General features: G+C 42.0%; 3 protein-coding genes across 4 annotated transcripts in view; 2 read left to right on the forward strand and 1 right to left on the reverse strand.

The window, feature by feature from the left end:
• CRYM (crystallin mu) overlaps positions 1-13,988 on the forward strand; it is a 15,138-nt gene extending 1,150 nt beyond the window's left edge. The window contains exons 3-8 of the mRNA XM_047087102.1: positions 1,605-1,667; positions 6,256-6,357; positions 6,843-7,026; positions 10,670-10,791; positions 11,708-11,792; positions 13,924-13,988. Of these exons, the coding sequence (XP_046943058.1) occupies positions 1,605-1,667; positions 6,256-6,357; positions 6,843-7,026; positions 10,670-10,791; positions 11,708-11,792; positions 13,924-13,988 (621 nt within the window). The remainder of the gene's footprint in view (positions 1-1,604; positions 1,668-6,255; positions 6,358-6,842; positions 7,027-10,669; positions 10,792-11,707; positions 11,793-13,923) is intronic.
• Positions 13,989-21,575: 7,587 nt separating this feature from the next.
• On the reverse strand, positions 21,576-36,660 carry ANKS4B (ankyrin repeat and sterile alpha motif domain containing 4B). Of its 2 annotated transcripts, XM_047087763.1 has the most exons (3): positions 35,560-36,660; positions 31,910-32,279; positions 21,576-23,610 (listed from the first exon to the last, which is right to left on the reverse strand). In XM_047087763.1, the coding sequence occupies exons 2-3, from the start codon at positions 32,071-32,073 to the stop codon at positions 22,521-22,523; spliced, it is 1,254 nt and encodes a 417-aa protein (XP_046943719.1). In that variant the 5' UTR covers positions 32,074-32,279; positions 35,560-36,660; the 3' UTR covers positions 21,576-22,520. The 2 variants fall into 2 exon arrangements, with proteins under 2 accessions (XP_046943719.1, XP_046943720.1); XM_047087764.1 differs by lacking the exon at positions 35,560-36,660 and having other exon boundaries at positions 31,910-32,586.
• Positions 36,661-46,046: 9,386 nt separating this feature from the next.
• Positions 46,047-58,561, forward strand: ZP2 (zona pellucida glycoprotein 2). The gene is made up of 18 exons (XM_047087866.1): positions 46,047-46,394; positions 46,488-46,576; positions 47,520-47,603; positions 48,244-48,338; positions 49,920-50,072; positions 50,870-50,911; positions 51,065-51,229; positions 51,976-52,072; positions 52,174-52,355; positions 53,164-53,290; positions 53,956-54,143; positions 54,227-54,318; positions 54,421-54,545; positions 54,933-55,122; positions 56,484-56,619; positions 56,694-56,790; positions 57,389-57,472; positions 58,390-58,561. Exons 1-18 carry the CDS (start codon positions 46,129-46,131, stop codon positions 58,533-58,535), a joined length of 2,358 nt encoding a protein of 785 aa, XP_046943822.1. The 5' UTR covers positions 46,047-46,128; the 3' UTR covers positions 58,536-58,561.
• The last annotated feature ends 12,897 nt before the right edge of the window (positions 58,562-71,458 follow it).

Genomic DNA, 71,458 nt, shown 5'->3' on the forward strand with positions numbered 1-71,458 from the left:
ATTTAGTGACTTCTCTAGTGGAAGAAAAGGAGTGTCCTATAATCCCTGGGAGGCTTTTCTGAGAGATACACAGTCACTGGTTTTAACGGTTCATGGTAGTACCAAAATACAGCAGTAGCTCATTCATTGAGCACTTTGTATGTATCAGACATGGAGGACTTGACTTGTATTAACTCTCCTAATACCTAGAAGCACTCTGTGAGGTAAGTAATATCATTAGCCCCGTTTTGCAGGTGAGGAAGCTGAGTCACAGAGCAACTATGCCCATCTTACCCAGGTTTACCTAACTAAGTAAGTGGCATGGCTGGACTGCAGACCTACTCAGTGTAAGTCCAGGGTCTATACTCTCTGGAGACTGTGTCTACTGCCTTCCTAACTGCCACTTACTGAGCACTTACCATGTGCCAGAGAAGAGAATTTGATCTCATTCAATTGTGGCAACATTCCTCTGTGGGAGTTTTTCTTTCACACCCCACTCCCAATTTCTGTTGAGGACTCTGAACCTCAGAGTAGTGGAGCCACTTTGCTGGAGGTCACACAGCTGCTTAGCCAAAGGCCCAGGAATCATTGCTAGGCCTGCCTGATGATGGAGTTTGTACAAACTTGTACTCTGAACCCATGTGCTCTGTGCCCTCCAAGCTGGCTCTGAGACCAGGCAGTTGAGTTGTTAGCTGGGTCTGTCTCCTTCATTCCACCCATACTTCTGGATCTTTAAATCCTCTCTCCTGAATTTCTGGCTCCCCAAGGAACCTGGCTGTACATCACTCCTCTGGGGAGACTGTGTAGCCCTACCCAACCTATACTCATTCTGAGGAGATGACATTCATACCACTACCAATGGTGGTTCCCCCAGAAAGTGGGACCGGCTCAGGCTTTTAAACTAAATGACAAGACCTTAGATCCTTCCTGAATCTGCTCAGTAGTAAGTGATTCACTTCCTTGTCTATAAAATGAGAATACTGATACTACCTGGGGAGCAACTAAGATGAATAACTTCAAAACAGGAGAATAACACAAAGGATGGTGGTTATTTTTAGCCAGACATAATTCAGAATCCCCTGGGGAGCTTTTGAAAACAAGGGTGTCTGGGTGCCTCCCTTAGAGAGATTCCCTGGGCATCTGTATCTTCACAAAGCTCCCCACATGTGTGGTAAGAGTTAAGAGCCAGGTAGAATTTCAGTTAAGAGGTAGAATTTCATGGCCCTTGCACAGATGTTGTATGACTTACTCTAATTCCTCAAATTGTTCCTTCATCTGGTGTTTTGAGAGACCCAGGGAAAGAAAATAAAATGGGCAATTCTTGAAGGCTCATCGTGTGCTAGATATTTACATTTATGTGAGTGCTTTAATCCTCACCAAAGTCTTCAGAATGGTTGGCATTGTCTTTGTTTTTACAGGTGAGCCAAATGGTACTTAGAGATTAAGATATTTCTTCAAAGGTGCATTTCTCATAAGCGGAAAAATTAGCTCCAGATCTGACAGCAAGCCTGTGCTCTTTGTAGGATACTGTGATACTTCCTGACGCTGCTCTTTTTGAGCTGTTTCTTTCTGCTTAAGTCGTGGCTAGGGTTGCCCCTCGCTCACTGCCTCTCCTTTCCTCCAAGGTCATGGATGGAAATGTCATCACCGCAAAGAGAACAGCTGCAGTATCTGCCATCGCCACTAAGGTAAGATTAGTGCCAGCCTGTGTTGTTGGGGTTTGCCGGAGAGCGGGGTTGGGCGCCTCAAGCTTGAAAGCCTAAGGGAGAAGTGAGGGACTTACTTCGGTATTCCTTTAGACATAACTGGAACTCCATAAGCCAAAAATGGGATGTCAGATGAGCACAGGGATTCATGAAACTATTAAGTACCACTTAATGAGCACCACTAGATTCCGGGGACCCTACATACCTTATTCCTTATCTTCACATCAACCTTGCAAAGGAGATAGGATGATCTCCATTTGCCACATTTAGGGAATGTGGCTCAGAGAGGTTATGTGAGTTGCCCAAGATCACACAGCTACTGAGAAGCAGAGCAAGAATTTAAAATTTGACTTCTATGACCCCCAGGACTGCTTTGTTGCCCCCTGCCCCCGTACTACACTGCTCCTGGTAAATCAGGGTAGTTGCTGCATAGGCCAAAGCCAATCCTGCACAAGAAGCAGAGGGGGAGATGAAGGGATCCAAGTGCACTCACGTATTCATTCAGCTAGTACCGCCTGAGATCCTACTATATGTTGGGCACTGTTCTAAACATCAGGGATATGGCAGTGAACAAAACAGAGAGTGGCACATGGGGGTTTAAGACAATACACAAGATGAAAAGTGAAGCACACAGTTTGGTTTGCTAACAAAATAATTAACCAACAACAAACTCCTTTTGAGTTAATAACATGCTAGGATTTGCTTTTAAAAAAAACCCACTACCGACAAAAAACAGATAGTGTGCTGCATGAAAATAAAGCAGAATCGAGAATACTGGGGAGGGGTGACCTTCTGAATTACCCACGGAAGATCTCATTCACCAAGAAGGTGACATTTGAGTAAAAACTGAAGGAAGTAAGTGGAGGAAGGGGCACTCTTCAGGCGAAAGGGAAAGCAAGTGAAGGGGGCAATGATGTTCCTGAGCACTGTCAGGGCATCCTACAAAAAAAAAAGTATCTTTAGAGGTTAGCGTTACGGAGAAGAGGCTTGGAAAGCTGGGTGTCTTTCACGTGAGATGGGAATGTATACGGTTTGCTGAGCTGGTTTAGGAGTTTATGAGGAATGAGCATAAAGAGGTGTGGGGTCTGGGGAGCAGCAGAGACCAGGTGTTCAGATTGTGAGAGTGTTAAGGTCTTCTAAACACAAGATGGGGAGGGAAGAATGTAAGGATTAACCTGAGAATTGTGTAGGAAGGGGGCAGATCACACACCTGGATGAAATGGTTTTTTGAAGCACATCCAGACCCAACTCAGACTGAAATAGTCAAGGGACTCCTTGAGATATATATACTCACTGGTACAATTACTGCCTTTCATTTATTTGTAAAGGACTCTGGTCTTTTTCAGAAGAACTTCCAACCCATTGTCTTGATGTATCTTTCGGTTTCTGTGAGGGAGGGAGAACAAGTATTATTGGCCTCAATTCGCCCTAGAGATGGAGACTAGGACTTCCAGAAGTCATATAACCCACATAGCTGTGGGATCTTCTGAGACTGCCTGGTCTTCATGGCCCAGGTCTGTGGTTTCCAACTGTGGTTGGATGTGGTTGGATGGCTGTGGTTTCCAGCAGCCATCACCTGGGGAATGTCTTTAAAAATTCAGATCCCCAAAACACAGATTTGAAATCACTAAGGGTGGGGCCCAAGAAAATGGTTGTTGTGTTGTTTTTTGTTTTTTTTTTAATAGTCTCTGGTTACTTCTGATGATCAACCAGGTTTGAAAACCAAAATCTTGTAGACCCAGCTCCCAGTTACACCGTGCTTTTTTTTTTTTTTTTTTTTTGCATTGATAAAAATCTGCACTCCCATAAGAGTTGAGAATCATTGAGCTGATGCTTCAGAGTTTAGGCTGCAACTTCCCAGCTTTATGCCCAGGGGTGCAGATGGGTTATTTCAATAAGGAACTAAAGGTCTATTATACTTTTTGCCCTGGAAGAGAGAGTGTTTTCTTTTCCACCACTTCTCATTCATTTAGGGCTTTGGGGAGGAGGATGAGAAGTATAAGAGGTTCTCGGGTTTGTCAGTCACTGCAACTTCTTTGCATTTGGATTGCACATACCCTGAGTTGTGGATTGTGACATGCTTTTTCAAGGTGACAGTACATATCAGAGTTTATCCCTGGCATGCATTTATTCGGCAAATAATTGAGTGCCCACTAGAGGCCAGACCCAGTGCTCAGTCTGGGGCATAGAATGGTAAGTAAAACCAGATACAGTACCTGCCATCATGGAACACAAGAGTCTATTTGGGGAAACAGATATTAACCCAAAGATCACACCAATACCTGTGAAACTATTACCTAGACAAATACATCCAAGTGCAAGAGGTGAAGTGCAATGAGAGTGTGTAACAGGAGGTCTGTGGGATTTGGAAAGGCTCTTCTGGTGGAAGGGATATCCGAGGAGAGATATGAAGGATAGGAGGAGTTACTTGTGAAGGACAGAGAGAAAAATATTCCATGCATAGGAAAGAACCTATGCAAAGGCCCTGTGGTTGATGGTAGCACACGTGCTTGGGAATTTGCAAAGAAGCCGGTGTGGCTGAAGGACAGGAATTGCAGAGGAACATGGCCTGAGAGGGGGCTGGAGAGATGGCAGGGCTACATCTAGTGCTGTTCATTAGCAAATGCAGATGACACACACACTTCCAAGCTCTTTAAGTAAGAAACCTAACAGATTCATATACATGTTTTTAATTATTTGCATGCTATGGGAAAAAGAATGAAGTACCACTAATCCTGCTATGATTTAATACATCTTATAAATGTTATGCTATTTAGGAAAAGAGATGTCTATTGTAACATTATTACCAAGGCAACAAATTATCAAGTAAGACAATCAATCAGAATTAGAGATTTAGTTTCACAAGTTGAAGGTTTGTTTTACAGGACACTGCAATGATTTCTAAAGCCCAAGTGTACTTCAAAGAATAGATTCATATTAACTAAGAACAGGAAAAAAATTGATTTAGTAAAGGAAAAATCACCTAATTCTCCTTGTTGGATAAGAGCATAACATTGCTTGTTTTGTTGATATTGTAATTTTGAAAACTTCCCAAGTCAGATACTTTGAACTATATTTTATGGCACAAAATGGTATCTCTCCTTCTGTAGCTACAGGAGAGATGAACATCTGCTACTATTTCTGTGACTCCTTTTTGCTAGTAATTAATAATTAAAGAGACTTTCGCTTTTAGGATTACATTCCAGAAATTCAATAATTAATATTGAAGAAAGAACAGACTCAAATTTTACTGAATGAAATACAGAAAAGGCAGAAGAGGTTCTTTCTTTCTTTCTTTCTCTTTCCCCCTCCCTTCCTCTCTCTCTCTCTTTTTAAGTAGGCTTCATGTCTAGCATGGAGCCCAGTGTGGGGCTTGAACTCACAACCCTGAGATCAAGACCTGAACTGAGATCAAGAGTCGAATGCTCAACTGACTGAGACACCCAGGTACCCCACAAGAGACTCTTATTTAATATGGATGGTGTGCCAGTAGGTCTCAACCCCGAATGATTTTTGCCACCTGTCCCAGGGACATTTAGCAATATCTGGAGACATTTTTGGTTTTGTCACAACTAGGGGAAGTAGGAGATGCTACAAGTATCAAATGGATAGAGGCCAGCAATGCTGCTAAACATCCTGTAATACACAGGAGAGCCCATCCACCCGTTTCTGCTGACAAAGAATTATTTAGCCCAAATGTCAGTCATGCTGAGGCTCAGGAACCCTGCTTTACTTCCTACACATAATAGGAGATTTGTGCCAAATCTGTGCAAATGAGACTGTCTCTGCCCTCATGGGCTTACAGATCAGTACAAGAAAATAAATTTGTAAAGAAATAAGTGCTGTGAAGGGATGACTTCTATCAGGGAGGTCAGGAAGATTTCACCTTAGAGGTGATACTTGATATGAGTTGATCATAGAACCCCACTCCCAAACACAGACACATGTACATCCTTAGCAGGTGCCACAAATGCCAGGTCTACATTCCTCTTTAAAGGAAGATGGAGGCTGAGAAAGGATCGGCAGTGGGCTTCGAAAATATAACGGAGAGCCTTGAGTTGCAAGGAAGGGCCCATGGATTCCAGGTAGCTCTTAGAAGTAACTCAGGGCTCTGAGAAGTGGGTGTGGCCTATCATGTCCCCAAGATGGGGTGGCACAGGAGAAAGAATGTGGTCTTTGGAGAATGAAGGGTGTGGTTTTTGGAGCCCCACTGTGCCATTTAATAGTTGTAGGACCCTGCAAGTTACTTAACCTCTCTGGACTCCAATTTCTTCATCTAGAAGAGGAGGATAAAAATAGGAGTGCCTTGCTCACAGGGTGATTGCCTGGACTAAATGAGACCATGAGGGTAAAGCATTGGCATATATTAGGGGCTCCCTGAAGGCTCCTTCCTCCCCTCCACACTCTGCAGAGGAGAAACTGAAACACAAAATATCATCTCCTTCATTGCCCAAGAGATAGTGAGGGAGCTAAAGATAGGGCCAAAGACACCTGATACTCAGACTGTGTTTGTTCTTCACCTGGCTGCTCTGTCTCCCTTGACCTTTGCCACCTGGTTTCTCTCAAATAGTTTTTGAAACCACCCAGCAGTGAAGTGTTGTGCATCCTTGGGGCTGGGGTCCAGGCCTATAGCCACTACGAGGTCTTCACAGAACAGTTCTCCTTCAAAGAGGTAAGTCCAGGGAAGGCTAGGGGAGAAGAGGAGAGGGAGCGATCATGACCTTTATCTATACTCCTTCACTGCAACATGGGCAATTCTGAAATAGTTAGGTCAAGAGTCTGATCTAGACCATTCTTGTTTTTTTTAATGTTTGTTTATTTGTTCATGAGAGAGAAAGAGAGAATGCCTGCATGCCTGCGTGCTAACAGGGGAGGGGCAGAGAGAAAGAGGGAGACAGAGAATCCCAAGCAGGCCCCACACTGTCGGCACGGAGCCTGATGTGGGCTCGATCCCACGAACCGTGAGATCATGACCTGAGCCGAAATCAAGAGTTGGACGCTTAACCAACAGAGCCACCCAGGCACACCCATAGGGGATGATTTAAATCCCCTTACCCCAGAGTGGCTCAACTTTCCCCTGGCACCAATGAAACATAATAAAACATAAACAGACAAACAATCATGGCACCAATGTCCCTCTTGTTACCCCCAATGAAGGTAAGGATATGGAACCGCACCAAAGAACATGCAGAGAAGTTTGCAGACACAGTTCAAGGAGAGGTACAGGTCTGTTCGTCGGTCCAGGAGGCGGTGACAGGTGCAGATGTGATCATCACAGTCACCATGGCAACAGAGCCCATTTTGTTTGGTGAATGGGTGAAGCCGGGGGCTCACATCAATGGTAAGCAGAGTGGCTCCCGGAGCCGTGGGTAGATGGTGGCCATAGTTGTCCCTGGGCTGAACCAAGTGGCTGCATCTGCAGAGCTATTTTCCTCATGCAAACGACCAAGCTTTTTAAGGCCCTCAGGAACATGTGATCCCTGAAAAACAATATTCACTCAAAACTTTGAAACAAAAATCCTAAACCAGAAGCTTATACATTTAAGTTCTATAAAATGTAACATTTTGGCAAGTGATCAGTCACAGCTAAGTTCTTAAATGTAATGGAATTTAAATTACAAAAGTCAAATGATTCCTTCTTTCTTAAAAATACTTAGAATTACCCCCTGAAAAAGTTTTTTTTTTTTTAATTATAGCACAAAAGACATTTAATATGACATGTGGATGCTATTTAGTATGTGTGATAGGATGGGTGGGACTCCAACCATAAGAGTTCCTGGGGCTTCTGAGGATTCTCAAATGACTCTGGAGGTTATAGCAAGAGCTGGTCTCTGTCAAATATTTACTGTTGCAGGTGCTGTTCTAAATTCTTTATTTGTATTACATCATTCAATCCTTACAACAACCTTATGAGGTAGGAGATATTCTTATCATTACCTTCATTTTATAGGTGGGTAAACCAAGGCATAGAGAGATTAAGTAACTTGCCCAAAGTCAGAGGTTCTTAGTGGTAAAGCTGGGATCTGAACTGAGGCAATCTACCATCAGAGCACAAGCTCTTCAATTTTACTACTCTCTATGATCTTCCAAAAAGAAGACTGGAATCTGGTGAGCAAGGAGGGCAAATACTAGGGGTTTAAACACGTTTTCAGTGCCCTCTGTTCTGGTGACAACCACCTGGCGTGAACTCAGAAGCTAAGAATTCTGTACACATTGGCAGAGAGCAGGCAGAAGCCCAGTGTCATGGTTGCGCATCCAATCACAAATGTGTCCTGAATCCCTACCATGTGACAGGCACTCTTCTAGATGCTGGGGAGGCCAAAATAAGCCAGCACTCGGGGACATTTGCTTTCCTGATGCTTACATTCAGGTGAAAGGAAATCGACAACAAACAGCTAAGCAAATAGATGGACTAGATGGTTCCAGCTAAAGAGAAGTTCTGTGAAGGAAACCAGTGTGTGGCTTGTCTGAGGAATGGGCCAATGCGAAGTGAAGGTCTCAGCTTGTGTGGGATTGGTGTTATGATGTGAGTCCAGAGGGTAGGCAGGCAAGAGATGGGTCAGTTCTGGCTTTGTGACAGTAAGACCATTTCTGGAAGGACTCAGGAAATCAAAAGAAACCAGTTCTTGGTAAGATGGACAAGAGCTGAATGTTCAGCCAGACCGACTTGATTTTTTTCTTTTTCAGCTTAAAGCAGTACATATGTATTATCTTGCAGTTTCTGTGGTGTTGGGGGTCTGGGCATGGGTTAGCTGGGGCCTCTGCTCACACAAGGAGGAAATCAAGGTGTTGTCTGAGCTGCGGTCTCATCTAGAGCTCAGAGCCCTCTTCCAGGGCTAGGTGGTTGTGCAGATGCTTCACATTGTTAAGAGAGGAATACTGGTTTCCTGGGGGCTGTTCTCAGCTCCTGGAGGCTGTCCACGTTCCTTGTATGGCTGTTTCATCCTCAAAGCCAACAACGGAGAATCTCTCTCACACTGTGACTCTCCAGGAAGTGCTGCCTAAATCTTGAGTCCAGGCATCCCTTCTATTTCCCTAGCCCAAAGACAAAATTGGCTTAGGCGTTTACAGAGGCATCAAATATATTTCAGAAAAGTATGTTACAAGTGTGGTTGACAGGGAGACACCAACAACAGATTTTACTTACTTTACAGCTTGGCTAAGAGATAGGCCTGATTTCACCCCCGTCCTGCACCCTCTCCCCGCTGCCCCAGCTGGGGTCTGACCCTCACCCATTCTTGCTCCACTGGAGCAAGGCCAGGGCCCAGACTGAGTGAGACCCCTCCCTTCACTGCCTGGCCCACCTCCATCTGCCCAAGTGGCCTCACAGGACCCTTTGAAAACTCCCCCTGCTCAGAAGAACTGGGGCAGGAGAGGGTTGGGGAGAGGGGATGCAAGTGCAATGAGAAGAGGTGGCTTGAGAAGCTAGGGTTTTTCCCACCAGCTTATGATTTATTTACGAGCTTCATTTAGTTAGTGCTTTTGTTCTACAGAACTCCCCACACAAATGCCCTTCGAGAAGGACATTTTTACACCAATCTCTTTGAAAATTAGAGTAGGGGACAACAGCAGGAGAGGGAACAAGTAGAGAAAACTGGACACAATGTGGGAAGGCACATAAATGCCGCCTTATGTGGGTGCAAGGCTTTATAACGGTTTCCAAAGACTAGCTGGCCATGGGCTGGATCCAGCCAGCAGATGTGTTTTGTTTGGATCATAGTGTGCTCTAAAAATCAGGAAATAACACATGCAAATAGATTTCCTGCTTCTCTTTAAAAAAAATAATAAAAGGAAGAAGGGGAGAATATCTAACAGCGGCCCTGCATTCTCACATGGCCACAATTAGCTGGAGATGAATGGTGGCTGCCCTCTTTACAAGGGCCAGCTTTCTTCTGTGTACCAAGGGCTCCACCATTTCCAATCCAGCCCCTCTGACCAGCTTTGCTCATGTTCCTTACCTGCCTGGCCTTGTGGACTTTTGGTGGCAGCCTCTGTGTTATCCTACGTGCCGGTGCCAGGAGGCATGATTCCTTGGATTCATCATTATGCTGCTGGGCTCACTGCAAAGGATGTGATATCTCGGTGCCAGGATGGAGCCAGTTTCCTCTCTACTGGGGCTTCTCCGTGAGCCTGGCACTGGGCTCCTTTGTCATGAGTGAAGAGAGAAATGGTTGGGGGTGAGGAGTGGGAAGGATTCAGAACCAAGCAGATTGATAGAAGATGGAGGAGTGTAGGGTGTGAATAAGCTGTAAGTGATGTCTCTGTTCCCAGAATTTTATAAAGAGGTCACTGCCCCCAATAAACAAACGGAAAAGGCATCAAAGGGCCCAGGAGCATGTCTTAGATACACAACCATGGCCAACACCTTCGGTTCTTTGAGCCTCCTTTGTGCACCTTGTAAATGGAAATCAGACATGAAGCGTACTTGTGAGGATTATAAATAAAATGTGCGAAACATCCCACAGATAGCAGGCAGCCAATAAATGAATGCTAAGTTGCCTCAAAATCTCTTAGAAAGATCTTGGTATGAAATGCAAAAAAAAAAAAAAAAAAAAGACAGGCATTATTCTTTTTTTTTTTTCAACGTTTATTTATTTTTGGGACAGAGAGAGACAGAGCATGAACGGGGGAGGGGCAGAGAGAGAGGGAGACACAGAATCGGAAACAGGCTCCAGGCTCTGAGCCATCCGCCCAGAGCCCGACGCGGGGCTCGAACTCACAGACTGCGAGATCGTGACCTGGCTGAAGTCGGACGCTTAACCGACTGCGCCACCCAGGCGCCCCAAGACAGGCATTATTCTTATTGATGAGTGTTCAGTCTTGCTGATTGGGGGGGCTGGCATTGGGAAATGAGGCATCCCAAATCTGAGTGTTCCCCTGTGTTCTGTGTCACCTCCTTTTCCCCACCCCTCCTCCACTTTTTGGCACGTGTAGTGTCCCTTGCCTCTATTTCTGGGTTCAGGGTCCGTTTTGCTGTCTCTTAGCCATTGGAGCGAGCAGACCCGACTGGAGAGAGCTGGACGACGAGCTGATGAAACAGGCTGTGCTGTATGTGGATTCCCAAGAGGCTGCCCTGAAAGAGTCTGGAGATGTCCTCCTGTCAGGGGTGAGCCTCTCCTCCTGGTGGGCTGCTGTCCAGCTGGCCTCACCTGGATGCCAGGGTTTCATTAACCTTCCCTGCCGTTTGGACTGTTCCAGACCTCAGTCACTCCTACCTCTTTGTGGGTGACAGCCCCTAAACATCTCTCAACCCTTTCTAATTCCCTTCTGGAATAATGTGGCCATTATGTTAATGACATGTGTTTTCCTGTCCCCTTTGCCTGGAGAGCAGCTTGATGGATTTTTCCCATCGGACTGAGCTGTCCTATGAAGCAGTAAGATTGGGAGATAAGTGGCTGGCAACCTTCCCAATGTGGCCAACAAAGTAAGACTGGGGTTGGCCACGTTCTGGCCTTATTCTTCTGTAATCAGAACATAGGAGCAAGAAGAGGGCTGCCAAAATGAGCGTTAAGATAAGAATATGCTTATTTCCTCACTGACAGACTGTCTTGGCTGGACATTCTCCTGGCTACAAACTTGTATCTCTGCATTCATGGTATATCACAAAGGCAGATATTATGCAAAAAAAATATATAAATATATGTGTGTGTATATAATTATATTATGATTATATATTATACAATAATTATAATTATTATATTATATGTTATATATAATACATATGTGTTATATATAATTATAATTATATTATATATTACATATAACACATATGTATTATATATAACATATAATATGTGTTATATGTTATAATTATAATATAATTATATTATATATATATACATATGTAACACATATATATATTATATATATCCTTTTTTTAATGGGGGGAGCCAGTTTACAAATGGTCTTTTTGTCAAGAACCTCATCCAGTTCTGGGTGCTCTCCCTGCCCCTGCTTCAGAACCTGGCCAGAGCAGACACTGGCTCCATGGCCCTTCGGGTCAGTGTGTGTTCATTTCACAGGCTGAGATCTTTGCTGAGCTGGGAGAAGTGGTGAGGGGAGTCAAGCCAGCGCACTGCGACAAGACCACGGTGTTCAAGTCTTTAGGTAAGGACTGTTGCTCCCAGGGCACACTCCAGCCAGAGCACAAGGGCAGGCTTGCCCATTGGTGCAAAGGGGAATGAGTCACTGGACTCTGTATTTGAGTCATGAAATCTGTCATTTGAGTCAATTATTTATGTGTGTTAGCACAGTAGGTAGTAAGCCCATGAACTCTGGAACTGGGTGGTCCTGGGTGGAATTCCCTTCTCTGCCATTCCCTGGATATGCGTCCTTGGGCAAGTGACCTCACTCCATCTGAGCCATGGTATCTTCACTACCTGTTCCCTTCAGTGTTTATGAGAATTAAGTGACCTGTGTATGTGTGTAAAATGATTTGTATACAGCAAGTGTCAGCAGCAAATCATTTGGACTTAGATCTAAATGAAAGTCAGAAGAAGGTATCCTTCAGAGGTGGGGGTAAGGATGTTTAAAGACAGGGAGCTTGGGGCGCCTGGGTGGCTCAGTCAGTTGAGCGTCTGACTTTGACTCAGGTCATGATCTCACAGTTCATGGGTTCAAGCCCTGCGTCAGGCTCTGTGCTGACAGCTCAGAACCTGGAGCCTGCTTCAGATTCTGTGCGTATGTGTCTCTCTCTCTGCCCCTTCCCTGCTTGTGCTCTGTCTCTCTCTATCTCTCAAAAGTAAACAAATGTTTAAAAAAATTGTTTTTAAGACAGGGAGCTTAAGGGAAATGGCAGGGAGACCTACCAGAAGAGACCCACCCAGGAAGTACAGCCTGAGACCCCTTTTTGTCCTTCCTTCCCTACCCTCCTACTTGATTTGATAGGGACTTCCATGGGGAGCCCCATTACCAACAGAAGCCCAACAAAGGATGGGCTCCCAGTGGCCAGTCTGCCCCTCAGCCCAGCAACTTTACCCCCCACTCAGAGTTAAGGAAATGGACGCACATGATAACAGAGCTGATAGTCAGCTGATACACCTAAAATATTGAAATACTCCCAAACTGGTTGATAAATAGTTATTGCCCTGAGCCCCCAAGAATGTCTTCCACCCTTCTCCCAAGATCTTGCCTATTTCCTATGATCAAGAACCCAAAGCTTTAATGCTTGGCAGAACATTAAGAGTACTCTGGCCACCTAGCATCCATGCCAATGGGTCAGTATCCATGCCTTGCTGCCTTTTAAATATATTTTCAAAATCTCTCATGCACAGGGAGACAGGAAAAAGCAGTGTAAACTTTACCCAGAGCTTGGTTCAAAGACATCACACTGATCCAGTTGTGATGGAAAATTTCAGAGTTCAGAGATCAGAGGTCAGCAACCCCTTCAGCAGACCATACTGCAGAAATCTGCTGTGCCCTTCTGAGCAATTTTTGTTTTCTTGCTTTGGGGATTGGTTTATTGGCACAGCTTTCCATCTAGCAGGTGCATATTAAACACCTATTATGTATCAGACTCCGTACTGGATGTAGTGGTGACTACAAAAATTAGTAAAAATCAGCCCCTGTCCTTTAAAAACACATATCCACTTGAGGTTAAGCTACATATCCAAAACAATAAGATAAGTGGGGTTGCTGAAGGATGCAGGGTTTGGACTAGACCAAGGGTCTGCAAACTATAGCCTGTGGGCCATACTCGGCCCACCTCCTGTTTCTGTCCTGCCTTCAAGCTGGGAATAGTTTCTAATCAAATGACTAGAAAACAAAAAAGAAGAAGAATATTTTGTGACAGATGAAAATCACATGAAATTCAAACTTCAGTGTCCATAAAGAAAGTTTTACTGGAACATGGCCAGTGTCGTTTGCTTACCTATCATGTATGACTGCTTTTGCCCCACAATGGCAGAGTTGATTGCAACAGAGACCATAGGGCTTGCAAAGCCTAAATATTGACCATCCGGCTGTTCACAGAAAGTTTTCAGCACACTAAATTAAACTTTGAAGAACATTTAAAATGTGTTTGGTGGGCATTTCTTGCTTAGCATCTTTTCCCTGCTTCACCCTGTCCTTCGCAGACCTTCCAAGCCTAAACGCACCACTGGATATGAGTACGTTTTTACCCCAATGGGCATGGTTAGCAGCACAGACAGTGAGTCAGGAAACTGCCAGTCACAGGGCCTGGACTGTTTCTGGGAATGGTGTTCTGACAAAAAGTGAACCACATTTCTGCCCCTTCCAGGAATGGCGGTGGAAGACCTGGTTGCAGCCAAACTAGTGTACGATTCCTGGTCATCTGGCAAATGAAATGAAGGAACTTTGCGTGGAGGTAGATGCAACAGCTCAAGGGATGTTGTTACCAGCTCCCTTGCAATTTCTAGATCAAATGAGGGAACCCGAAGTACAGTGAGCTATAGTTTTGAGCTTATCGTGTCTTACCTTAAATAATGAGATCCCCATTTGTGTGTGTAGTTGGAAAGCAAAACTAGGTGGCCATTTCTTCTGTTACACCAGATTATAGTGATGCTCTGTTTCCCCCCGTATTTCACTGCATTTTGTAATTCCTTGAAATAAAGCATTTTCCAAGTCTGCAGTTCTCACTGTGGTCCTTTCTGTCCCCCATGGAAGAGGAAGTGAGGAAAGCAGGTGCTCCCATTCACTCCCTGGGGGAGTTCCAATGACCATAATTAAATTTATTTAAATTATTTAAATTAGTATACAATTCCTGTAATAAAATTCACCAGTTTAAAGTATACAATTCAATGGTTTTTAGCATGTTCACAGGGTGCAACCATCCACTGTCTGATTCCAGAACATTTCATCACTCCCCAAATGAAACCTGGTGCACATTAGCAGTCACTCTGCTTTTCGCCTTTTTCCCAGTCTCTGCCAACGACTGATCTGCTTTCTATCTTTATGGACTTGCCTCTCCTGGACATTTCATATAAATGGAATCATGCTTTATGTAGACTTGTTTCTGGCTTCTCATTATTTAAATTTCAAGGAACAATGGAGCTTCTATATTGGTCAGGACTTCTTTGGTCACAAGTAGTAGAGACCACAACTCAAACTACCCTAGGCACAATGATTGAAAGAACGAATGAATGAGGAATGGAATATATTGGCTCTTACAATTCAGAAGTACACAGGTAACTGCTCACAGCTACAGCTGTATCCAGGGCTCCAAGTATCCATAGGACCCAGTCTTGCTCTCTCCATCCCTCAGCTCTGTTTTCTTCAGTGTTGGCTCCATTACCGAGTAACTTTTCCCCTGGCTGTCCTCTTTGGCAACGCTAGCAGAAATGGAGATTATCCCACAATTCGAAGGACCATCTAGGTGATGTGCCCATTTCTGTGCCTAACACTGTATCTAAATGAGATGGAATACTCTGGCACAGTCCAGTGCCATGTACCTGTCCCTGAAACAAACACATCCTCCCACTATTCTGATGCTGCTATTATCCGGCCCCCATTGAAGTCCAGAGTGGAATTAGTCCACCTGACCACATGAGCTAACAGAAGAGAAGGGGGCTCTTAGCATAAAGAGGGAGGAATGGGTATTGGGTGGACAAATCTACAGATGTCACTAAAGTATCAGTGTTGAGAGGTTCATTAGGAATTATCTAGTCCAACCTCCTTGTCTTCCAGATGAGGAAACTGAGGTGTGTTTTCCCTAGCTCCCCCAATTCACTAGCAGAGTTATGCTGCTCTTGTCCTGCCAAAGACCCCTCCCCCATCCGAATCCACTCCCACTCCTAGTCTGGCTATGAGATAAGTCAACAGCAAAGAAAAACATTTTCTATTGCTTTGTTTTCCTACACAAACTCCCAACAGTTCTTCTTCATGCTATAGAATGAAGCCACAAGTTCACCCATTCCCCTACTCACCTCCCCTCTGGTAACCATTAGTTTGTTCTCTGTAGGTAAGAATCTATTTTCTGGTTATTTTTTTTCCTTTGTTCATTTGTTTCTTAAATTCTACATAGGAGTGAAATCATATGGCTTAGCCACAAGTTTATCATGTTTGCCAGGCTGTCTGGATAGGGGCCTTTGCACTGGAATAAAATATCGATGAGATCTGCTTTTGCACATCTCAAGTGACGATGAAGTCCTTCTGGGGAACTTAATGGTCACAACCCTAAGGGATGTGTAGAGAAGGATGTGTGATAGTGGGATTATTCAAAGGGCCTCAATTACAGTAATTTCTCTGACATTGACCATAGCAACTTCTTTCTAGATATGTCTCCTGAGGCAAGGGAAAGAGAAGCAAGAATAAACTATTGAGAGTACATAAAAATAAAAAGCTTCCGGGGCACCTGGGTGGCTCAGTCAATTAAGCATCTGACTTCTGTTCAGGTCATGATCTCTCAGTTCATGAGTTTGAGCCCGACCTCAGGCTGTGTGCTGCAGCTCAGAGCCTGGAGCCTGCTTCCAATTCTGTGTCTCCCTCTCTTTCTATCTATGCCTCCCCTACTCACACTCTCTCTCTCTCAAAAATAAATAATAAAAAATTTTAATAAAAAGCTTCTGCACAGCAAAGGAAACAACCAACAAAACTAAAAGACAACCTACTGAATAGGGAAGATATTGCAAATGACATATCCAATAAAGGGTTAGTATCCAAAATATAGAAAGAATTTATACAACTCAACAACCAAAAAACAATACAATTAAAAAATGGGCAGAAAACATGAACAGACATTTCTCCAATGATGACACAGATGGATAACAGACACATGAAAAGATGCTCAACATCATCAATCATCACAGAAATACAAATCAAAACCACAATGAGATATCACCTCACACCTGTCAGAATGTCTAAAATAAAAAACACAAAAAACAATAAGTGTTGGCAAGGATGCAGAGAAAAAGGAACTATCGTGTACTGTCGGTGGGAACGCAAACTAGAGCAGCCACTGTGGAAAAGAATATGGAGGTTCCTCAAAAAATTTAAAAATAGAACTACTACATGATCCAGTAATACCACTACTGGGTATTGACCCAAAGAAAACAAAAACACTAATTCAAAAAGATATATGTACCCCTGTGTTTATTGCAGCATTAGTTAGAATAGCCAAATTATGGAAGCAGCTCAAGTGTCCATCAATAGATGAATGGAGACTATATATATATGAATATTACTCAGCCATTAAAAAGAATGAAATCTTGCCATTTGCAGCAACATGAATGGATCTATAGCATATTATGCTAAGTGAAATAAGTCAGAGAATGACAAATACCATATGACTTCACTCATATGTAGAATTTAAGAAACAAATGAACAAAGAAAAAAAAAAGAATCAAAAAACAGACTCTTGCCTACAGAGAACAAACTAATGGTTACCAGAGGGGAGGTGAGTAGGAGAATGGGTGAATGAGGTGAAGGAGATTAAGAGTATATTTATCATGATGAGCACTGAGTAATGTACACAATTGTTTAATCCCTATATTGTATACCTGAAACTAATATAACACTGTATGTTAACTATATTGGAATTTAAAAATTTTAAAGTGCCTGAAATAATTCATAGATTTCTTCTTTTGATCTTTCCATAAGAGCCCATACAATAACTGTTTTAGGCCACCAAGACACAATAGAAAAGAAACAGTCATTGTAAAGGGAATTAAGAGATACAAACTTTGAGTAATAAAATAAGTTGTGGGGATGAAAAGTACAGCATAGGGAATATAGTCAATATTGTAGTAATGTATGGTGACAGATGGTAACTATACTTATCATGGTTGAGCATTTCATAAAGTATATAATTATTGAACCACTATGTTGTACACCTGAAACTAATATTGTATGTCCACTATACTTCAATTTTTTAAAAAAGCAGTATTTACCCCCAAAAGCACACAGTCTAGGAAAAGAGAGATGTAAAAAGATGATTACAGTACCATGCTTCAGTGTTACAGGAACATATAGTCAGGGTCCCAGCAGGAACAGGGGTGACTGAAGAGAATTCAATGAAGGGACTTTAAGAAAGGAGAGGGGAGAGTTACAGGAAGCAGAGGGGACAGTGAAGCATGCCAAGGCCAGCCACACTAGGAAGCTGCCACCACCACTCGCTGAGTTGGCATGAGCAGTTAGGGAACCCAGCAAGCACTGGAGCTAGGGCAGACAGGGGCTGTGGGCTTGGATGAAGGGAGGCAGCCGCAGCCCCACAAGGAAATGAGAGGTGGAGTAAATGTCTCAGCCCCTCTTTCCTCCCACTCTCTGGTCTCTTGATGGTGCCTCCCACTGTCCAAACCCAATCAGAAGTCCAGGGAGAGTCCATGGAGGTCACCAATGGGACACAGAGGAAGGTGGAGAATAGCAGAGAGAGGTTCTGGAGGTTAAACAGAAGATGGCCTGCACAGCTACAGGGTCCAACCCAGACTAGCGGCAGGCAGAGAGGGTGAGTCTCCCAAGAGAGTTGGCTACATGGAGGAAGGGTTTCCCAGGAGGAGGGATGATGGTGTGCGGGGGCACAGGCATAGGAGAGGCACACTATATTCAGGAAGCTACAGGAAACCTGGTGTGGCTGCAATTAGGAGAGAGAGAGAGGAAGGGCCAGAGATGAGATCAGAGGCTTGTTAAGTATGCCATTCTCAAAAGAGGAAGAATAGATAGAGCCCTGGGTTTCTCGGTCTCTGCATTATCAACATTTGGGTTCAGATTATTCTTTGTTGTAGGAGGCTGTCCTATGCACGGTAGGATGTTTAGCATTCCTTGTTTCTAGCCCTGTATCAACCCCTGGCCCCCAACTCACGATAAAGAAAAATGCCTGTAGACATTGCCAGAGGTCCCTGGGGCAAAATTATCCCAGTTAAGAATCACCGACTTGGGAGAAGATGGGTTTAGTTCTGGGCATATTGAGTTTGAGGTACCTGTGAGACATTCAAGGGGAGACGTCAGATAAGCACTCGGGCTTATGGATTTGGAGCTCAAAACAATGGTCTGGGTTGGTTACTCAGATTTTGGAATTGCAAGCATACAATTATGTGTATAGCCTGTGTATAGCCTGACGGCCTGAGATATAAGCACGATATGTGTTTGACACACCAAACTCCTTCAGTGAAATGTTCTTTCTTTTATTTCTCACTGACTTTTATGTTAGACTACAAAGAGAGGGAGACAGAGAGAGAACCAAGGGCATTAGGGAGTTTGATAGCACTGGATAAGCATCTAGATTAAGGGATGGAGGTCTGAATACAGTGAGTATTTAAACTCATCCAGGCTCATAATCCTCCAGTCTGTCTCTAGACAAGGCATTTATACTGCTCTAGCTTCCTCCCTTAGGCCTCTCTTGTTTCATTTAGTTTGAAACATCTAGAATTCTTATAACAGTTATAACCTTTTATAATATGGTATAAGACTTTTTTACAGCAATGTGGCATGATGGAGAGGCTATATCCTTCATGATAAGTTGGGAGAACATTCACATACTGGTTCTGTAAATAATTCATAAGAGGCCAAGAGCCCACAAGAAGAGCATAAAGGTGCCTGGTGAGATCCCCAATAGCAAATGTCTCCCCAAAAGAGGTGAGAGTTGTCCAACGTGACTGATGACTACAACTATGTTACACTTGAGGCAGAAAATGGATTGAGAATGGTTTGTGCAATGGGGAGAAAGTTTTTCCTTTCAGAGTCACTCCTTTCGATGTCACATAACCCACCCTGACCCTTAGATGCCATGTGAGACACTACATTCAGTGAAACTCCTAGGAATCAACAGCCCAGCATAATTTGCATCTTGCCTCCAGCCTAGGCCTCCCATCTAGTTATGCAACAATAAATAGTGACCATCTGCTATATGACAGACCAGAATTTGGTGCAAGGGATATGTCAGTGAACATAGGACAGAGAAAACTCCCTGTCTCCAAGGAGCTTACATTGTAAGGCAGAACATGGCTTCTCCAATAGGGAAGTAGGCGTAGCAGAGTTCTCAGTAGTGGGAAACTTTTAATTCAACTTCTTTGCTCCCTGATATATAAGACCGAAGGTAATTCTCACTGTTTCGTTCATATATTTTGATCTAATTTTTGTGATAATTGCAGACATGGTATCTACCCTTTAAATGGAACAACAGGAGATGTTCAGAGAATGGTAGATGAGCCAATGGAGCCTACAAGCTGGGTTACCTTAATAAAAATAAAATTCAGCTGTTGAAAAAAATGCAACTCTGACAACCCATTGTGGCCTCACAGAGGTTTATGATTATTCACGTGATAACAGAAAGGGATTAGGTTTGGTCCCTTCTTTTTAATCCAGCAATTTTGGATGGCATTTTCATGTGACATTTTACAATCCACATGTCCTTCAAAATCATATCCCCTTCTCTCATCGCAAAATTGACATGAAGTCCAAGGGGATGGTCATGGTGAGAGCTTCCAGTTCTACTGGACAAACAAACATCCTCCTTCCTGTATTTTCTGAGCCAAATGCTGCCCCTCCAGTAGAAAGAATTCTCCAGCATGGAGAATTCCAGCTGGAAATGAGGAACTCCCACGAAGCACTTTGCATGAGATCCTTTAAGGCGGAGAGTTCCACTAATATTTCCACTGACCTGCCTTTTCTCATTCTCCCAAAGAGGTATCTTTCCACGTCCATAAGGTGATATTCTATCCAGGCAGCAATGCAGGTTTCCAGCTCACAATTCTTTGTACCACCTCACACAGCCTCTCATTTGCTACAATGTATCGCCAGCCTTTCTATACTACTTTTACCTCTGACAGTCATGTACAAAGTACTACTGGAACTCATCCTTTTTGTTAACAGCAGCACTTCCTCCCCGCCCCCCAACCCCAGTGATTTATACTTCTCATATATCCTAGGAACCAGTGTCTCATTAGGCAGATTCTGGACAATAAGTGGAGAGAGGATCCTGGCATCTACAATAATGAAGTACTAATACACGCAGGCTCAGACACAACAAACTTTATCTGGGTTTCTTTTATGTGCCAAATGCTTTTGTGCACACTTTTTGAAAGCAAATACAGCTTCAGTCTATTCCAGACCAACAAAATGCAGTATTTGTAAACATGATCATCCCCTAGTGCAACATATTTATTCCATGACTGACAATCTTTCTGAATCTATCCATTGAGGAAGAATGAGCCAATTGTTCATCAGATTTACACATCTGTATCCTCCTGAAGCTTATCGTCTCCATGGGTGCCTCTTGAAATAACCCAAACAGATGTGCATGAGGAACCATGCTGAACATGAACAGCTGTTTCTGTATTATACACACAGTCAATAGTAAATTCCACTTGATGTAAGTCTGGCTATAAAAATCCAAGGAAGCTTAGCTGTTCAGTAGGGTTTCAATCTGAATTGGGATGGCCATTCAAAAATGTCAGCTGCAATTCTGCCAGTTTATATCATAAAACTTACACATATTCAGACATGTGGCCATGCTGACAGACAAGAATAAATAAAAGATATGTACATAATAGGGGCTCTTGGGTGGCTCAGTCGGTTAAGTATCGGACTTCAGCTCAGGTCATGATCTCACAGATCATGGGTTTGAGCCCTGCATCGGGCTCTGTGCTGACGGCTCAGAGCCTGGAGCCTGCTTTGGATTCTGTCTCCCTCTTTCTCTGCCCCTCCCCCTCTCATGTTCTATCTCTCTGCCTCTCAAAAATAAAAAAAGTAATAAAAATTTTTTTAAACCACATAAAAAAAGATATGTACATGCACATAAAAATGTAAAATTTCCTTTTATAATCAACTTTTCCCTACAAATGACCTAGATTTCCCCCCCTTCTTTTAAGTTTCAGAAGGCACTTACCTTGAGAAAAATCATGAAACAGTCCAGACTTTTTCTCGGCATCCTTATTTTCTCTCCACTCCTTAGTCTTGGTCTGCTAAGACTGCCATAACAAAATACCACAGACTGGGTGGTTTAAACAACAGAAATTTATTTTCTTACAGCTCTGAAGACTGGAAGTGCAAGATCAAAGTATTGGAAGGTTTGGTTTTTCCTGAAGCATCTGTCTTTGGCTTGCAGATGACTGTTTTCTTGCTGTGTCCCCATGTGGCCTCTTCTGTGTGTGTGTGTGCAACCCTGAGTGTCTCTTCTTATAAGGACACCATCCATCTGTGTCCCTTATGACATCATTTAACTTTAATCACCTCCCTAATGGTCTGATCTCCAAATACAGTTATGTTGAGGCATAAAGCTTCAACATACAAATTTTAGGGAGATACGATTCATATTACATCAGGTACCCGATATTCTATTTCTTTCTTCACTCTCCCTACATGCTGCTCTGCCTCTGTTCCCAGGCAGGAATATTATAAACCCATTTCCATTACTTATAAACATGTAAACATCTGTTGAGGAGTTAAACACATTTAAGTTGGACATAAAGCCTCAGACCAATGGAAGAACTCAAATCTCTTCCAACAGACAAAGTCATAGAGCTCAGGACAGAACTGGAGTTGGAATCCCCAGGCTCTAAGGATGAGAAAGTAAGCAGCACGCTTGTGTGACAAGAGATTATAATTTTTAAGTTCAGAGTTGGAAAATTAAAGAGATTTTCCCTTGTCTGCCATTCATTTAACCCTTTCTATATTCAAAAATATCAAAAAGATAATTGGAGAGAAAATTGCATTCTTGTATTCCCAGATCTCTTTGAGTTGGTCACTGGTGGTTTTTTTGGACAGGTACAGAATATTTCTCAGACTACAGTCTGGGCCTCTTCCTTAGGAGTGCATTTCCAAAACCCTAGCAACAATTCCCAGTGGCCTGGCATTGGGCATACAGAGGGTGTTGACTGGAGGGTTTCCAGTGGGCCACAGCATTGCCCCATTGCTGCAGATTCACCCTGTGGACCCAATAATCCATCAGAGACTGGTGTCAATCAGTTGCCCAGGCTGTTGTAGCACCTGCTTCCTTCCATTTATAGCATTAAGAACTTTCTTCCTGGGACCAAGCTGCATTTGTATACTCTGAAGATCCTCATCAGAGCAAAGTAACAGAGCTTCTAGATCAATCTGCTCTCTCATGAAAATAGGAAGGAATTCTTCCAGGTGGTGGGACTGCAAAAATACTTCCAGAGGAGTAGCATCAACCACATCTTCCTCCCACTCCACTTCATCCTCATCCCAAGGCAAATCATCTTCATGGCTGTTTTCCACTCCCTCGTTGTTAGCCTCAGCTTCCTCAGCCTCTGCTGCTCCTTGTCTCTGAAGCAATTCACTGTGCATCTGAAATCCCAACACCCTCTTGCTGTCTGAGAGGTCTTCGGGACTTAATATTCTGTTCCTTCTAAAAACAATATTGCCTAGACCCGGACGGTTAAGAATGGACTCGTGCTGCACACCTCCGTCCTCCTTTGCTGAGAAATGGAGCTTCTCTTTGAAGTCCTGGGAAAATGTGTCTTCCTCCTCTTCTCTGAACACTTCCATCACATTCCTCTGCCCACTTCTGCTCTCCTTCCCTACCAGCTCTTCTGTACCTTTGTTCTTCTTGAACTTTATCTTGAAGGTGTCTTTAATGCCCTTAGTTGCTGACCCAAATGTACCAGAAGCAGAAGCATTTGAAAGGGATGACCTGGAGAAAGTAGCCTTGGAAGAAGAAAGAGTCCCAGATTCCTCCTTGCTATAGGTGCGAGCCATCTTGTGTTGGTGCTTCTCTTGGAGCCTCTCGCACTCTTTGATCTGCCTCCTGGCATTCTTCTGAGCTTGCTCCTTCAGCCTGCTAACTTTCTTGGGGCTCATGATGTTCTGGGCAGTGGCAGCCTTATCCAGGAGAGCAACACATTCATTCTGCTCTCTGCTAGCAGCAGCATCCAGTGGAGACTGTAAGTTGTTGTCCAGGGCAAAGATGTTGGCACCAAAGTTGACCAGGAATGAAACACAGTGGGTATGACCATTGGAGGCTGCATAATGCAAGGGAGTATTTCCCCAGATGTCACATCTATTAGGGTCCCCTCTAGAAAAAATATCAAAAATACACATAATTTTTGTTTCTTAGAACATGAGGTCCAAAATAAATAAATAAATAAATAAATAAAACCAAGATGAACAAAATACATGTTAATCCTGCCTTGGCATTGGTTATAACTTGTGAAAGTCTAAACACATAGAGAAATCAACATGGCCAGAAACAGAAAGAGCCCATCTCTACCCTTTGCTTCCTTTTTAGAAGAAAAGCTTTCCAAGAAACATCCCCCTCCCCCCAAAAAAGCCACTTTCATGTCTCATTGTTCCCAATTGGATCACATGTCTATAGGAAGAGAAATAGAACTACTATAACTTAGGGCAATTAAAAATTTTCCCTGAAGCTAGGGATAAGATTACCCAGTGGCATACTTGTAAATGTTTAACAACTGGCTTACCCAAGAAAAAGATCAAAGCTCTGATTTATGGCATGTGCCAATTTTTGTGTTGTACATACACCCATCATGGCAAAATTCAAGCTACTAATGTGATATTACTGGACACAGTTTGGAAGAGATGTACAGTAACACACTGTTATAAATTATTCCCACCATATATGTAGATATTGCAGATGTGCAAAATCTTAAGAACATAGTTAATAGTAAAATGCACTAAATAATTAGGAAGTGAGAAGTTTTGAGTATTTAAAAATATAATTTATTAACTGATAGGTTAAATAACCTTATTTTTAATAATGACTCTGTTTAACAGACTGAAACTTCCTGAAAATTAAGCAATCATCTCTCATGAGCTGGTAAGAGCTCATTCCCACTCTAACAGTGTTACCACACTGGAGTCACATGTAGGAAAATAAAGAACTGAACAGAACTGGGTTCCCACCAGCAAGAAAGAAGAGGAGAATGGATATTGTGTAGGTACCAAACAGTATCTACTACAACCATTATTCATACAAAGGGTAGAACATATCCATTGATTCCCCAACTTACTTCCATGTAATTACAGTCTCATATATGCGATCAGTTCTGCAACGGCTTATGGTGTAATTGGGGGTACTATTAGATGGGATTAAGGCCAGAGACCCCATGCCAGCATAGAAACAGTCATGCGGTAGGTGCTCAGTAAAGATTTGTGGGATGAATTAATGCCTACTGGAATCTTGCCCCAGGCCACAACCCCACTCCCCCCATGAGATTGAGTTACTGGCAGTCATGTTGTTTAATATGGCTCTGGCCCCAAGCCCAAGCCATTGATGAGAACTCTGATAATACAGGTACTAAGAGGCATTCTTCCCTCACCCTAGACTAGACCCCCAAACGAGGATCCCTCTAAACTTTCCCCAGTCTGGACCCATGGAAGGACAGGAGACAGGTTCCGAGAAGGCCTCTTGACATTCTTGGTGAGTAGGATGTGGAAACAGGAGAGACAATCCATGCACTTGCAACTGCCACATCAATGCCCTGTGACCCTTCCTCTGTTGCTTGCTACTCAAAGTTTGGTCCCTGGATCAGTAGTAGCAGCTGCAGCTGCAGCTGCTAGTTTGCTAGAAATGCGGAATCTTGGACTCCAGCCCAGAATTCCTGAATCAGAATCCGAAGTTTAACAAGATCCCAAGGTGATATGTAAGTTCCCTGCAGATTGAGAAGAGCTGCGCTAGTTAACGGAGCCTAACCAATGTCCAGTAATTTGATGAATCGAATTTGTAACTCCTCCACGGAAAGCCTTGGTCTCCTCAGGCTTTTCAGTTATGAAGGTTTATACTTTCAATACCATCACCACCACCCACCATCACCATCTCCTTCTTAAAGAAAGACCAGGATAATTATCAGAGGGGTAAAATAAGGCTCAGAATGGTTAACTGATTTAAGCCTGTTACACAGGCAGCATACTTTGGATCAGGCTTGCCTCCAGGCCTAACGGTCTCCAGCACAATATAGTCTTATGTTAACAGACCTCAAGTTTTTCTACTTTACCAGCTATGAGGCCTCAAGCTTAACTCACTGAGGACTCAGTGTCCTCATCTGAATGAGTATGAGAATAATTTTCATGGAGTTGCTATGTGAATAAGTTAACATAAAGCCTTAGAAAAGTGCTTGGTCCATAGTGAATACTCAATAAACATTACCTATTATCATTTCCCTTTTCCCTAAACTCATAATCCCTAATTTCATATATTTATTTTCCCCACAGCATTATAATAGCTCTTGTGACTTTTGTTAAATGTTTATTTATTTTGAGAGAGAGAGCACAGGAGAGGGACAGAGGGAGAGAGAGAATCCTAAACGGCCTTTGCATTCAGAGTGGAGCCCGACATGAGGCTCCATCTCGTGACCATGAGCTCATGACCTGAGCCAAAATCAAGAGTCGGACGCTTAACTGACTGAGCCACCCAGGCGCCCTAGCTCTTGCGACTTTTTAACACTTACAGTCGTACTTAATTTGCCCAATATTTATGTCCCAACTCCCTAATGAGATAATATGCCTCAGAGGGTCAAACCTGTGTCTTTTTGTCCTTTGTATCACATCTCCTAGCAGAAGTCTCAGACTCAACTTAAAGAAACCAAGCAGGTCATTTAAGCAGCTGAATGGAGCCAAGCTTGTTCTTTCAACAAAGTCATAGTTGAGTGTGAACTTCAATGAGAAAGGATAGCTGTCGCTCAGCAGCAGCTGACTGCACCTTGAATAAAAGCAGGCACAATTTGGCCAGGGCTTCCATTTTCCACATAAAGCCAGACATCCAGGATTTCATGTGGAATTTTTTGAATTTCAAACGTTGGCTCCAATTTAAAAGAAAAATACAGTGAAATCCAAATAAAACACAGTTTTGGACTGGATCCAGCCCATACTCTGGCAGTTGGTAACCTCCTTCTGAGCAGAGAACAGCATGAACAGATGCACATATGGGTGATGTTAAACATGGCATATCTGAGGAACCAGGAGTATATTTCGGTTGACCAGAGTGCATGGAGATGGGGCAAGGGAAATCAGTGCAAAGAGGAAAGCAAGAAAATGAAATTTAATCTAAGGAAAGCAAATATTAAATAAGACCATTCTGTCGGGCTGCTACTTCCAAGAGGTCTGCCCAGTATGCCTGATTTAATTGTTTTGGATCAAAGAAAACCTCTTTCAGTCTTAGTGCAGTTGTGTATCTTAGGGGGGCACAGTGCCTCACCCCCAAAGATGTCGTTTTACATTTTATTTATTTTAACCAAGCACCATATTCAAAAGACTCCTTAAGTAGTCTAGACATCAAAGAGGGATTATAAAAACATCCAAGATGGTACTACAAACATAAACAAAAACATACTGGTTAAATTTACTTGAAACTATTGGGTTGTATAAGTTAAAAAAGAAATTATTGAGAGGAGTGAGCTATGGTGGGGATGTTCAGGGTCTTAAGGAGTTTAGGTTAAATCTACATGCTTTGGAACTTAAAGGAACTTAAATGACCCTTTCAAGATGGAAGGAAGAACATCAAGAAAACCTTGAGATGACCCCAAAGAGTGTCTTGTTCAAAGAAAATTTCAAATGCAAAATTCCAAATTTATAGATGAAACTGTCAGTAAGATGATTTAAAAGTTTCCCTAGTGTATTTATTTCCACTTATAAAAATTCTATTTAAAAGCAACTTTCTTGGGTGCCTGGGTGGCTGAGTTGGTTAAGCATCTGACTCTTCATGATCTCACAGTTTGTGAGTTCGAGCCCCAAGTCGGGCTCTGTGCTGACAGCTTGGAGCCTGGAACCTGCTTCAGATTCTGTGTCTCCCTCTCTCTGCCCCTCACCTGTTCACACTCTGTCTCTCTCAAATAAATAAATATTTAAAAAAATTTTTTTCAAAGCATCTGACTCTTAATTTCAGCTCAGGCCATGATCCCACAGTTCTTGAGTTCGAGCCCTGCATCAGGTTCTGTGCTACAGCTCGGAGCCTGGAGTCTGCTTCAAATTCTGTGTCTCCCTCTTTCTCTGCCCTTCCCCCAGCTCCCTCTCTGTCTGTCTCTCTCTCTCAAAAATTAAATTTTTTTTAATGTTTATTTTATTCTAAGGCAACTTTCTGGGGCGCCAGGGTGGCTTAGTTGGTTAAGCAACCAACTTCAGCTCAGGTCATGATCTCGCAATTTGTGAGTTGAAGACTCGTGACAAGCTCTGTGCTGACAGCTTGGAGATGGAGCCTGCTTCAGATTCTGTGTCTCCCTCTCCTCTTCGTGCTCTGTCTCTCAAAAATAAATAAAAACTTTAAAAAAATTTTTTTAAATAAAGCAACTTTCCAAATTTGTGTATAACTTAAAATATTTTCTAATGACAAATGTCATGGAGACCTTATTTTTTTTAATGTTTATTTATTTCTGAGAGAGAGAGACAGAGCATGAGCAGGACAGGGGCAGAGAGAGAGGGAGACACAGAATCCAAAGCAGGCTCCAGGCTCTGTGCCATCAGCACAGAGCCTGACACAGGGCTCGAACTCGTGAACTGTGAGATCATGACCTGAGCTGACGCCGGATGCCCAACTGACTGAGCCACCCAGGCGACCCTCATGGAGTACTTCTAAATTCAATCTTTGTCTTTCAGTCTTTGGTGTCTTTCATACTTCTTGATAGAATCATTACACATACCTGCCCAGATATTCACAAACTGGTCCCTGTCGTTTGATTATCTGAATCTAATATTGACGCTATAGTGTTTGCCTAGGCTAAATTCAGTCTTGGGTTGGTTTCTTTTCCTATTTCTTTTTTCCAAAAGAGAAACTCACAGAAGAGATTTTAAAATAATCCCCATTTTGCTCTTGCTTTTTTGTAGGTCAGTGCATTTGGGCAGTAATTTTTAAAACCGGATTGGTATTATAGTCACTAAATGGGCAACTTGCTTATATTAACTTACTCTGAGCATCTGGTCCACATCATTTTTTCTCTTTTGAAGTTAATTTGTTTTTTGTGAAGCTGTTCTCAGAAAAAAAAATCAGTCTTTCAAAAATGTTTTTCTACATAAGAAGGAATATTTGGACTTATTAATAATCAAAGAAATATAAATGAAAACAATGTACTACCATTTTCTTGCCCATCAGATAGGCAAGGATTAAAAAGAACAGTAATACTCAGTTTTGGCAGGAGTATGGGAAAATGAACAATGCTGGAGGAATCATAAAGTAGTTCAAATTTCCTGGCACGTTATGTGCCAAAAGCTTTTAAAACATAGCACCCTCTTGAATCAATAACTCTGCCTTTAAGAATTTATCCTAAGGAAATATTAGACCCTTGTGTAAAGATGAGTAAGCAAGGGTGTTCATCCCAACTTGTTAATAACAGTTGAAAGACTGGATTCAAATTTAAGTGTTATGAACAAGCAACTGATAAAATAAATTATGATGAAACCGTAAAAACAGAATACCATATAGTCATTAAAAACCAGTGACATGATGGGGCGCCTGGGTGGCTCAGTCGGTTGAGGGTCCGACTTCGGTTCAGGTCATGATCTCACACTCCGTGGGTTCGAGCTGCATGTCGGGCTCTGTGCTGATGGCTCAGAGCCTGGACTCTGCTTCAGATTCTGTGTCTGCCCCCCTCTCTACCCCTCCCCTGCTCATGCTCTGTCTCTCTCTGTCTCAAAAATAAATAAAAACAGTAAAAAAATTTTTAAAAAACAGTGGCATGGGATCCCTGGGTGGCACAGTTAGCTGACTGTCCAACTCTTGATTTCAGCTCAGTTCATGATCCCAGGATCATGGGATCAAGCCCCACATCAGGCTCTGTGCTGAGCCTGCTTAAGATTCTCTCCCTCTCTCTCTCTCTCTCTCTCTCTCTGTCTCTTTCTCTCCCTCTCCATCTGCCCCTCTCCCCACTCTTCTAAATCCAATCTCTGTCTTTTAGTCCTTGGTGTCTTTCATACTTCTTGATAGAACCATTACACATATCTGCCCAGGTGTTCACAAACTGGTTCCCCTCATTTGATTAGCTGAATCCAATATTGATGCTATAGTGTTTGCGTGGGCTAAATTCAGGCAAATTCTCTCTCTCTCTAATTAACAAAACAAAACAAAACAAAACAAAACAAAACAAAACACCAGTGGTATAGATTTCTACTTCAAAGAGCAAATAAAAAACTGAAAGTGAAAATGATCCATAATCTATTGTTAAATAATTAGAAGCAGGTGTCAGAACAGTTTGTATAATATGACTGCCTTTTTTCAGGGGGAAAAATGTATGTGTATGTACATGTTCTCAAAGGAAAAAGTCTGGAAGGATATAAGCCCAAATGTTAATGACTGAAAATTGGTTTGATTTTTACTTTATTAAATTTATCTTTGTAATATGATGTAAAATTTTGCAATAAGTATCCTCGAAGAATCAGGGAGGAAGATAACTTAGGTTAGCAAGTGAAACAAAACAAAAAAAATTCACATACACTTTGAAGGCAAAATGAAATTTTGTATAATTGGCGCCATCTTCCAAGTGTAGGAGAACATATGTAATTATTGCTTTTCATCTTTAAATTTTGAAAAGAAAGGAACACAATTTTTAACAAAGCCAGAGTTTGGGTATTAATAATTACCACATGATCCACTGTCAGTGATCAATGACTGATTAACTTCTAAATTCAATTTTTAATTTATTTCCCTTTTTAACTCCCTTAAGTATAACTGGCAATTGATCTCTCACAGTTCCTGAAAATTGGCTGTGGTCAATATGGGAGCCTAAGAAAACCTGTACAAGATATTTTTTTCAGCCCATGTACTCCATGGCAACTTAACACAACGGTGGAACATGGGGTCTTACCTTCCTCTTCCTCTACTCACCAAAACATCCAGTCAACTGTAATTGATCCTACACCCAAACTGCCACTCCAATCCATCCCTGTCTCCCCATTGCCATTGCCACTGCCCTAGTCCAGTTCATCTCTCATCTCAACCATTAAAATAGCCCTTGAACATTTTCTGTGACTGCTACACAGCTGCCTGAACAAGTTTTGTAAACACAAATCTACCAGGTGGCTACCCTGCTTAAACCTGACAATGACTTCCCATGCCGTTAGGATAAAGTTCAACTCCCAAACAGAGTTTACAAGGCTCTTGTGATCTGGTCGTTTCTTATAACTTGGCCTCTCCCCATTAAAGCTGCATCCAGCCATACTCAACTTCAGTGCCTAGAATGCAAAGTGCTCTCACTTGGGAAACATTCTTCCTTCCATCTCCTGGCCAGCTTCTTCTCACCTTTCAAGTTACAGCTTCAATGATCCAGAAAGCCTATCCTCACTCTATGGTTTGGGATAGATGCCTGTGTTATTTATGTAGCGCCCTTTCTTTCACCCCTTTATAACCAATATCATCTATGACTTAACTTACTTAATTTCTGTCTTCCTCTCTCAAATCTGATCACCATGAGGAGAGGAATTGGGTCTCTCTTGTTGATCAGAGCATCCCCAGTGGCCAATAAAATGGCTGGTACATTGCAAATATGTAAAAGTAAATATTTACTGAATTGAAATTGATTCACTTAGCTCCTTTGTTAATGTGTTCTTTTTTCCTTTCTTTACTGCCATCGGGTTATAGCTGCCAACACTGCCTAGCCCTTCTGGTAACATGCAGAAGAAAAGAGATAGGTAATTCCTGCATTAGAATTTGGGGGAAGTGTGTATGCATGTGTATATATCTGACAGCTAGAGAGATAAGACAGGCTGAAGGTCCCTTATAAAGCCAACTATTTCATCTAAGAATCATGGCTTGCATTAGGGTTGTGTATTAATAAAAGGCTGTGGATTTTAATGGAATAGATAAAAAAAACAACGCATCATTTGTTCCAATCAAAGTTAACATCTTAAAGTCAAGTAAAACAGTGATTTCTTTTTAAGAGCCAACCATTTAAATTTCATGGAAAAGTTTGTTTGTTTGTTTGTTTGTTTGTTTGTTTTAAAGTAGGCTTCAGACCTAGCATGGAGCCCAATGTGGGGCTTGAATTCATGACCCTGAGATCAAGACCTGACCTGACATCAAGAGTCAGATGCTTAACTGACTGGGCCACTTAGGTGCCCTTATGTAAAAGATTTTTAAAGACACAAAATTAAAATATCCTCCCCCCCATCCCCCTGCCCCGAGCAGATAACAAAGCCTTAGAGTTCAGGATCTTTCTATGTGTGGCTCATAAGGGATGAGCCATCCCCATGGTAGAAGTTCTTAATGTGAAAAGAGCATCTCTAGGCAGTTTTCTCTTTTTCTCTAAAAAGACAATTATTTAGACAATCCATAAAGAACAAAGTATTTTCACTGACTTCCTTGTCTCTTGCTGCTGTCTGTAAACTCCTACCATAAACACTGTTTACAGTAGAAACCATCAGGTTGAACTTACCCTCTGCTGCAGATTATTTCTAGGGCTTCCAAATTCCCATGGTAAGCTGCCAGGAGTGTGGGAGTCATGCCATCTTCATCAGAAAGATTCAGATCTCTCTTGGTAGCCTCTTTCAAAAGTTCTAAGTAGCTATCACTAGCAGCTTGGTGGTAGCGAGTGGACATTTTTCCTGGCCACCTAAGCCCAGCCAGATATTGCTCTCCAGGCAGATCAGGTTGTTGGTGAAGTAGCCTTCCTGCAAAGCTGGTTAATCAGTAACAAGGAAGAGTGTCACCTCAGGACAAAGGTCATTCCAGCCTCCTCCGTGGAAGGCAGCCAGAAAGGTTCACAGCACTGAACTTGGACCTTTCCTTTCTGGCATGGCCATGACCTGGAATAGTAAGGAATGCGGGGTTCGTCTTGAGTGTTTTAAGCCACATTTAATTTTTTCTGTCCATTAGCATGTCTTGAATGTAGTATTGGTCATCTAGGCACAGAATGTACAAAATAATTTCCAAACAATGCAGAACTAGTCTAGTTCACTAGGGAGGTCTACTTTAGAAACTATTTTATTGAGGTATAATTTATACACTATGAAATTCACCCCTTTTAAGTGTGTAATTCAATGATAGTAAATTTACACAGTGGTTCAAGCATCACCACAATCCAATTTTAGAACATATCTATCACCCTCAAAATATCCCTCATACTCATTTGTAGTTAATCCCCATTTCCCCTCCCAACCCTAGGAAACTACTAATCTGCTTTCTGTCTCTATAGATTTGCTTTTTAAGGGCATTTAATATAAATGGAATCATAAAATATATAGTCTTTGTGTTCAGGGTTTTTTTTTTAGCTTCACATAATTTTCTGAGGTACATTCATTTTTCAGTATATAAGAGTACTTCCTTTTTATTGCTGAATAATATTCTACTATAGAAATATACCAAATGTTCATGATTCATCCAATAGCTGATGGACATTTAGATTGTTTCCCCTTTTTGTTTTTATGAATAATGCTTCTAAGAACATTCACACGCAAGTCTGTGTGGACATATATCTTTATGTCTCTTGGGTTTATAGCAAAGAGTGGAATGGCTGGGTTACATGATGATTTATATTTAACTTTTTCAGAAATTGCCAGTGTTTTTCCAAAGTCACTGTACTGTTATACATTTCTACCAGCAATGATTGGTGATAATTTCTCCATATCTTTGCAGCCTTTGTTGCCTTTTTGCTTATAGCCATCCTTAGAGGATGTGAAGTGGTATCATTATGGTTCTAATTTGTATTTCCTAATGATTAATGATGTTGAGCACGTTTTCATGTGCTTATTAGCCATTCTTACATCTTATCTTTATTAAATTGTTTGCCCATTTTTCTCACTGGGTTATTATCTTATTATTGAGTTATAAAAATTCTTTATATATATTGAACAAAAATCCTTTATCAGATCTATTTTGAACTGAATGAAAATGAAGACACAACATCTCAGAATTTTAAAACAGAGCTTGGCCCAAATGTCCATCAACTGATGAATGGATTAAGAAGATGTGGTATATATGAGGTGCCTGGGTGGCTCAGTTGGTTAAGTGTTTGACTTTGGCTCAGGTCATGATTTCACCGTCCATGAGTTCGAGCCCCATGTCAGGCTCTGTGCTGACAGCTTAGAGCTTAGAGCCTGGAGCCTGCTTTGGATTTTGTGTCCCCCCCCTCCCCTGCTCCTCACCTACTCACACTCTGTCTCTCTCTCTCTCAAAAATAATAAATAAACATTAAAAAAAGATTATATATACACACACACACACACACACACACACACACACACACACACAGTGGAATACTACTCAGTAATGAAAAAAGAATGATATCTTGCCATTTGCAACAGTGTGGATGGAACTGGAGGGTATTATGCTAAGTGAAATAAGTCAGTCAAAGAAAAACAGATATCACACGATTTCACTCATATGTGGAATTTGAGAAACCTAACAGATGATCATAGGGAAAAGGAAGGAAAAATAAGATAAAAACAGAGAGTAAGGCAAACCATAAGAGACTCTTAAATAAAGAGAATAAACTGAGGGTTGATGGGGGTCAGGGGTGGGGAAAATGGGTGATGGGCATTAAGGATAGGACTGGTTGGGATGAGCCCTGGGTGTTATATGTAAGTGATGAATCACTGGATTTTACTCCAAGACTACACTGTATGTTAACTTGAGAATAAATAAAATAAAAATAAAAAATGTAAAAATAAATAAAACAGAGCTTGGGGGAGAAATTAGCAGTTTTTAATGCCTGTATTAAAAAAAGAGAAATATCTCAAATCAATAACTTAAACTCCCACCTTAAGGAAAGGAGGAAAACATGGAAAAATTAGTGCAAATAAAGAACACAATGTAAGACCAAAAACATGGTCCAAATATCTCTGTAAAACAAATAAGTGTAAATGGACAAAATTCACCAGTTGGAAGACCCAGCTATATCTTATTCACAACAGACACAGCTAAAATATAAAATTGCAGAAAGATTGAAAGCAAAAAATGGAAAAGTTTTATCAAGAAAATACTGACAAAAAATGGTATATCTATATTTATATCAGACAAAATATAGTTTAAGCCAAAAAATTACTAGGGATAAAGAGAGATGATGAAAGGAACAATTCATCAACAAAATATAATAGTCCTAAGCTTGTGTGTACCTAATAACATAGCCCCCAAATAGAGAAAACAAAAAATAATAGAACTGGAACAGAAGGAGCAAGTCCACAATCACAGTAGGAGATTTTAATTAACTCTCTTAATATTATATATATAATGATAATGTTAATTCACCCTCTGTATATCATACACACACACACACACACACACACACATATATATTAGGTTAAAGATTAGTAAAAATATAAAATATTTGAACACAATTAAAAGCTTGACTTAACAATCCTATGTATAACTCTATACTCAATAGAAAAAGCATGTTCTTTTCAAGTACACAGAAATATTTATAAAAATTGCCCACCTAGAATGCAAATTGGTGCAGCCACTCTGGAAAACAGTGTGGAGGTTCCTCAAAAAATTAAAAATAGACCTACCCTATGACCCAGCAATAGCAGTGCTAGGAATTTACCCAAGGGACACAGGAGTACTGATGCATAGGGGCACTTGTACCCCAATGTTTATAGCAGCACTCTCAACAATAGCCAAATTGTGGAAAGAGCCTAAATGTCCATCAACTGATGAATGGATAAAGAAATTGTGGTTTATATACACAATGGAGTACTACGTGGCAATGAGAAAGAATGAAATATGGCCCTTTGTAGCAACATGGATGGAACTGGTGAGTGTGATGACAAGTGAAATAAGCCATACAGAGAAAAACAGATACCATATGGTTTCACTCTTATGTGGATCCTGAGAAACTTAACAGAAACCCATGGGGGAGGGAAAGGAAAAAAAAAAAGAGATTAGAGTGGAAAAGAGCCAAAGCTCTCTTTGAGCCAAAGCATAAGAGACTCTTAAGAACTGAGAACAAACTGAGGGTTGATGGGGGGTGGGAGGGAGGGGAGGGTGGGTGATGGGTATTGAGGAGGGCACCTTTTGGGATGAGCACTGGGTGTTGTATGGAAATCAATTTGACAATAAACTTCATATATGGAAAAAAAAATTGCCCACCTAATAAAACCAGTGCAGGCCTCAATAAGTATCAAATGATAGATTTCATGCAGACCATGTCCTGTGAAGACACAGCAATAAAATTAGAACCCTTCGCCCGATACAACTGATAAACTGTATTGATATTCTCTTGAAGTATATATTTTACATAGTTTTTATCATCAAATACATACATTTTTGCATTGTCTTTTCCTCTCTTTAATCCACCATAAGTATTTCCCATATTGTTACAAAAGCTTTAATATGTTTGGATAATAGTCCATGGAATTGAGGTGAGGAAGATCTATTTTCAAAGTCTATAACTCTTTATTCTTCTTATCTCTTTTTGTCTAAGCCTTTATTCCAAGATAAATTATCTGTCAACTTTGAGAAAGTACAAAGCTTTCATCTGCAAGTTTCTCACGATAATTAGCTCCAAGAGTCAATGTTTGTTCCTTTTTCTGGTTTCTATGAGAACCAGTAGAAGCTGTAGAAGCAACCTGGAGGACACTATTATTTATTTGTAAGGAGGGAAAAAGAATTTTTTTAAGACTGCAGAGAGTGAAATATTCAAACGTGATTATGGATACTGTGAGAACAACTAATTTTTTCATGAGCTACTTTAATTTAGACACAATTACATTCATGAATATATTCTAAAATAGAAAATCATATATAATCTGACAGAGGGCTTCTCAAAGGTCGATTAATTATTGTGTATATAATTATAAACTATATTATTAGCTTATAGAAAGCTAAGTGCCAATCAAACGAGGAGTCTGTTACGAGATGAAGATGATGATAAAGATAATGTGATAATGATGGGGAGAAGGAGAATGATAAAGATAAGGATGGAAGCAAAGATAAAGGAGGACAGACCAATCATTCATATAGGAAGAAGGGTTAGAAATGGAGGAGAAGGAAGAGTTTCTCTACTCCAGTAGCACTCATGACTTGGACTCAAACTCTCCTGTGAAATGGTAAGACACCTGAGCTGTTTGTTTTAATATTTTTAAATGGTATTTAAATATCCTGGCACCCTTTGGCATTTCCTTGGGAAAACCCCTTCCTTAAAAGAAGAGTGTGTTGGGGGGGCGCCTGGGTGGCTCCGTCGGTTAAGCGGCTGACTTCGGCTCAGGTCATGATCTCGCAGTCCGTGAGTTCTAGCCCCGTGTCGGGCTCTGTGCTGACAGCTCAGAGCCTGGGGCCTGCTTCAGATTCTGTGTCTCCCTCTCCCCTGTTCATGCTCTGTCTCTCCCTGTCTCAAAAATAAATAAACGTTAAAAAAATTAAAAAAAAAAAAAAGAAGAGTGTGTTGGGAAGGTGAGGTGAAGCAGAAACAGATCCTGAACTTGAAGATCCTCCTTACACCATTCCCTCAAGAGGAGATTGACAGAGAGGGTTGAAATTAGACCTAGAAGACCTGAAGTCCATATATTCTGGAAGAACTTACTGCATCTATTTGAGTTTCCATTTCTTTGTGAATAAAATTGGAGGATATTGCTCATGATCATATTATCATCTAAACTTATAGTAGTAAAGGTGAAATGATATAAAATTCCTTGCAAACTGTGAAGTATGGTTTTACAAACTGGAAGAGCCAAGAAACCATGTGATTGTGGCTAAGAGTGCAGTTAGAGAGAGAGAGCTCTAAAACTTAGTAATTGGTCTCTTTTCTTATTTTCTACTGTACTTCTCAAAGTACAAAGGAGAGACACAACTGGTAGGAGATGGTAAGGGCAGAGATTAATGAAAATACCTAAGACAGATCTGCATATAATTTAGGCACTAACTGCTCATCAGGAGTCTAGATAATTATGGGGCAATTGTGGCTTTTGACTGTATGTTTTGACAGTATTGGCCTTGTGGAAATAAGTATTTGAATCTGTCCCAACAGTATGCTATTGGACTCTTTGAAGGTCAGAAAAGAATATCTTCCCTACACACTGGTTGATAGACTTTAAGGGTCTGATTTAAATGTCCATTTAAATATCCAGAGTAAGTCAGGTGCTCATCACCTTCCTGTTGTAACCAACCCTGTCCTGCTCCCACCTCCCTATACACCTGCAATATTAGAATAACTTTAGAAACTCTTGCTAGTGACTTCTATGTCCCTCTGCTGCCACTTAGGTTCAGAGGGGGTAGGCTTTATTTCCTCCTTTGTTTTCTTAAAAACTCATTTATTACCTGACACCCCATGCATTTAACCATTTCACTTTGAGAGTCCCTTAGACCCAAACACCACTTCTTTCTGCCAATGACCCAGAGAAAACAGGGTTAATTGGCACCCCCAGGGGCAACACTTAGAAAGATTCTCCCCCTAAAGGGTCTCCTCCTCCCCACAAAGCAATGGCATTGTCCATTCTTCATTGCTGTATTTATAATTTTGCAGTCTCTCCTGCCACCTGACAGCTTGATGTTGTAAACAACTGTCCCATCTACCATGGAGTCTAATCCTGGATGAAAGGAAGTAGTAGCCCTTGGATGGAGAATTTACCTAGGACTCTGATCTATCTATAAAACAGAGTCTTGTGTGTTCCTTTGCCCAGAGAGAGAGATGGAAGGAACAAAGATTAGTGGTAGTTGATACCTCCAGTCTACCCCCAAGAAAAACCACTGCCAACAAAGTGGAAACCCAACTTCTTCCTTGTTCTGAAAAACCATTCACTGCTAATTGGGAAAGAAATTCAATGTGAAGCCCAGAAACACTTATTTTTATTAACGAGATTGCCCCCTAAACCCAAGAGACCTGGTTTTCAAAAGCAGCCTGTATTTGTTTTCCAAAGCTATTTACGCCTAATTATAGAGGAAATTCACTTGTATGGTAGGGAAGCACATTTTTACCTAATAAGGAAAAAGAAAAGATCCAAGCAGAACGTTGCTTTTAACAAGAATGTTTCATCTAATGAGCATCTTATTATGAATTTTAATGAAAATAAAAGGATTAACAGAAAGTAAAAAAAATTATAAAGGATTACAGAAGTCCTATTGTTACATGGTACTTATAGGAAGTAAGCAAGGACAGAATAGGCGTCATTAACACATTACTGTATGTGCTGGACTTGGGTTTGTGAGAAACAAACCATTTGAGGTAAAGACATTTTTAAGTCCATTACTCAGAAAATGTCACTTAGTTATTTATGTACGTTTTCCTCTTGAGCACAGCAACAAAACTCTTCAACCTATTTGATGTGGATTTTTCCTCTTCAAAAGAGATTCAACAACCCTGCTTCTCATTTAAACACATATATCACTCAAAATACAGAGAAACTTTCTTTCCCACATTGAAGGTCACTGGTGTTGTTTTTCTTAGAAACATTGTTAAATACAAACATGAGGCAATGAAAGGAACCACTGTCTGCCCTTTTGTTTTTTTCTTCTCTAAATGAAAACATTTATGAAAATATTTAGGTGGGTAAGTTGACTATTGAAATTATAATGTCCCTGAAGTATTGATTGGGCTTAATTTATTCACATAAGTTTCAAGCCATTCAAAGCCCTATTTTTCTGCCAAAAACACAGACAGAGCTGTTATTGTACCATCTGGTTTGCATGAAGAATCTCTTGGCATCTCTTAACTGCATATTTTATAAATGCTAAATCCCAGATGGCATTACATTGTAACAGTGGAGAGTTTTATAAAGGTTTCCAAAAACAAATTCTTTAAAATCTGAATACTGGATAGTTTAAGCAGGGGCTATGAATTTAAATTCTGCACTTGAATCAACTGGCTTTGTTATCTAGACAAATTTCCTTTTTCTTTTGCCCTTACTCCTTTCTAATTATTATTGGCTCTGTGAATTGAAGATTTCAATCAATAAAATCATATGACCAAGTCTTCACTCAAAGCTTAAATTCATATAAAAGTTGTAAGAACAATGATCACTGGAAAACCTGTATTAGCTGCCATTTTGTTTCAAGATAGAATTTACCACAAAGGAGGGATGTTACGGTACCTGTTAGCAGATCATCAAATACCATCAAAACCATTCACCACTCTTAAAGCTGATAGTTGGACTGGAAACTATGCAACTGTGAGCAGCATGCATTATGTTGAAACAAAGCCCTAGTATGTAATAGCTAAGAACACAGATTCTTAAGTCAGAGACTGACAGACACTAACCCAGAAATTAAATCCCACCATTAATTTGGGCAGATTACTTCTGAGCTTCAATTTCCTCACCAGTAAAATGAAGAGAAAACCCCACAGAGTTATTGCAAGTAATATTATTCACAGGGCTGATGCAAGTAATTAGTTACTTCACACAATGTATGGTCTGTAGTCAGTACTCAATGAATGTAAATTAGTAGTAGTCCCACTGGAAGTAGAAGCTGAAGTCAAGCAGAAGTAGCGGTACTACTAGTAGAAAGGAAGGAACTCTTGGGGCGCCTGGGTGGCTCAGTTGGTTGGGTATCCGACTTCAGCTTAGGTCATGACCTCACAGTTGGTGGGTTCAAGCCCCACGTCGGGCTCTGTGCTGGCATCTTGGAGCCTGGAGCCTGCTTCTGATTCTGTGTGTTTCTCTCTCTGCCCCTCCCCTGCTCACACTCTGTCTCTCAAAAATAAATAAAAATGTTAAAAAAATTTTTTTTTAATTAAAAAAAGAAAGGAAGGAACTCTCTCCCTTCTTTAGGTCAATCATAAATGTATAATTACTGCATTTTCTTACACCTTCTCTTTCCTTTGCATTTTTCTTCTCCGTAACAACAAGGAACTGGCTTTTTGTTTTGTTTTGTTTTTTGGGTTTTTGGGTTTTTTTGGTCCTATTCGTCATCATGGTTCAGTAAAAAGAGTATATATTTTATAGTCACACAGAGTTGTCTTTCAATCTGAGAATGTGTATTTGTCTTCTAGGGTTGCCCCAAAAAGTACCTCAAACTCGGTGGCTTAATCAGCAGAATTTTTTTCTTACAGTTCTGGAAGTCAGAAGTCCAAGATCAAAGTGTCAGCAGGGTTGGTTCCTTCTGAGGGCTATGAGGGAAGGATCTTTTCTGGGGCCTCTCTCCTTGGCTTATAGATGGCCATCTTCTTCTGTGTCTTCATATTGTCTTCCCTCTGTATACATCTCTGTCCAAATTTCCTCTTCTCTTACAGACACTAGTCATATTGCATTAGGGCCCACCCTAAAGATCTCATTTTAAGTTAAGCTAGAGGATCTATCTCTAAGTACAAGGCCTCTCAAGAACTGGGCTCAGAACTGGCATAGTGCCAGTTCTACCACATTCTGTTGGCCAAACCAGCCAGACTCAAGGGGGAAGTGAAGACACAGGAAGAAACTGACCTCGAAGCACACTGCAAGGGATGGGAATACAGGGAGGGGTAGAAGATTGTGACTTGTACAACAAATCTTCACATCAGCTTCAGAACTTTAATATTTAACATATATTCTATCAACTAAAAGTAATGTGCTGCATTGCCAAGAAAACCTTTTCTCTATTTCTGTGGTAACCACTGCACTCTTTACTAGCTATGGAGTAATCTGTATTAATACTTTTATATAAATGGGTTTTTATTTAGAACTTCTGAGCCTTCTCTGTCATCCATTTACCTAAGCTGCCCTATCTTTATATTTACAGATCAATGAAGTCTTGTATGCTTTTGTTCTAGTTCTTTCTGAACCCATGACTATCAAGAGGCTTATTCAACTTGGATCTGTCTAAAGATCCCAAGGGGAAAATGATATTAATATTGTATAGTTACACTGTTAAAGGAATTACCATATGATGTTAAAGAACATTCTCTTTGACATAATCTATCTTGTTTTCCTAAGTTAAATTCATATTTGACATTTGAAAGCTATTTTAAGCTGTATTAGCATAGCTGGTAGAAGTTTCTAGATTTCTTATTTATCTTCTACTGCTAAATTCTAATTAATGCCATCTTGTACTTCTAAAGCTAACTGATCTGCAAGAGAAGCAGAATTTTAAAACACCTCTTCATGCACACACCACACACACACACACACACACACACACACACACACAGGGGGAGAGAGAGAGAAAGGGAAAATCATAATGAATTAGAAAGAGCTTGGGAATGGACATCAGGACCTGATTCCTTACTGGATCTCTGCTGCTAACTTTCTGTAAGATCTTGAGCAAGTTACTAAACCTCTTAGGTGTAATTTCTTCATTTTACATTAGGGAGATGGACTTTGGAAGCCTCACGTACCAAATCCACTCACTTGGGTGCTATACCTTTATATCATGAAGTTTGAACCCATGGGCCTTTGATTGTATACCTTCTATTGATCACTTAAATACCACTCAGATTTACTGTTACTTCTGTTTGCACTTTAAAATTATTTTAATTGGTTATTTTGTCACCAAGACAACTCAACCAATACAGAAAAAAAATAGAGTCAGTAAAACAGGAGTTCCCCACCTCTGTATTCCTATGGATGATATTGTGCATATATTTATAACCAGTAGTAGAAGAGCACAGACAAACCAGAACCAACAATTGTTGTAAATGGCCAGCATAGCTGGACTGGGCTTGACTGCCTGTATATCTGCATGGTCTCTTCCCCTGGGTAACACAATTAGCTCTCTGGAAATACTTTCCTGGACTTTTTTTTCCATAAGAGAGAGAGCACGCACATGGAAGCAGGGGAGAAGGGCAGTGGGAGAGAGAGAGGGAGAGAGAGAGAGAGAGAGAGAGACAGAGAGAGAGAGAGAGAGAGAGAGAGAGAGAATCTTAAGCAGATTCCATGCTCAGCCAGGAGCCTGATGCAGGGCTCGAACCCATGGTCCTGGGATCATGACCTGAGCTGAAATCAAGAGTCAGATACTCAACCAACTGAGCAATCCAGGCACCCCATCCTTCCTGTACTTTCAATTCAAATATACATTTATATACACAGACACAGGTTTTTTTTTCTTTTTTTAAGTACAATATAAAAACATTAATTATACAACTCCAAAACTCCAATTTTATTGTGGTCATCTTTAATATTACCATCCATAGATCCACATGAATCCAGATGCATTTTAGAATTTGAAGATATTCATACTTACCTAACAATCTGATGATGACATTTAGGTTGTCTTTTAATATGTTTATATTGTAGAAAATAAGACAGCAAGCAAGCTTGGAATTTAAGAATTGTAAATTGTTGGGATGCCTGGGTGGCTCAGTTGGTTAAGCGTCCAACTCTTGATTTTGGCTCGGGTCATGGTCTCACATGCTTCTTGGTATCAAGCTCCACGTCAGGGTCCAGGCAGTGTGGAGCCTGCTTGGGATTCTCTCTCTGCCCCTCCTCCACCCTCCTCTCAAAATAAAAATGTAAACATAAAAGAAAAAGAACTGTAAACTGTTATTTATAAGAACTGTATTTCAGAAGGAGGGCACATGCTCAAATGAGGCAACAATACTGCCTTGTTATGCATAACAACTTAAAACTCCCTTCAAGAAATGCCTGGTGATGAGCAAGTAAGAAGTGACCTCAGGACCATCAGGTAGAGACCCACTCAGAGAGTAGAGGGAATACCTTGTAGTCATTAGCACAAAGAGTGCTAATGAAATTAGTGGCGAAGGAAGATGGCGGCGCAGGAGGACTTAGATTCCACCCACACCTGCCTAAATAACCCAGAAAACCGCCAGAAGACAAGCAGAACGGATTCTCTGGGGCCAAATGTAGATGAGAGGCCCACGGAAGAGGGTAGGAAGGGCAGAGAGGCGGTGAGCGCTACACTGAGAGCTGGGGCGGAAGGGCAGCCCGCGGGCAAAGCAGAGCCCCCGAGTCTGGCTTGCAAAAGCGGAGGGGCTGGATGGAGTGTGTTCTGACAGCCAGCGGGACTTAACATTTGGAAGGTTATAAGTTATCAGCTCTGCTCAGAGAGAGGGAGGGCTGGAGGACAACAGGAGGGAACAAAGGCGCTCGCCAGTGCCATTTCCCTCGCCCATCCCCCAGCCAAAATCCCAAAGGGAACCAGTTCCTGCCAGAGAACTTGCTTGCACCGAGCAAACACCCAACACTGTGCTTCTGTGGATCCATCCCTCCAGCGGCGGGTCTGACTCCCTCCCGCTGCCGCAGGGCCCCTCCCGAAGCGGATCACTGAATCGGATGAAAGAGCCTAAATGTCCATCAACTGACAAATGGATAAAGAAATTGTGGTTTATATACACAATGGAATACTACTTGGCAATGAGAAAGAATGAAATATGGCCTTTTGTAGCAATGTGAATTAAACTGGAGAGTGGTAGCCTAAGTGAAATAAGTCATACAGAGAAAGACAGATGCATATGTTTTCATCATGTGGATCCTGAGAAACTTAACGGAAGATGATGGGGGAGGAGAAGGGGAAAAAAAAAAGTTAGGGAGGTAGCCAAACCACAAGAGACTCTTAAAAACTGAGAATAAACTGAGGGTTGATGGGGGGGTGGGAGGGAAGGGAAAGTGGATGATGGGCATTGAGGAGGGCACCTGTTTGGATTAGCACTGGGTGTTGTATGGAAACCAATTTGACAATAAATTTCATATATTAAAAAAATAAATAAGGGGCGCCTGGGTGGCTCAGTCGGTTAAGCGGCCGACTTTGGCTCAGGTCATGATCTCGACCTGAGTTCGAGCCCCCGCTGAGTTCGAGCCCCGCATGGGGCTCTGTGCTGACAGCTCAGAGCCCGGAGCCGGTTTCAGATTCTGTGTCTCCCTCTCTCTGACCCTCCCCCGTTCATGCTCTGTCTCTCTCTGTCTCAAAAATAAATAAACGTTAAAAAAATTTTTTTTAAATAAATAAATAACATTGAAAAGAAAAAAAGTATACCCTAAAAATAAATAAAGAAATAATAAAGAAATAAAAGAAATTAGTCTTTGGTGTAGTCACCACCTTTACCAGTTCCCACAGTGGTCCTCCTTCTCTCCATGCCTCCTGCTCGGGGCTTTTGTGCTGCCCCTTAGTCTCCCAGAACCCCGAATTTGGGGCTGGGATCAAATCTGTCCTTTCCAAGGCAAGACCTCCTACTTTGGAGAAAAGGCACAATATTGGTAGAGAAGCGAACCTGGGGGTGGGGCCTGGGAAAGTGGAGTGACACATCAGTCTCTGAACCTTGCTTCCACACTGCATCCTCTACGGCCTTCCCATCACAGTCTTAACAATCATGGTAGGAAATTACCTTCACATTTGCAGAAAAGTTGTCACTTTTTGGAAAATATGCTTCAGAGAAAAGGAGTAACTATTGCTACCATGCCTCTGCTTGGAATCTAAAATCTTCTCACTGTCTCTAATCCCAGAAACCTGCTTATCCTGGCTTTTGTTCCCTCTCCCCAATTCCATATAACATAATGGGTTAATTCCCATTGAAGAAGTTGACCACTAACAATCACTCATTTTCGTGCCTTCCCTCCAAGTATGTGCCAAATTTTCCCCATCATAAGATTCACCTGTGGTGCTTGTTAAATAGTACATTAACTCAGGACCCTCCCCTGGAGAGCCCAATTCAGCAGCTTTTGGGTGAGAGCCTGGAATGTGTGCTATTAATGAGAGCCCCATGTAATCCTTTGATCAAGAAAGTTGGGGAAACACTGCTCTAACCTACAATGGTATTTCAGACACCTGTAACAGGGAGTAGAGATTACCCCTCAAGTTACACTACAAAGACAACACCATAAATCAATAATTACAAGTGCCACCCCACCACTTGCACAGAATTTGAACATGGCTGCAGAAATCTAGGTATCTCAAATTGCAGTAAGAGATGCTGAAAATATCTTGATTGGGCCTTACAAAATCTGAGTCCTCAACCTGGCTCTGACACTGAGTTGTTAATAGGTTGGGCAAAGTTGCTTTGCCTCAATTTCCCTATGTGTAAACTCCCAATTGGTATGCACTATGACATTATTATTTAGAACGTTACTCTCTTTGACCCAGAATTTCTACTTACCAAGGGTTAGCCAGGGGAATATACAAGAATGTCCATCGTATTATGGTTTATGATGATGAAAAATTAGAAGTCTTTGTAATGTCCATCATTAGGAATAAAGGCTGATTTATCTAGACATTGAATACTATGCAATCTTAAAAATGGTAATGGAGATCTTTATGTTTGATATATAAAATGCCCATGTCATGTAAAGTGGTAAAATCAGGTTACAAAACATTACCTAAACTTTGATCCCAGGTTATTGGTTTTTGTGTGTGGTGTTTGTACAAAAAGCCCATAAAGCTATATATCTAAATATTAGCAGTGGCAAGATTACAGGTGACTTTTTCCTTTTCTCTATATCCTTCTGTAATTGTCTGAATTTTTGCAGTTAATTTAAATTTTTATAGTGGGGGAAATAATATATCATCATTTTTTGTAAAGGTACTTCATGCACATTGCCAGGGTAGTGATAACAGCCAGGAAACTAGGGGTTACTTAAAGGAAAGTTTTGTTACTTGAAGATGGTATGAACAAGAGATGTTCTTTCTTCAATAAAATCCACCACCCTCTTTCACTCTACACTGGAGTTGTATTTTTCCCAAAAAATACTAATTTTGCCCAGTGTTATGGAGAAAAACACCAATTCATTTACCTGGAGCCAATTTTAGTGACCTCTGGTTTCATGGCTGGCCCACAGAGAAGCTGGTAGAATAACCCAAAGGCAAATGTCAGGAAGGGCAAAATTATGTTTCCTTCAGGCCTTCCAGAAAGTCCTTCCTGTCCCAAATCCCTCCTCTCAGGTGAGAAAGCTGGAGAAAACTCAGGTGTCTCCAATGGGGAGAGGGCGGGGTCATGTTCTATGTTCTGCTATAAAAAAAGCACAGAACAACCCATCCCTCTATCTGGTTGATTTGGTGATACATTTGGCCATGGCCTCCAGACAGAAAGGAGGTAGTGGGAGTCCTTCAAGCTGGTTTAATGCAGATTGGAGGTGAGTAATTCTGGCAGCAGAGTAGGGACAGACACAATGGCCTTGTTTGCTGAAGCTCATTCCTCCTTAACTCTCTTCCCAATCTCCTTCTAGCACCTACAGGTCACTTTTTCTACTCTTTATCCTCGTGACTTCCGTGAATTCCATAGGTGTTTTGCAGTTGGTGAATCCTGTCTTCCCAGGTATGTCTGTTGGGTGAGGGGAAATGCCCTTAGCATCTTTCAAACAGGTTGCAGCTAGATGGCCAGGGAACATTAACATGGGCCACAATCTCCACTCACCCCGTTTCTTAGTTTGATCAAGTCAGTAGATTTTGCTATTACTTACCCATGACTTGGTATACTAGCTAAAGAAAAGATGTTGCAAAACACCTACACTAGTTTTTATTCCCTTACTGCCTCAAGCTTTACGGTACCCCCAAAACAGCAGAACACAACACTAAATCCCCATCTTTAAGGGTAGTCCTTTTCAAACACAAGCTTATGCTTAAGGAAAGCATCAACATGACAGACAAAATTGGAGCTGCTCTGCTTATGAGTTTTTTAAACTTTCACGTGGGCAAGAGGATGTAAAATAGCATATTATAGGTAGAATTTAGCCTTTAAAAAGTGTTCTTGGGCTTATGTAGGGTGAAGTTTTTAAGTTTAAGTAATCTCTACACTTAACACGGGATTCAAACTGAGGACTCTAAGATCAAGAGTCTTGCATGCTCTTCTGACTGAGCCAGCCAGGCACCCCATGTTGGGCATTTTTTAAACTTCAAGTTGAAAAGTCTTTAGATAGAACATTTGTTCTCCAGCTCTTCACAGACCTACCATCCCCACCTCTGTCAGCATCATTGTCAAGGTTCTAGCCTGGTCCCTGTTCTGGGGCCTATTCTGGGCTTAACTTTGGAGAGTTCCAGAAAGCCCCAGGCATTTAACTGACAACTTCCCTACAGTTGGTAACTTGCATTTTAGTTATGTCTTTGCCACCAATCTGTGAGCTCCCTGAAGGTAGGGATCAAAGTTTGCCTCTTGCAAGTGGTATTCTTCCCTGATGCCTGTTGGAGAGGTGACTCCATAAGTTTAGGAATCCTGCCTCCTGCAGCTCAAGGAGGCCCCAAACTTTTCCTTTCCTCTTCAGGTACTGTCACTTGCTATGAAACTAGAATGGCAGTGGAATTTCCAAGTGATTTTGGCACCAAAAAATGGCATACATCTGTGGTGGGTAGGTAATGTGTATATTCTTATCTTAGTCTTAGTAGAAAGCTCTTAGTTCAAGGCTAGCCCTATTTTTCAGGTGAGCAGAGTAGGCAAACTTGAGAGTAACTGACACCCAATTCCCATGATGCCACAGGGGTCCCTGATTTGCATGATGCCAGTAAGAGTGAGAGACCTCATCTTGCCTTAGAAACCTGTCTTATCTCAGAATTTCCTGAGAAATCTTTAGTAGCAAACCACAGCATCTTTTAAAGCTTGGGTCCTATCACACATCTGGGACAATAAAAAGTAAAATGATGGAGGGGCGCCTTGGTGGCGCAGTCGGTTAAGCGTCCGACTTCAGCCAGGTCACGATCTCGCGGTCCGTGAGTTCGAGCCCCACGTCAGGCTCTGGGCTGATGGCTCAGAGCCTGGAGCCTGTTTCCGGTTCTGTGTCTCCCTCTCTCTCTGCCCCTCCCCCGTTCATGCTCTGTCTCTCTCTGTCCCAAAAATAAATAAATGTTGAAAAAAAAATTATAAAAAAAATAAAATAAAATAAAAAAGTAAAATGATGGAGCTTAGAAATGGATTCATACTCTTGGCTATGTAGCTTTGGTTTACTCTGTTACTGTAATGTACTTCTTGGCCATTTGCTCTGGCTTCTATAGATCCCTTTAGTTTTGAATTGTTGAACTGCACTTACATCTTGGATCCAGAAAAGCTCACCTTAAAGGCCCCATATGAGACCTGTACCAGAAGAACGGTAAGTAATAGTTTTGAGGAGTGATGGTGGGAAATAGTAACCTAGTAGTTACTAATAGTAACCCTACTAGTTAAGGATTTGGCTTTAGAGTAGAGCAGTTACTCTCAATCAAGGGTGGTTGGTGGTGGTGGTGGTTGGTTGGTTGGTTGGTTGGTTTTTGTTACTGTTTTTGGGGGTTGGGGGGAGTTGTTTAGTTTTGTCTTCCAAGAGGACATTGTGCAATGTTTGGAGACCTTTTGAAGACCTTACTGGCTGTCACAACTGGTGTAGGGGGCTGTCTGCCACTGGCATCCAGCAGGTACAAGCCACAGTTGCTGCTAAAAAGCCTACATTGCACAGGGTGGCTCCCTTTAACATGGAATTACAAGTCCTGAAATGTCAATAATGTTGAAAATGAAAAACCCTGAAGTTAGGGCCTTGGTATGAGTTCTGGCTTTGCCACTCTCGAGTTGTGATCTTGAGCAAGTAAGCTAACCTTTCTAAGCCTTGGCTTGCTCATTGCAAAAGGGGGATTATGGTACCTTTTCTACAGGGCACCTAAAAATTAATAAGATACAGATGAAGAACTTGGCACAGCAGTAAGATACAACAAATGTTTAAAATGAGATATTCTGATCAGTAACCTCCATGGGCAACTGAAGGCTATTTTGGTGCTGGCAAAGAGAACTGCTATGCTATAAAAACAGGTGTTGGAAGGCAAGCAGCAGCTGAGCAATAGGGTTTTCTCTATTGCCAAGCAACAGTACTGCCCAATCAAGGTTATTGGGAGCAGTAAAGGAAACCTGTCAAGTAGCCAAGAATCACTTGGGGAACTTTGTATACACTTAGTTCATTGATCTAAGTTGATGACCTAGGTCTAAGGTACATTTTAGAAATCTGCATACTTAACTGGCTACTTGATTTAACTCTGCAGTGAAAACCTCCAGTAATTAATTTTTCCTTTCGGAGATGGCCTTTGCCAACTTTCAGAGAGGCTAGAGTTTGCTTTAGACCAAGGGTCTGCCAACTACAAACTGTGGATGGCCACATTGAGCCCATGATGTGCATGTATGCATGTGTGTGATAGTCCTTGAGCTAAGGATGGTTTTTAAAGACTTAAAAAGTACATGTTAGAAATGGTATGTGGCCTTAAAATCCTAAAATACTTATTAATAGTTAATAGAAAAAAGGTGGCTGTCCTTGGCTTGAGACTGAGTTCCCTAAACGAGGGGAAAGTACCAAAGATGGCTCTGTTTAGCCCCCAAACAATAGCTGATAAATACGTGCTCAATATTTGTTTGACTTGGGCAGAGGTGCCAAATTAGCTGGAACCATGATATTCAAAGGTAAATGTCAAATCAAAACCTGAACTCTAATCCCTGAAGCTCAATAAACTATTTTCTGCCAAGACAGGAGTCTTACCTAGGCTATAGCTAGTGCTTTCAAATATCCTATCTTTGTATAGGAATGGTTACTTTCCAGAACCTGTGGTACTAGTAACCTCAAGAGTCTGGCCATTCAGCTGGATCCAATGGTCTTCTGGAATCACCTTTCCCACCAAGGTACCAGCACTTAGTGTTGTTACTATGCCTTTGCACACAGCTTGGCCAGCACCGGATGATCATCAGACTCAAGGACCACAATGCTGCTTCAAGACATAACAGTTTGATGTATCAGATCAACTGTCCAGTTATGCAAGCAGAAGAAACCCATGAGCATGCAGGATCCACTATCTGCACAAAGGATTCCATGTCTGTGAGTGAAGCAGACTGATGGCTTCTCATGGTTACTGCAGGGGAAATGGGGTGGTCTACACAGAGCTGGTGTTAGGAACAGGATCAGGATTACAATCTGGTATTCACCACTAATTGATGATGTGGCTTTGGATTCATTTCTTGACCATATTGAGTCTTAGTTTCCAAGTCTTAAGCAGGAGACAATAGTACTTAACTCAAAGGATGGCCCTGAGAATTAACTGAGAGGGTATATACAGTGCTCAGCACATCATACCTGGCAGTAGAAAGGATTACATTGGTAGCTGCAATGACATTAAAAAACATGTGACAAACTGAATGCCCATGATGTGCCAGGTTCTGTGCCAGATGCTAAGATACAGTAAAAAAGCAAAATAGCCCAATCTCCTACTCTGGGATTTTATAGTCTGACATAACTAATAACAATGGGAAAATAAATTCATCCTTGATTATAACAATGATAAAAAGGCATGACTTGACTGAATGCTTGATTTCTGTGGACAAAGGGAAGAAATGAGCATCTAAGAACTTAGTGTCCCAATTTAAAACTGGAAGAGAGTTGCGATCTTGCAATTGCTTTTTGTCATCGGAAGCCTGGAGATGAAAGGATGTCTAAGGGCACAGCTAGTTTTCATGACTGGACTTGTGCCTCTTCTTACCCCACAACCAGACCTCTTGGTAGAAGTACACAGCAGTTGCTCTGGGTGTTCTACACATATTGACAGGTGGCATGATTTCAGAAACCTTCTCTGCCAAATCAAAGCCTCACATCATGGTTTCTTTACTTTTTCTTTCCAGTTTACCTTTAATGTCATTCCTGGCCTGGCTGATGAAAATACGGTATGAAAGTCACCTGTTAAATTACAGACCTAAGTAACCTTTAGTTCTATAGTAGAAGTGACCTAACTTCAATCTTGATTAAAATATTAAGTAGACAAATAGTCTTGGAGTTAAGATGAGCACCAGCCCTCTAAATCAAACTTGTATCTTTAGGATACCAAGAATCCGATGGGATGGAGCATTGAGGTTGGTGATGGTACAAAAGCCAAAACTCTGACTCTTCAGGATGTCTTGAGACAAGGATACAATATCCTGTTTGATAACCACAAGATCACCTTCCAGGTGTCATTCAATGCCACTGGAGTGACTCACTACATGGTAGGTATGAATCTTCTTGCACCACTACCAAAGGACAGACCAATATTCTAAGTCTAAGCGTGGTCTCAACCATGTCTTCAAAATAACTGAGAATACAGTTGATTGAACAGGTATCTTAATGCCTCCCATGTGCTAGGCGCTGCACTGAGTATGAAAGATAAAAGGGTGAACAAAACAGATGTGTTCTTCCCATGGATCCATCTAGATCTACTCTATGTGATCTAGGGTACCATGAAGGTCTTTGAGCAATTAAGATGTTGTTATACATCATAGGACAATTATTGCTTGTAGAAATTGGTGCTTTGAGGGCCAACAATGAAGACATGAAGTTAAATGAGTTAATGTGTGAAAGTAATTTAAACAAGTCCTAGCAGATAAGCGCTTAAATGTCAGCCATTTTAACAAGAATAGTCCTGTTACACATAGAATATAAACAGATTGCTGAGTTTTACAAACATTTCCTCTGAATGCTCTTAAGATAAAACCAGCTTTTGTTCACATCTGCCTAGGAGTGACGTATAGGTCCTACCAGTAGACAATACTGACTGGCCAGAGGTTAGGAGACATAAGATTTAAAAACTAGAACATCTGATAAACAGTCATTTGACAAACTGCTTAAATTCTAGTTGGGCCAAAATAGTGCCCAATACTTGAGTATATGTTTGCCCTGATGACTCCTAGAGCATTTGTTAGAAATTCAAGTAAACCAATGTTGGAAAAATGTTCTCTCCCCACCCCACCCTCAGCAAGGTAACAGTCACCTCTACATGGTGCCTCTGAAGTTGATACATGAATCTCTTGGGCAGAAGATCATCTTAACAACACGAGTGCTTTGTATGTCAGGTAAGGCCCTGACATACAGGAAGGGGCAACTCCAGTTGTGGGAGACACTGTTCTAGGGGCTTAAAGCTGATCATGGGCATTGTGTTTGCCATTCCTTCTAGATGCTGTGACCTGTAACGCCACACATGTGACTCTGACCATACCAGAGTTTCCTGGGAAGTTAAAATCTGTGAGCTTTGAAAATAGGAACTTTGCTGTAAGCCAGCTGCACAACAATGGGATTGATAAAGAAGAATCAAGTGGCTTGACATTGCACTTCAGCAAAACTCTTCTCAAAATGGAAGTATGTTCCTATCATGAACAGCTAGGCTTAAAGGAAGCCAGACTTGAAGCACAGTCATTAAATAACCATGATACAGCTCATGACTGGTCCATAAACTGTCAGTAGAATAGATGCAAAATCAAAGGCCTCATTTGATCACTTGGCCTAAGCGAATTGTCCAGTAACTGAAATTTACTCTGAAACACACAGCCTCCTAAACCGCTGCAATGGAAGTATTCCTGTGTGGGGTTTTTTGTTTGTTTCATTGTGTGTGTGTGTGTGTGTGTGTGTGTGTGTGTGTGTAACTCAGCTCATCGAACTGATTATAAGTTGTTACTGATGGACCTCCTATGCCCTACTAAAAGCGGGACAGTTTGATCCAAACAAAAGTGTCCTGAACTGTTAACTTGGAGGCCAGTCTTGACTGATGGAATTGGCAGGGACACTAGAGAGTAATCTTAGGTTGGGGTAGTGTGTTTCGCAATAACATCTGACAACATTTGTAGAATGCTTGATTAATCAGACCTAGCTTGGCAGAGCACTCCACTCTTTGGAATTTGATCTGTAAATTCAGGCTTCAGTGAAAAGTACAAAGAGCATGCAGAGCTGGGTATTTCAGGGCATGAGTTTAAAGCAATAAATTTCCTGCCTAGGAAAGCATCCTGATCTGGAGAAGTGATAGGATCTTGCTTGTTGTGGTTTGAAGGGAATCCAGATTAATTCTAGAGTGTGCCCTACAGGTATTCAGTGTACTTCCTTCCTGCTTCACTGGGACTGTTCTGGGCCCCCAAGGCTGTGGCTGCTAATTGATATTCCTCTCTCCTTGCAGTTCTCTGAAAAATGCCTACCCTATCAGTTCTACTTAGCTTCACTCAAGCTGACCTTTGCCTTTAATCAAGAGACTATATCCACGGTGCTTTATCCTGAGTGTGTCTGTGAGTCACCAGTTTCTATAGGTAAAAACATTTCCAAGAAAAATGGTTTTTTACATTATTCTCCCTTAGCCTTTCTGTAGGTCAGAATGGGTATAGAAGTTCGGACTCTGTATTGCTTCTACTGAGGAAACTGATCAGATCAGAAATCTCAGTATAGCTACTAAAACAGCATCCTAAGTAGATAAGCTCTCCAAAAGACAGTGATAGGTACCTGTATGTATAAGGGATCCATGTTTAAGTAGCCCGGATATATTGTGGTTTAGGAGCCTGAGCCCACCATCTAAATAAGATTGATCCAAACCTGTAACTATAAGGGCTACAAAAGTTGAAAAGACTTCCCCCAAATGCTGATAAGTGGCTCAAAAACAGGGAGTAGGTATTTCTTCAGTATTGCCTCTGCCCCTGTGCTTCTCTTATTTACTAACCTGTATCCAGTCCAGCCAATAAGAAAACTAGCTCCTGCATCCACTACCCTCCATCCTTGCCCTCCCCAAGCCACTCAGGATTTGTGAGTCTTGAAATAAGGGACATGATGATACAAGGCATTACACTTTAAGCCATAATCTGATCCATGAATAACTTCAGCCCCTCAAGGGTTTCTCCTAGATCTCCTCATCCGCACTTCAGTGTTGGTAAATACCATTCACCTGGCAGACAAACTACTTTAAACTCTGACCACCATCTAGTTACAGGTGACCTGTGTACTCAGGATGGGTTTATGGACATAAAGGTCTACAGTCACCAGACAAAACCAGCTCTCAACTTAGAAACCCTAAGGGTGGGAGACTCATCCTGCCAACCTACCTTCCAGGCTGCATCTCAAGGGCTGATACTGTTTCACATACCCCTGAATGGATGCGGGACAAGACCTAAGGTTAGTGCTGGCAGACTATGGAATGCTAGGGCTTGACTTTGAGGTCACTTGTTAGTAGCTTCTAACCTTTATCCAACTTTAAGTTCAAGGAAGGCAAAGTCATCTATGAAAATGAAATACATGCTGTCTGGGCGGATCTTCCTCCAAGCACAATTTCTAGAGATAGTGAATTCAGGTATGATTAAATTGCTACTTGTTAAGCACCAGATGAAATTCAAGCAGGATCCTAACCTAAAATTCTTCTGTACCACCTTGCCCCTCCCCTAATGTCTTACAGAATGACAGTGCAGTGCCATTACAGCAAAGGTGACCTGCTAATAAATAACAGAGTCCAAAGTCTTCCTCCTCCAGAGGCCTCAGTGAGGCCAGGTCCACTTGCCTTAATCCTGCAAACCTACCCAGGTGAGATGTTACAACCTAAAAAATCTGCTTGGGGCACTTATGTGGCTCAGTTGGTTAAGTGTTCAACTTTGGCTCAGGTCATGATCTCACAGTTACTGAGTTCCAGCCCTGCTCTGCTTATAGTGCAGAAACTGCTTTGGATCCTGTCTCCCTCTATCTACTCCTCCCTTGCTCACCTCCTCTCTTTCTCAAAAAAAAAAAAAAAAAAAAAAAAAAAAAACACACTGAAAAAAAAAATTTAAAAAAACCTGCTGAAATCCTTTGAGGTAAATCTTCCCTAACCTGAACTTTGTGATGATGCCAGACTAATGGAACATAAGTGATGCTTTAGCTCCTATTGCAACCATCAACCACTTGAATACTGAAGAGGTCTCAATTCCATTTCAGATAAATCCTACCTCCAACCTTACGGGGAGAAGGAGTACCCTGTGGTGAGATACCTCCGCCAACCAATTTATCTGGAAGTGAGAGTCCTAAATAGGTCTGACCCCAACATCAAGCTGGTCTTAGATGACTGCTGGGCAACACCCACGGTGGACCCAGCCTCCGTCCCCCAGTGGAATATTATCATGGATGGGTAGGTATTCTCTATAGATAAGGTAGCTCAGCTAATCAAAACACCAGTGAAGAGACTCCTGGCTGGCTCAGTACAGCATGTGACTTTAGATCTCAGGATTGTGTGAGCCCCGTGTTGGGTGTAGAGATTACTTTTAAAAAGTTTAGGAAAAAAAAGGCCAGTGAGAAGATAAAACCCTCTAGGGTTTCAGAAGAGCACTAGGTCACAAAAGTGCTGATTTTGGTACTCATTTGTAACCAGTCATTGGTCCAATAGAATGATATACTTTGCTCTTAACCTTGAATCTAAAAGAATGGGTTCCTCTCCAAGGATGCCAGGCTCTAATACTCTTGATCTAGAGAGAAGAGATTGCCAGTTCCTATTCACCCATGTTCCAAGCAAGGTGCTATGTACTGAACATGCATTAGTTGAACCTCCTCACGCTATGAAAAGACACTAGCCACCCCACTTCATGATAAAACCCAAGCTGGCTGCTTAAATGACTAGCCAAAATAAGATGTAGTAAATAGTGGGATTTAAATGCCTATCTGACTCGATCCATAATGCTCTGAAGCTGTGACTAGACACATGTGAATTGGTGGCTGTCCTCCCAGCTCTGCCCTCAAAGGTCTTCATCTGTATAGAAACCATAGATTATCTTCCTTGAAGCCCTTATAATCTGTTCCTAAGCTCTTAAACTCCAGGTACACTCTTGGTCCAGGACTACATGTAGCCCATCTAACATAAGATTTTCTCTACAGCTACCAAACTCTGGTATGATCAGAGGTAAAATAGCAGTAGTTCTCAACTATTTTTTTACTGTTTTATTTTTGAGAGAGGAGAGAGAGAAGTGAGGGGGGATGGGCAGAGAGAGACACAGAATCCAAAGCAGGCCCCAGGCTCTGAGCTGCCAGCACAGAGCATGATGTGGGGCTCAAACTCCTGGACTATGAGATCATGACCTGAGCCAAAGTTGGTTGCTCAACCAAGTGAGCCACTCCAGCACCCCAATTCTCTACTTTCCTTGTCCCTGATCTATACTAACTGCCTGGGATAAAACAGGTACTCAGATGAGTATGGAAGGATTAAGCCAATGTCCGATGAAAACACACATATAAAACGTGAGGTTCTTGATAAGTTTAGCTGGCAAACAAATAGGTACTTAAATTTTATTAATGCATGTTCGAAAAAAACTAGCATATACAACTCATGACTTAATATTGGTGGAGACGCCATGTCAGAAGTAAAGTAAATAAAATGTACAGGTAGAAGGTAGAACAATTCTGAAGGTATTTGAATACACATAGCTGAATATGGGCAGATGTTGAGTTAAACTTCAGGGAAAATGAAGCTGATAATCTTGGCTGATGTGTGCCTCCTAGCTGTGAATACAACCTGGACAACCACAGAACCACCTTCCATCCAGTTGGCTCCTCTGTGACCTATCCTTCTCACTATCGGAGGTTTGATGTGAAGACTTTTGCCTTTGTATCAGAGGCCCAAGTGCTTTCTAGTCTGGTAAGTGATTAAGTCACCTGGGACAGGTCAAAAGTGAGTGCATCAGTTCCACTTAACTCTTCCTTTATCCCCAGGTCTACTTCCACTGCAGTGTCTTAATCTGCAGTCGACTGTCTGCTGACTCCCCTCTGTGTTCCGTGACTTGCCCTGTGTCATTCAGACACAGGAGAGGTAATAACTTGAAATCCTTGTTGCCATGAGTTGTCAAAGCAAGACTGGTCTTTATAGAACTAGAAACTAAGAATAAGGGTTTGGGGCGCTCGGATGGCTTAGTTGCTAGAGCATGGAATTCTTGATCTCAGGAATGTGAGTTTGAGACCCAAGTGTGGTGAAGAGTTGACATGAAAAAAAAAAAAAGTTAAAAAAAAAAAAAAGAGGGGGGTTGATTGAGACTCTTCATTCAGTTGCAAGAAACCGTCTTAGCCCAGTCTGCCCTGCCAATAGAGTAAGACTGAGATGACCAGTTCTTGATAAGACTAAGGGCAAATTTGGTTTTATACATGGACTGGAGCCTGATGTTTTGCAAACATGACTCCCAAAAGTTACTATGCTGGAGTCCAGGTTGACTCGGAACTTAATCTTTGAATATTCTTAGAGATTTTATCCTATTCTTACCCTAAGGTGTATGTCCTCTCCTGCAAAGGTGGGGAAAACCCACATAGAGCAGGGGACTCGATGGAGATGTGCTTAAAAAAGTCCATCAACACCCCTTTCTACTCCTCGCTATTCCAGAGGTCAGACAGACACAAATTCGAATTTCTCCCTCCAGCCACAGGCACCACTGAAGAAGAGAAAATGATAGTGAGTCTTCCAGGACCCATCCTCCTGCTGTCAGATAGCTCTTCACTCAGAGGTATGGAGCTAAAGCTTAGGGCACTTCCTGAACTCAAGTTCATACCTTTTATGTTGAATTTAACCATACATGAGTAATACATGATTATAGTAATTCTAAGCAGTGAAAGAATCTCTATCTAAGGAAGAGAAAGGAGTATCTCTTCCTAGCTATACTTCATTAAGTCTCTTGTGTACTCTTCCAAAAATCCCCCTTAAAAAAAAAATCTCCCTTTAACACAAGTGGAATCATATTTTCTACCTGCTTTCTATGATTTTACACTTAAACACTTAAATCTGTACAGAGAGCACCTCACAGCTAACAGCTACATAGTACTGCATGTATACAGCTGTAGTTTAGCCACAGTCCTCAATCAAGGACCTGTAGGTTACTTTGAGCTCTGTCAATAATGTCACAGTAGAATACTCTTAAATCTTTGCCAATGAAACAAATTCAGGATATCTTTCTAGAAGTGAAACTATGAGATCAGAATGAATGTGCCTTACCACTGCCAAATTTGAGTCTGTACTAGATGGTGTTCCTGGTCATATCCCATATCCTCATCACAAAAGGTCTTAATTTTAGGCTTACAATTGGAAATTGCAAGATTTGTTAGGGACTTAAGACAGTGTAATAAATTGTGCATTCGAGTTCATCTCTATGAATGCCAGAATGTTGGTTAGACTGGAACAGTAAGATTGTTTCCAGGTGTCAGCCCATCAGATTTTAGGTTAATTAAAGTGAGTAGGAAGTAGGAGCAGCAGTGGGACCAGAGAGAGGAGGAGGTTGGCTCAAAAAGTAAGACTAAATACTCTATTGCAAGCTTCCCAAAGGAGACATTAGAGGCATAATTTAACTTCTCTGGGGAGCCTAAGGCTTGAACTTAAGCCTTTAGATTTGAAATGATCTTAAGACCTGAATGTCTGCTTTCTTCCCAGATGTGGTGGACTCAAAAGGGTATGGGGCTGCCGGATATGTTGCTTTTAAGACTGTGGTAGCTGTGGCTGCCTTAGCAGGCCTTGTGGCAACGCTAGGCTTCATCACCTACCTGCGCAAGAACAGAACCATGATGTTAAATCACTAAGGATTTTCAAATAAAATGGTTGAAGTAAGCTACTTGCTTTTTACCTCATTAACCTTACATGGAGTGTTCTCTTATAGTCATGCTTTAATGGTAACTGTAGGACCTTTCCACAACCCCAATGGTGTTTAGTCTGTGTGGATGTGAATAAGGAAATGTGTGACTTCAGTGCTTACTGTCAACGCAGCTTTGACATCCTTAACCAAAACTGGTAGAGCCAGAGAATTAAACAGTGGCTCTTGACTACAGAGTCAAGTCTTAAACTCCTCCATTCATCTATGCAAGACTAAAAGACAAGAAATCACCCCTAGTCACTGGCATGATTTTCTTTGTCTAGACGGGCAGGGAAACCACGTGTTCCCAAGGAATTAATTGAATTTATCTAGTGTTCTGCTCCAACACTGCCTAATGGAAATTATTCCTTGAAAATTTACCTGAGAACTTGAGGTATTCAGTCACATTCTTCCCTGTATTCCTCATGCAATTCAAGACCAACAATCTCCCTTGGAGGGATAAAATTAGAAGGTTCTAGTTTACTTAAGTGCAATTACAACATTTCTAGTCTCATTAAGACTCCACAGCTGAACACCAGCCCCTTAGCTGAGCTGGAGAGTGGCTTTCCCCTCTACCAACACATGATTATTCATTCTTCCTGAGCCTTTTTTCCCTCAGGGTCCCCTAGCTTCTGCTACACTGCAATAAAATCAGTATGACTAGTGTTTGCTTCACACTGAAGCTCTAACAGACCATCTTCAAGATAACTAACGGAGAATATAAGCGAGTTCATTTCTATAACTAGAAAAAGCCTAGGTCTAAATGAGAACTTGTTTTGGAAAAAAGTCATAAAGCTTTTAAATGTCTGAACAGGGGTATGCCTGGGTGGCTCAGACAACTGGGCATCTGGCTCTTCATTTTGGCTCAAGTCATGATCCCACAGTGGTGGGATTGAGGCCTGAGTTGGGCTATGCACCGGGCATGTAGCCAGCTTAAGATTCTCTCCCTCTTCCTCTGGTCAGCCCCTACTTACATGTGTGTTCTCTCAAAAGAAAAATTAAATATCTGTACATGGCAGGGAGGTGAAAACAGTGTTTTGTGGACTTCTTCAACCCTCAATTGGGAAATGTCATAATCTGGTTTTGTTAAGTGTTGTTTCCTCAAGAAGGCTATGTATAATGTAGGTCTTATATATTGGAAGGAGGAATCCAATATTAATTTCCATTCATTAGATATATATGGTAGAACTCATCCCTGGTGTGGGGAAGGAAACCCCACTCCATTATAGGAAATGTCTTGTCTGTCTAGAGTAACAGAGGTTAAAAATTCAAGGTCTCTCATCAAAGCCATTCTTTAAATACTGCTTGATAAGAGAATATGGCCTTAACCTACTAATGACAAATGGTGTTAGAGTCCAACTTTTCTGTGACTATCCTGTAACAGTGTTACATATTAGAACCAGAAATCTTGCATATGCTGTACTTTGTAAAATGGCACTTAAGAGTTGGCCACTTAAGTGGCTTCCTGATCTCCCCAAGTCTATATTGACTGGGCAGATGTGGTAAGGGTCCTGACAAGGGGCTATTATGCAATAGGGTCCAATCACATGGGTCCCTATAAAAAGGGTAGATAGATCAGAATCACATCATGTCCCAAAGGGAGACATCAGAATGACATGGGCTACAAGCCACGGAATGCAGGCAGCCTATATTAGGTGGGGCATGGCAAGCAAATATATTCTCTCCTAGAATACAGCCCTGCTGCCCCATTTTGGACTTCTGAATTCAAGTTGCAAAATAACCTGTGTTTTAAACCACTCAGTTTGTATTAATTTCTTAAAACAGCAATAGGAAACAAATATAACCTCTAATGTGTCCCTACAGCCAACACTTTGCTAGAAATGCATACATTTTACAGAAGAGCAACTTGAACCCTAGTGTAGCTTGTCCAGGATATCACTGTGTCTTGATCATGAAGCTGGAGCTTCTCATCCCCAGATTGGTCTGTTTGTGTAGAGTCAGGATCAAGGTGACCTGGGCTCCAGGGTGCCGCCACAGACTTGTTTCTGATGTTTGCCACAAATGCTCGGGCAGAACTCAGAAAAGCTAACCGGCTGTGGAACAGCTGCTAGGATGAATACTTGTTGCCATGGTAACCTGGAACAAGTATAAGAGTGATTGAAGAAAGTCACGTTCTCAATTTTGGGTGGTACGCATCCTGCCATATGTGGGGGAGGTGGCCTAGTTGTGTGGGGAGTGAGCTCAAATCCCAAGAGGCTGCTCCTTCACCCAGTGTCTGCAATCTACCTTATCCAGTAAGGATAAGCTGTAATTGTGACACAGGTCTCAGGAGGTAGATGAAGGGCATGTGGGATTCTAACACTCAGCCCAACAGTTCCATGGGTGGAGGTTACAGGGATTGGTAATGGACCTATGAGCCTTGGGAAATCCCCTCTAACATTGAATTTTTCTTTCCTGCCATTCTGCTGACTTGGGTGGTTTTATGAAATTTGTAGGGTTCTAGAATAAGGGCTAGAATAAGGTTTGTGTTCTAGTTCTGTCTCTCTCTTGCTGCATGACTTTGGGCAGATGGAACACAATCTCTGAGTCTACTTCCACATCTGTAAAATGGGAATAAAACTTATTTGGGGGCATCTGGTTGGCTTTGTTAGTGGAGCATGTGACTCTTGATCTTGAGGTTGTAGGTCCCAGCCCCACACTGGGCACAGAGATTACTTAAAATCTTAAAAAAACAAAGCCTACTTAGAAAGCATGTGAGCATTCAATAAGATAGTCAATCATCAAGTTCTTGTGTGTGTGCTGCCAAGTCAGCATTGGAGCCATCTAAATAAAACTGCGGAGATAAAATTATAAGCAACTGAAGGTAGGATATAACTATGTACTAGGTAACAGGTACTTAGGCATATATTTTGAAAAATAAACATGTCCTGACCCCACCTACTAAACTAGAATCTTTGAGGGGTGTCTAAGCATGTTTAGGCTCTGTGGGAGGCCAAAGAATGGCCCTCAAATATCCATGTCCTAATTTCAGAAACATGTGAAATGTTACCTTCCATGGGAAAAGAGGATTTTGAGTACATGATTAATTTCGGGGTCCTGGATAGGGAAATTATCTGAATTATCCCTGTGGGCCCTAACTTCAATCACAAGGATCCCTGTAAGAGAGAAACAGGGTGAGATCTGACCACAGGAGGACAAGGCAATGTGACGATGGCAGCAGAGACTGGAATGATGCACAGTGAGCACAAGGGAGGAGCTACCAGCCAAGGAAAACAAGTGGACACCAGAAGCTAAATGAGTCCAGGAAAAGGACTCTCCCCTAGAGCCTCCAGAAGGAAATAGCCTCACTGGCATGCATCTTGACTTCAGCCTAGTGAAACTGATTTCAAATTTCTGACCTCCAAAATAAATCAGTTATTTTTAAGCCCCTGAGCTTGTGGTAATTTGTTACAGCAGCAAAAGGAAACTAAAGCAAAGCTGCTCCTGTGAGTCTGACATACACCCCTGGGTAAGAATCGCTGTGTTAAACAAAGCAAGTGGTGGCAAACTTTGTCATAGACGTGTTACAAACACACATGGTTGTTCCTATATAGAGTCGAAGAACATGGGAACAGTTTATCATCTCAAGGACTTGGCAAATTCAAGTAGCAACCAGCCTCGTTTCTAAACCATAGTATATCCTGGTGAAATAGAAGAATTGCAGAGAACAGAAGTCCATCCTGATGTGGGAATTTAAGTTGTAACCCGTTGAGTTACCAGAATGCGAATTTCCTTTTATGGTTGTCACTACTGGGTCAATAAGCAGAAAATACATAGAGTTACATTGCTTCTGGCTTGAAGGTGGTGGTGCATGGAGAGGCAATCCACTTCACTGTGGGCAGGAGGGCAGGACAGGGGCGTCAGCAGAAGGTAGTGTTATGTAACCAGGCTGGAACGCTAGTGGAAACACCAAGCAGCACTTGGAGATTTTGGTGGATCGGAGATTTATTTAACACCGGCGGGCGCAGAGGAGACCGTTTCTCCAAAGATCTGAGCGCTGAATGCAAGTGGGGAGGGTAATTTATAGTTGTCAGCTTCCACATCTATGGGGGTTTTTACACGCGCAGCAAACAAAGGAAGAAGAACCCGGAGGAGGGAGTCTCTAAACTAGAGACCAGAGTTTGTTTTAGCGCCATCAGCCATTTTGGCATACTTTATTCACTTCTCCAACAGTAGAACATGCAGTGTCCATGGTCTTGGTCATAGCAGCTTCCATCTGATGAGTCAATGGACTCCAGTGTGCATAGGGGGGGCTACTGGGTGGCAGGAGTAATGACTTCTTCTCTTGAGAGTAGATTTCCCTGCCAGAGGTTAGCATTTTGGCTAAGCTTCTTGGTCCTGACCTTTGATCACAGGGCACCTGAAGAACTTTATTTTGTGAATAAACACAACTACAACAGTCATGAGTGCACTGGAACAGACAGTGTAGTGTTGGCTGCTTAATCAGAAAGGGTTTTCTTCCCCCTTTCTTTTACTGTAATACTGTGATTTATAATAAATACATATTTCGTCTTTGTCCAGGTCTAGCACAGAGCTCCTGAAACCCTGGGAATCTCCTAAGTGAAGAGGGCAATCAAGGAGTCTTTTGTAATGTTAATAGACGACTTAAGGAAAGCCCCTAGATAACCTGGGAAGGGGATTTGTTGCGAGGGACACCAACCTCAAATAGACTGTAGAGACCTTCAGTCCTACCCCCTTGATGGGGAGAGAGCACAGAGGTTGAATCAGTCACCAGTGGTCAGGGACTTAACCAATCATGACTGTAAAATCCAAACAGGTGGGGATTTGAGAAGAGTGATGCTTTCAGAGAGGATATGGAAGTTCCTTGTCCTTTCACCATGCCTCTGCATCAATTCCATCTGGCTATTCCTGAATTACATCCTTTAATAATAAACCAGTAATCTAGTAAGTACACTGTTTCTCTGAGTTCTATGAGACACTCTGGCAAACTCATCAAACCCAAGGAGGGTCTCATCAGAACCTCCTATCTGTAGCCAGTCCATTAGGAGGAGCACAGGTGACAACCTGTACTTGTGACTGGCACCTGAAGCAGGGTGGGCTGGGGTGGAGTCAGTCTTATAAGACCTAGACCTTAACCTGTGTGTGGGATCTGATGCCACAGTGACATCAGATAGTCACAGAATTCAGTTAAATTGTAGGACACGAGATGGTGTCAGAATTGCTTGGTGGTATGGGAAACCCCCCACCCCCACCCCACCCTGACATACACATTGGAGTTGGTCCCAGAATCCTCCTTCTTCTCTCCCACTCCCTTCTTCCCCAATAAGAGAAATTTGACCTTGTTCTGGAATGGGGTAGTATATCCCCCAGGGGATATACCCAGATTGGGCTAAATAATGAAGATAAAGTCTCATTCCTCTTGCAGATCAGCTACCAGCAAGCATATGATTCTGTTTAATCACATTTATTGAGGGATATTGGAAGGGGGCTTCTGTCTTTTGCTTCCTTGTTTAAAAAAAAAAAAGTTATGTAATTCTAGCCCCTTTTCTTCCTGCCTGTGGATGTGGTTGTGTGACATTGTGATTCCTTGAGCTGTGGCAGCCATCTTGTGACCATGAGGAAATAAACCTAATGACGCTATCTGAAAATGATGGAGTAAAAACAGAAAACCTAAATTCCTGACTACTTCATTGTGTTTCCTCAATCAACCCTGGAGTCACTTGCATCTTTTAAAAAGAAAACCACAGGCCCCAAAATGGAATAACTTATGCTAGGCCAAGTTACCAAAACAGAGCTTAATACCTAATCTAATTGCAGTTTCAACCTACGCCAGAAATGTAGTCTTAACTGGTAAATCAGGAATTTTCTTTTCTTTTTTTTTTTTTTATATATATATGAAATTTATTGACAAATTGGTTTGTAGCAACGTGGATGGAACTAAATCAGGAATTTTCTAATCAGCACCAATGGGCCCTCTCCCTTCCCCAAAATAAGATGAGATCATCTTTATCTGTGTAAGACCTCCTGCTCTTCCCCTAAGGGAGAGTGACCTTGCCTAAAACAACTTTTTTCTTTTGCTAATAACTTCTTTGCCCTACTCTCTTTCCTATAAAAACCTTCCACTTTGTACAGCTCCTCAGAGATGTACTCTACTTGCTAGATGAAATTCATGAATTGCTTCATAAAACCAATGTGAGAAGTGAGATGATTCATTTTCAAACATACCAAATAAAAGCTGTGCTGTCTAGTTAACCATAGGTTTACAACCTATTGGAAATATGTACAAGCTGCCCACACACACCCCTCCCCCACCCCTTGCAACAATGGAGTCCCCAACGCTTGGACACTTCACTTCCTGGTTATTCCTCCCCTCTCCATTTCCCCAGGCTTATTTTTTGTGGGCTCTGCAATGAGCATGTGCCAAAGAACTGAAGTTCTCTGGGTCACCTCAAGGAGTGTACATTTGTTCCAATCAGACCACATGGCCATAGGTGACTTCCAGGTAAGGCTGTCACCTCTATAGTACTCAGCCAATGAGGAACCAGGGGAGTAACGTGCACGCTAGAAGATAAATTGCATGCTATAACTGCCCTGAGTTGTGCCTGTCCATCAGATACCTGCTCTTGCAAGAACTTTGATTGAAGCCTTGCTCACTGTGCTCCAAGTCTCCTAGTCCCTCCTTTTTTTGGGCCAGTGGACTTATTTCTCACAACCAATTACATCTTCAAATTTACTCAGCTGAAATTTTAACAATCTTTGACGTTGAGTGAGATTCTAAGGATTCCTATTTTTAAAGGGAGGCAGTTTGTTTCTTGTAGGTAAAAAGCACTCAAAATGATTCAGGATTAAAGAACCTTTATTTTTAGGAGAATGACTATAGGTATAATTTGCATCTGTAAGAACACCCCAAGTTATATGTAAGCTATCCTTTGGATTAATAGCCAAATTTGTATAAATCACAAAGAAGAACACCTTCTGTTACATTTATTTTGTTTTGGCTCCCACAAGGCCCAAGAGGACCAGAGTCTTGTTCTGTTCATCTTTGAATTCCCACTGGTCCTCACGTGGGGAAGTGGTTGACCAAAAATATAGTACAAAGAAGTTTGATTCTATGAAAATTAGTAACAGGAAACATCACTAAAATGGAGTCAGGAAGTTTTGGCATGGGGAGTTCCCATGCCCTACCACTCCAAATCAATTGCAGACACAACAGAAGAGATGAATTTTACTGTGAATATGGAACCACTCTACTCTTCCAGGTGGAAGTAGAGATGTTTTCCTCATTTCCTGCCCCCCCTCGCCCCCACCAGGCAACAGTTCAACCAATGAGAAGCCACTATACTTCAAACTCCCAGTTTCCTCCAATGGACTTTTAGTTCATAACAGCCTTCCCAATTTACCCCTTGTCTCCTCAAAAAGAGCGTTCCTCAGGGCACCTGGGTGGCTCAGTCCATTGAGCTGTCCCTCTCTTGATTTTGACACAGGTCATGATCTCATGGTTGTGGGATCGACCCTGCTCTGCACTGGCCATGCAGCCTGCTTGGGATTCTCTCTCCCTCTGCCCCCGCTTGCATGCTCACCCATACGTGCTCTCTCTCTCTCAGAAAAAAGAGGGGGGGGCACCTGGGTGGCTCAGTCAGTTAAGTATCCAACTTCAGCTCAGGTCATGATCTCATAGCTGGTGGGTTCAAGCCCCACACTGGGCTCTGTGCTGACAGCTCAGAACTGGAGCCTGCTTCAGATTCTGTGTTTCCCTCTCTCTCTGCCCCTCCCCAGCTTGCACTCTGTCTCTCTCTCTCAAAAACAAACATTAAAAAAAAAAAAAAAAAAAAGCATGCCTCTCCCTTGTAACCTGGACTTGCCTACGGTTTTGCTGTTTGTCCCCAATTGCAATTCTCTTTTATTCACAAATAAACCCATCTTTTTCTGGTAAAATAACTGGCAGTATCTATGAGGTTACCAATTCAAAGCAGACAGTATGGTCTCCTCTCTTCCCTACTTAGGAATGGATCCTCCTCCCTTAATTCTGTTAGGGTCACAGGGGCAGGGAAGATGCCAGGAAGCAAGCATGGATGCAGGAAACATGGGTTCTAGCCCTGGTACTGCAGACTTACAGTGTCTGGCCTCAGGTGTGCATCTTCAGGAGAGGACTGAAGAGGCAATCTATTTATTACCTTGTTACCCAAGGTGTGTGGTCTGTGCAAGGCTTCCCCTGGGAGCTGGTAAGCAACGCATAAACTCAGGTCCTGCTCCAGACCTAAGGATTCAGAATCTGCCCTGTAGCAGGACTGCTTGTTACGAATGCACATTAACAATGCACATTAATGGATGCAAGTTAACATTTGATGTGGGAGTCAAAATCTTCTTCCAGTTAGCGCTACTCCCTGCTGGCCCAGCTTCATATTGCCTGAACGTGAGCTCCCTCTTCTGGCTCAGAAATTAAGCGCTTTCTTTAGGAAACACTTCTGATCCATTTGTTTTTTTTTTTTTTAAGGGTTTCAAATGGGGCTTGAAGCTCCAGCACCTAAACAGGGGCATAAGGGCTGTTTTTTTAAGGGTATCAAATGCGGCTTGAAGCTAGCTCCAGCACCTAAACAGGGGCATAGCATATGTATAGGACCTTGAGTCTCCTCCCACATTTTGGAAACTTGAACAATGCCTACAGCCAGCCTTGTCATTTCTGCTTTTTTTTTTGTAATATTTATTTATTTATTTATTTATTTATTTAATTTATTTATTTAAAAAAATTTTTTTAACGTTTTATTTATTTTTGAGACAGGGAGAGACAGAGCATGAACAGGGGAGGGTCAGAGAGAGGGAGACACAGAATCTGAAACAGGCTCCAGGCTCTGAGCTGTCAGCACAGAGCCCGAGGCGGGCCTCGAACTCACGGACTGCGAGATCATGACCTGAGCCGAAGTCGGACGCTTAACCGACTGAGCCACCCAGGCGCCCCAATTTTTATTTATTTTTGAGAGAGAAAGAGAGAAAGGCAGACAGAGAGAGGGAGACCCAGAATCCAAAGCATGCTTCAGGCTCCCAGCTGTCAGCACAGAGCCCAACGCAGGGCTCGAACCCACGAACTGTGAGATCATGACCTGAGCTGAAGTTGGAGCTTAACCGACTGAGCCACCCAGGTGCCCCATGTCATTTCTGCTTTAACAACAAAGCAGGGAGAGATGAACAAACAGTGCCTGACCTGGCAGGCTGGTGATGGGGTAGTCACCAGCCAGCCCTGAGACCTCTGGCAAACTGTTGGCCCAGTTTCCTCTTCTGCCAGCTGATGAATATGGCATGAAGTTGGAACAGAGTGACCTTGCAAAACTGTTGTGAAAGGTCAAAAATTGTCATCGATGTGAAAGGTCTTTGAAAACCTGAAATGTTTGTTTCACAAATATGAAGGTGTTTTCCTGATGCTGTTACTGTAACTGGCTGCTCTAGCACAGACCTGGCCAACTCCAGCCTCTGATCCCAGACGAACTGTGCCTTGCTTGGCCTAATGCTCTTAATTCTCATTATTTGTCTACATCAAGATTTCTCAACCTTGGCACCAACATTTGGGCCCAGATAATCTTTTTGTAAGGAGGTGTCATATGCACTGTAGGATGGTTAGCAGCATCCCTGGCCTCAACCCACCAGATGCCAGCCTCACCCCCTCTTCCAAACACACACACAGTCATGACAATCAAAAATGCCTCCAGATGCTGCCAGACGGGAACAGACTTCTTGATCTTTCTAGTCAATGGAAAATGTTGTTCAGGGGCTTCTATGTATAAGGTTATAGGTTACCCAAAGTGAAGAGACAGACTTTGTTTCCATCCCCAGAGCACTGGTGGAGAGGAGGCACGTAAGCAGGGTGGGAGGAAGGACAAATGCAAGAGAATAGCACCAAACAAGAGACAATTTCATTGAGCAAGGGTATAATTGTTCCACTGTGTTGTAGCACTTTTATAATCTAGAGATCACTTGCCTCCACCTCCCAAAGATTCTGGGTGGGTAGCATTCTCACTACAGACTGAGGAAGTCAACACACAGAGAGGTTGTCACTTGCTCACCATGCCTGGTCCACAAGGGCTGTACATATAAAGACAGTGCACACAGCAAGACATGACTTCAATTTAAGCTGGACTGTGGAAGGTGGAAATGTTTCAAAAAGGGAGGTTTGGAAAGGGGATGCCCAACACCACTGATTTTCAACTTTTCTGCCACACACATGATGGATAATATCCACCCTGACGACACACCCAAGAGGCACACCAAATTTGTATGTAATCCCTACCCCCTTCCTTTCCTTCAGGAAGGCAAAGAAAGCCCTTTAATAATTTGTAATTGTCACAGCTCTTACCAATCACTCAGAGTGTGTGTGTGTGTGCACGCACGTGCATGCACGCATAATTTAATCACTCAGGATATGTGTATGCATGCACGCACAGGGGTTCTGGGGGATGCCATGGCATAGGTAAGGTTACTCTCAAATGCTACGTCCTCTCTCTAGCTCCACCTTTTCTCTCCTGCTCAAGGAAGCACAGCAGAACCTCATGAAAGTACCGTTAGTCATTCTCAACCTTCTTGGGACAACTCACACCTGATCTGCCTTTGCCAGAATGCCGCAACTTCTGGGCTCAATCTCCCTTTTTTTTTCTCTCTTTTCCAACTTCTATTTAAATTCTAGTTAGTTAACATACAGTGCAATATCGGTTGCAGGAGTAGAATTCAGGGATTCATCACTTACCTACGACACCCTGTTCTACACGGAGCAGACTGCAGAAGCTGCATACAAGTGGTAGTTGAAATGGTTACTTCAATGGGGACAATTTTAGGGGAAGCCAATCACTCACATTCCGTTTCATGAAACCGGCGATCTCTGGAGTTCAGTGACACGGCAGCAAAGGATGTGGGTACGGTCGCAGACGGCATCTATTAGGGCATGGGTCCAAATTTCAGAAGGCCTCAAAGGCAGGTTGGAGGAGTGGATATTGAACAGTACACGGGTTACACAGGTGGGTTTTGTAGTCAGGCAGACTGGGCTTGAATCCCACTTGTTTCTGTGTGCCCTTAAAACAGTTTAACCACTCAGTCTTTTGGCTTCTTCATCTCTAAAATGGGTGGTAGTGAGGATGGACTGAAAACGTGTATTGATTTGTAGAGGTTTCAAGATCGCACCCAACATGTGGCAAAAACAGAGACATACTGATAAATTAACATTCTGGCTGTATAAAGTCACAGCTTTCATGCTCTGAGGATAAATTACCTTTCCAAATGAGCCGCACATTGAACTATATCTAAAAAGCAGGCACCTTTTGAATAATGGGTGAGTCCTAACATTCCTCCAAGCTTGGCTAACAACAGGCCTCTTACACGTTCCTGTTGCACTGTTTTAAATGATGGTGCGCTGTGCATTTTGACAACTGTGCCTTATGGGCCCGTTCTATGGCAGGCACTCTGCTAGGTTCTGTACGTTATTTTACTTTGTTTGATTGGCAAAGGCCTTGGGCTCTAGGCAATATTATGGGGAGCCTGAATTGCAAAGCTATGATTAGATGCCACATTTCTTGGCAGAATTAGTTGAGTCAGTTCTGCTCTAAACCTTAGTTTCATTTCTAAACTCCAGAGGCTGATGCATACAAAAAATGAGAAGCCAGCAGGGGCAGCTTGTGATGGGTCTCACTCAAGTGTAGTGGGAAAGCACCTTGTACTTGCAGAGTTTGAAGTAAGGATGTTTATATAATCGGAAATGTGTTTTAAAATGATCTCTTGGCTACTCCTAGGAGACCATCTCATAAGATGTCTGTGTAAAGCTCTCAGCACTGAAAATACTCCCAAACATTATATCCTCAGCCCAGACCTACACTCTAAGCCAACAGTCTACTTGATTCATCCTATTGGTGTTAAAGGCGTATCTGACTTAATATAAGCAAAGCAGATTTTGAATATTCACCCAGTCCCCACCTCAGAAAAATAGTGTCTCTGTCTACCCACCGGCTCAAGTTAAAAAAATTTAGGTACCATCCTTATGTCCCCCTTTCCTTCATCATCCACATGCAATCAACCACCAGATGCTGCCGGCTCTCCAAGGGAGGCAGGTCTCCATTACCTCCATCCCAGTATGGTGCCACAACCATCCTCTGCTCTGTGCCTCTGGAGACCTAAATGGCTTTCAGCTCCCAACCCACTGCCTATAGAGTGATCTTTTAACATCCAAGTCTATGTCCCTCTAAACTTTATGGTCTTCCCTTTACTCATTGGTGTAACTTTCTTACTATATGGACCAGTGCACGATGGACTCCTATCCCTATCTCTTTCATCTACCCTTTGCTTACCAGGCCCAGCCACACTGACATTTCGATTTTTCCAGTCTCTGGGCCTTTGTGTCCCTGTGCCTTCTGCTGGGAACATGCAGCCCCAGCTCATGGCATGGCAGTAACTTCTCATTCTTTGGTTCAGAGAAGAAATCCCTGCTTGCTGTGACTAAACTGGCCTCCCACAGTTATTTATCACCCTTTACTTTCATTGATATGCTTGTCACAATCTAATACTTTGTCTGCTTGTTGTAGCAGGTAGACTCTAAGGTAGAGCCCATGATCCCAACCTGTGGTACACATGCCTTTGTGCGATCCCATCCTTTCAAGTGTGGTTGGGACCTGTGATTGCTTCTAACCCACAGAATACAGTGAAAGTGACAAGATGTACGTGATTATGCTACATAAGAATGTAATGTCTGCCTTGCTAAGAGACTCTCTCAGCGGCTTTGAAGAAGCAAGCTGCCAGGTGTGAAGTCCCATATAGACTGCAGGGAACTGGATGCTGCCAGTGACCATGTGGGCTTGGATGAGGATCCTTCCCCAGGTGAGCCTCAAATGAGAACCTAGCCCTGGCAGGTTCTTTCAAAGGACCCAGCTGAGCCAGGACTCC

The sequence above is a fragment of the Lynx rufus genome, unplaced genomic scaffold (assembly GCF_022079265.1).
Source record: "Lynx rufus isolate CCGP_SWC_20201006 ecotype Redwood Valley unplaced genomic scaffold, mLynRuf1.p SCAF_23, whole genome shotgun sequence".
NCBI lineage: Eukaryota > Metazoa > Chordata > Mammalia > Carnivora > Felidae > Lynx > Lynx rufus.

Excerpts from the sequence above, each read along its gene's own strand:
- ANKS4B (XM_047087763.1), bottom strand. The coding sequence starts at position 32,073 with ATGTCCACTCGCTACCACCAAGCTGCTAGTGATAGCTACTTAGAACTT. Across the intron at positions 23,611-31,909 it reads GAAATAATCTGCAGCAGAGG|AGGGGACCCTAATAGATGTG; the intron begins GTAAGTTCAACC and ends TATTTTTTCTAG.
- ZP2 (XM_047087866.1), top strand. The coding sequence starts at position 46,129 with ATGTCAGGAAGGGCAAAATTATGTTTCCTTCAGGCCTTCCAGAAAGTC. Across the intron at positions 54,319-54,420 it reads TCTAGAGATAGTGAATTCAG|AATGACAGTGCAGTGCCATT; the intron begins GTATGATTAAAT and ends AATGTCTTACAG. Across the intron at positions 55,123-56,483 it reads TGGAATATTATCATGGATGG|CTGTGAATACAACCTGGACA; the intron begins GTAGGTATTCTC and ends TGTGCCTCCTAG.